Source organism: Podarcis pityusensis (genome assembly GCF_964106645.2).
Source record: "Podarcis pityusensis genome assembly, chromosome: 2".
Lineage (NCBI taxonomy): Eukaryota > Metazoa > Chordata > Lepidosauria > Squamata > Lacertidae > Podarcis > Podarcis pityusensis.
Genome location: NC_138029.1, coordinates 64,618,489 through 64,690,577, shown reverse-complemented (window position 1 = coordinate 64,690,577; position 72,089 = coordinate 64,618,489). Strand labels below are relative to the sequence as shown.

Here is a 72,089-nt window from a genome sequence, read left to right as displayed (position 1 = left end):
AGGCTGCAGTAGAGCATGAGACTCTTTAATCCGTGGGTAGGCAAACTAAGGCCCAGGGGCTGGATCTGGCCCACGCGCCCTCTAAATCCGGCCCACGAATCAGCATGTTTTACATGAGTAGAATGTGTGTTTTTATTTAAAATGCATCTCTGGGTTATTTGTGGGGCATAGGAATTCATTCCTCCCCCCCCCAAAAAAATAGTCTGGCCTTCCACAAGGTCTGAGGGACAGTGGACTGGCCCCCTGCTGAAAAAGTTTGCTGACCGCTGCTTTAATCTCAGGGTCATGGGTTTGAGCCCCACATTGGACAAAAGATTCCTGCATTGCAGGGGGTTGGACTAGATGACCCTTCTAGGACCCTCCCAACTCTACATTTCTATTAGGAAATTGCCAGGATTTCAAAGGCAGAATTGGCATCTGGGGGAAATTTCTGAAAGGCCACGCTTTGTCCTGGATCTTAGCGTTTTTGTTTTTAAAAAAGCTCAACAACTTTTGTGTTTTCCTAAGAAAAGCTCAACAATTTCGATGGTTTTTTTTTACATTTGGGGTGTCCTGGTTTTTACTTTTTGAAATATGGCAACCCTATTTCTACGATTCTGTGATTCTGTGTTTGCAATCAAAGCCTCGTATGTACTGGGTGGTGTTATTTTGGAAACTCACTTCCCAGGCAGTAGGAGTGCATTTGTACAACTTCTTCTATCCCAGCCCCGTTTACCCATAAACCAAATGAGCCGTTAATTATAAGGAGCTGAAAAGCTCTGGCTATTTAAAAACATCTGTAAAGTAACCAGCAAGGCTGCTTTGGTTGCAGAGTGTGGGGGGTGGAGAAACAAGGCAGTAGTATGGATTTTTAAGGGAGAATGGGAGGATTTCAGGGAAGATATGGTTCTCCTTATGTGCCCACTGTAGGAAGTATTGACTTACCACCTAATGTGCTTTTGAAACCTGCTCTGTACAGTAGATACAGGCCCGCCTTTGAAGAGTGTGCAGAAATTTCAGCTAGTGGAGTACGCAGTTGCTCAAATCAGTTATGTAGACAGGTCCCTGGGAGTATGATTACACAAATGCTCCAGCTGAGAGAGGCATTATCCATCCTCAGTCACAACAAGTGGCCCCAGATAGAGCAGCACATCTCCGCCTGCATTCAAAGATGTTTTCAGCCAGTTCTGGGGGACTCAGCTGAGCATCACTCAGCAGACATAGATGATGGACATCAGCGCCGTCTTAAGTATATCTGGTGCCCCCACCCCCATTTCCCAGAGTTGCCGACCTTTTTACAACGCTACCTGCAGCTTTGCGGGGCTGGAGGAGGCAGGCAGCGGCTGGAGGGTGGCTCCTCCGGTGGGGAAGACGCAGAGGCTCCGGGCATGGTGTTGCTTTGGCAAGGGCAGCGAGCTGATGCTGGGAGGTGCCACACCCCGCCTCCGCCTCTTCCCTGGCGCCCTCCAGACCTTGGTGCCCTGGCGCCCTGCGCCACTAGCCTCTATGGGCAAGACGCCCCTGATGGACATGAAGAGGCATATTATCCACATTGGCTGCCAACATGGGAGCTTGCTTCTACATGGATTATGGCACAGGTAGCCAATGTGGTGCTCTCCAGATGTTGCTGGATTGCAGCTCCCATTATTCTTGACCATTGGTGGCTAGGACTGATGGCTAGGAGTTGAAGTTGAGCAACATCTGGAGGGCACCATGTTGACTACCTCTTAATTAAGAGAGCAGTGGCAAATAGGCATTACGTCTGAATAAATCCAGGGATCATTTTGCCAACAATATGTAAACATGCAATGATTATTAATGGGGGGGGGGGGAGAGAAAATGTAGAGCTGGCTTAACTCTAAAGAAATCGAGGACTGGTGCTGAAGACCAAAGACGATTCCCTCTGTTTCTGAAGTTCAGGCTGTAAGTGCTGCTGCTGAGGTAGCCAAAAGCAACTGCACAAAATTATTATTTATTTGATTTAGATACCGAGGCCCTTCATCAAAAGATCTCAGGGCAGTTGAAAAGATAAAAAAGCAAACAGTGGGCTCAAAGAATTCTGGGCGCTGTAGTCTACCCCTCACAGAGTTACAATTCCCAGCAACTCTTAACAAAGGACAAGGCCCAGAAATGCTTGAGGGAAAGAATGTGCTCTCAATGTGCTATGCAAGTCTAATGCATATACAGCCACAGAGTGCCCATTAACCACAGAATCCTGGCTGACTGTGATGGAGAAACAGAAAACCAGGGGGAAGGAAAATGTACTGGAGAGCCAGGAGTCCTGTGCAGAGAGCACTCTATGCTGCAACCTTTTGTTGCAGGTCCTATTGGTATAGCCTAATTTGTTTTTATTTTTTGGTAACTTCATTTCATGGGGTGCCATCTGAATGTTCTTTCAGCTTGGGATAGGGGAGAACGTAAGTGCTACTGGACAATTTTTTAATTGCCTGAAACTAATTTCTGTCTCCACCCAGGTCATATTTTGTAGTCTTCTCTTCAGCTAATGTGCTTTTAACCCTTCCACGTGCCAAGATGGCTGCCTGATTGATCTGTTTCTCAAAGAAGATTGTGGCTGAAGGTTTATCTGTGTACCACATCATGTCTGGCCGTGAGACAAAGTTGTCCTAAGAGGCCATCTGTACATGGCCATCGGTAAAGTGCTTTGAATTAGAGATGCATGCTCAGGGCTAGCTGACTATAAGATGAAGATCCCCTGCTTATGGCAGTTCCAACTCTACCATTTTATGATTCTCTGATCTATTTCAGTTTCCCTAGGGATTGGAATGGACTAGCCCAGAAGCTACCTTGGTCTAGTTAATTTCACCCACACATTGACTTGTATTGGGAAGCAGCTGGAATTAGGAAAATGAAACGAACAGGCTTTTGCTAACCCAGTGAGCCTTTGATAACACACCTATATACTTGGCTCATTACTTATGCAAGGGTTCGGTTCTGGGGATCCGCATGCAAAAGCAGAAACCCCAGAACCCATCGCCTGGCGAGGTGGAGGGCTGCTTACTGGGCTCTGGGAAAAAGGCTTGAGGGCTCTGGGAGCATCCCAGGACCCTTGTGTGACCTTCTCAGAGTCCAATAAGCAAAAAAAAAAAAAACGCTGCTGGGTGTGTGGGTGGGGAAAAGAATAAATATATGGAGTATGGGAATGTTGGGTTTCCCCTCTCTCTCCATTTATTCATTTATCCCTCCGTGTAAGGTTGCATATGTAAAGTAAATGTAGGTTGTGGGCCCATTGCATGTGCAATAAATAGCTATGGCTTCCCAGAATGTTTCTAGACAGTGAATACACGTGTGTGATCATCACAAGGGAAGATTGAGGCACAGATTGTGCTTCCTGCATGGAAAAGCAGACCTTTATACAACTGGATCCCAAGGACACAGGCACACACCCCTTACTCTGCACCACAGCTGCTTTTAAGATCCCTTTGCCCATGGGTAGGCAAACTAAGGTCCGGGGCCCAGATCCGGCCCAATTGCCTTTTAAATCCGGCCCGTGGATGGTCTGGGAATCAGCGTGTTTTTACATGAGTAGAATGTGTGCTTTTATTTAAAATGCACCTCTGGGTTATTTGTGGGGCACAGGAATTCGTTCATTATTATTATTTTCAAAATATAGTCCGGCCCCCTCACTGTCTGAAAGACAGTGGACCGAGCCCCCTGCTGAAATGTTTGCTCACCCCTGCCTGCCTTTTGCCTGTGTTTCACAGTGAGTGGATAAGTGTATAGCATGAGGAGACCACTGTCAAAGGCATGGACACTATGAGGGAAAAGACTGAAGACATTTTAGTTTGTGTCTTGGCTTGCATGAGAGTGAAATAGTAGGAGCAGACGCACATCTGGCTGGGTTTCCCCAGCCACTCTGGGCGACTCCCAACTGAATATTAAAAACACGATAAAACATCAAGCATTAAAAACTTCCCTAAAGAGGGCTGCCTTCAGATGTCTTCTAAAAGTCAGATAGTTGTTTATTTCCTTGACATCTGGTGGGAGGGCGTTCCACAAGGCAGGCACCACTACTGAGAAGGCCTTCTGCCTGGTTCCCTATATTCTCACAGTGAGGGAACTGCCAGAAGGCCCTCAGAGCTGGACCTCAGTGTCCAGGCTGAACGATGGGGGTGAAGACGCTCCTTCAGGTATCCAGGGCCAAGACCGTTTAGGGCTTTAAAGGTCAACACCAACACTTTGAATTGTGCTTGGAAACATACTGGGAGCCAATGTAGGTCTTTCAAGACCGGTGTTATGTGGTCTCGGCGGCCGCCCCCAGTCACCAGTCTAGCTGCCGCATTCTGGATTAGTTGTAGTTTCCAGGTCACCTTCAAAGGTAGCCCCACGTAGAGCGCATTGCAGTAGTCCCAGCGGGAGATAACTAGAGCATGCACCACTCTGGTGAGATAGAGAAAAAAGGCCAACCCGCAAGAGAGCACTAGGTGACCTTGGCCAATGGGGTTGCCCTGGGCTCCTTGGAAGCTATGTGCTTATGAAAAAAATACAAGACAATTCACGTTTGTGGATTCTTACCAGTTTTTTTTGTTTTTGTTTATTTTGACTAGCTAATGGACCAGCTCAGGATAATAATTTTCTCGATGTTATTGAGCATTCATTTTCTTACAAAACAGACCAGGCACACTTCCAGACTGTCCCTATTTCCAGGAGAGATTCAATCACATATTGGAGGCTGAGCAACACACCCTCTTCCCCCAAAATTTGACTTTTTGCAATAAGGAAATTGATTGGAATAGGCAGCAGAAAGTGTGGGTTAACACTTGCTTTGATGCAATATTCTCCAACCTCCCCACAAACAAATCAGAATGAATACTCATGACTTAGCCAACTAAGTCTAATCTCCCTGCAAACAAATCAGGATGAATGCTCAATAAACAAGCCGTTTGGAAGTGCTCCAAACCCATTTACAATTGGATGCTTTGACCAGCTCTTTCGCTGCTACTCTCCCTTGTACCTGACAAATTCCCTAATTAGACTTCTGCTTGCAAACCACTTTCCTGCACACACACACACACACACACACACACACAGAGGTCCTGTCTTATGCCTATCACAGTGTATATCTGTATTGGCGTTGCCAGCCCAAGATGGGTAAGGTGCTTTTATTGGACTTCCCTAATATAGCAGCTAAAATCAGCATGTCAGCATCATCTGAATAGGTTTAATTGATGAGGACACTAAAAAACACGCCGGCAGGTGAGCAAATATTTTTATTTTGGAGGATCACTATAACCGGCTCAGGAAGACTGGTCAGGACAAAGTTAAAAATAAAAGACAGGAAAGCTCAGCTCTCCCTAGCTATGGAATGCAAAAGCACCACCAAGAGCTGTTGTGTCGCTTCCCTTTGCTCCAGCAATTTTCTCCGAGCCGGCTCCAGGCTTGGCTTCAAGCTCCTACTTCAGAAAGAGAAGCCATTCACACTGTTTTTGTTTTTGGTTTGGTGGTGATTTTCTTTTTTTTGGGGGGGGAGGGTGGTGGAGGTTCAAAAAACCTGAAAGCAGGCATGGAAAAAAACAAGTCAAAATGAGATGCAGAAATGCAGTTTTTGTGGCTGAATACTCTTGCAAAAGGTCAAGCACAGCCCTGTGATCCTTTGGTTCTTGTTTCCCTGAGATATAAATTCATCCCATTTCAAGAGAGCCGATTAGCATCTCTACATCAGGGGTGAGCAGCTACAGCAGGAAGTATATTTGAGGGCGCAGGATTTCTTTCACAGGGGACAATGGCCGATCAATAGCACTGCAGCTTAGGAGCCTTGTCAAGGGTCCAGCTCTTGTTGACTCCGAGTGAGGTGCTTCAAGCTCTATGGGAAACCTCACTCAATATGTTTGAGCTGCCTATTGAGACCATCCAGGCTGGATTTGCTCAATAAATGTTAACCTATAAGATTTCTGATTCCCAAGCTTTCTAAGCCAACAAGCCACTGTTAATCTTGACATTTCTTTTCACAGTCCATGGCTGCATGTATTTATACAGCTCAGCAGTCTAACTTTTGGAGATGAAGTAATTCCAGTATGGAGGAACCTTTTCCTCCTCTGCTATTTCCATAGCTGTCAATGTTTCCCTTTTTTTAAGGGAAATTCCCTTATTCCAAATAGGATTCCTCGCAAGAAGAGAAAAGTTGACAGCTATGACTATTTCCTTTGCTTAAGGGCAGTGGGGTGTGTGTGTGTGTGTGTGTGTAAGAGAGAGAGAGAGAGAACTCAATAGTATGAAGTACAGTCACCTCTTTTATTGTTGCCCATGGCAGCCATTTTGTGTTGGCACCCACAATACTTTTGACAAGAGATATGACAGGGGTGCCAACTTGAATAAAATATGGGGGGGAGGCATCACATGACCATTTGAATGGCAGTGCCATTCAATACCAAAATATTTTAGAGGTGGGCAAAGACCCTCTCAACCCCTGAGAGCTGGATCCTCTAAGATATGATTAATGCCACCCAGCACCTCGTTTTTAACCAAAAAAGAAGCACTGCCTCAGGACAACATTTTTTCATGATTATTAAAAGAGGAACAAGGACGAGCCCTCATAAAAATTTTTTGCAGATGGGCATAATGACGTAAAGCTGGATGACACTGCTTTCTTCAAAAAGTATCTACACATCATCCCGCTAGGGTACTACAGCATTATAATGTCAACAGAGGCTGCCTTTGAGTCCCCCCTAGTCTCACTCACATGGCCCAGATGTGCTGCTATTAACTCACTTAGCGTCGCCGGAGGATTATTTAAAAGGGAATTGGGAAAGGCATTCTTGTTTTTCTCCCTGGGCCTCTTCTCAGCTCCATAAGAACAAAGTGTCCCTTTCACATGCTGGCTAGCAGTTTCCCAATGCCCACCTGCGAAAAAGATGTCATGATCCTAATCAGAAGATTGTGTTGCATCAGGTCACCATGCCACATTTTCTCCGCTGTTAATGGTCTGCCTTTGATCCACGGTACCTTTCTGAGGATTCATGAGAGGGATATTGTCTGTCAAGGACTATTAAAGAGCAGATTCAGTATTGCTGGACTAAGGGGTTGAGATCCATGCCTCAGCAACTTTTTTTAAACAACAACAACAGAGAGCTCAGTTTGTTTGCCAAAGTCTCTTCATAATTCAGTTCCTCTCCCTGCCCCAGCCCACCCCACACAACTTCTTCAGCTGGTAACTGAGGAAAGCAGAATCTAACTGAATGGTCCTAGCTGAAAGTAGGGATGGACAAATTAGTCAGTTTTGATTTTCTCGACTGCTCGTTTCCCCCAGTTCTCTACATTTCTACATCAGTTTCCTTTTTTAAAAAAAATAAGCAAGCCCCCATGAAAATATGTTAGAATTTTTGTGTGAATTTACTGTATACGTTTTTGCAAGCATTTTTGGCCAAATATACATATTTTTGCAAATCTGTTTTTCCCAATATGATGCATTTTTGTATGTTGTTTTCAGTAACATATGCACTTATACGCACACTTTACCACAGTATATGCATTTTTTGGTGTGCATTACTTGGCTGCAGGGTGAAATCTGGGTAAGTGTGCAATTTTGAAGGGCAGCGGTGTTTCAGCTCATGCATTGTTTAGTAAAATGCAAATTGGGCAATCTCACCTTTCAGTGCCAGCTGAATTGAAGTTCAATTGAAGTGTGTATCTGAAGAAGTGTGCATGCACACGAAAGTTTATACCCAGAACAAACTTAGTTGGTCTCTAAGGTGCTACCAGAAATTAGTGTTAACATTTCTGTCACAATGAGTTAGCACAAGCCTTAAGCTTAAAATAAATCACATATACAGTGGTACCTCAGGTTACAGACGCTTCAGGTTACATATGCTTCAGGTTACGGACTCCGCTAACCCAGAAATAGTACTTCAGGTTAAGAACTTTGCTTCAGGATGAGAACAGAAATCGTGCTCCGGCGGCGCGGCAGCAGCAGGAGGCCCCATTAGCTAAAGTGGTGCTTCAGGTTAAGAACAGTTTCAGGTTAAGAATGGACCTCCGGAATGAATTAAGTACTTAACCCGAGGTACCACTGTATTTTATAAGGTTTAAAATATTCTTTCTGTTTATTATTGCCACGTGCTCAGAGCCACTTCTGAGGCAGGAGGAGAAGTGGCTCTTAAGTCTTTCCGTCAAGTAAACAAAGTGAGTGGCTGCCAGGTCCCAGCTGCAAAAACAAATACAGATGGGAATGATTTTGTCTGTGACTTGGGGACAGGGAGATCAAAGTGGGAAGGATGTGCATCCTGAAGAAGGGGGAATGGGAGATTTGTAATAAAGAGGATCGCTGTAATGATTCCCAGCTCTGCCAATCAACAGGAGGGGCAGGAGGATGTTCAGCCTTTTGCACTGCATTGATTGGAAGTCGCCAGAAAGGGGCTCGCATCTCCCCTGGCACTTTCCCCCTTCCAGTCTGTGGACTGCTTAGTGCAGTCATAGGCAAACTTGGCTGCACTCGACTACAATTCCCATCATCCCTGACCACTGGTCCTGCTAGCTAGGGATCATGGGAGTTGTAGGCCAAAAACATCTGGAGGGCTGAGTTTGCCTATGCCTGGCTTAATGTGTCAAGAACCATGGCTCCTGTAATTGTTCAAGAAGCAGTGAGGCAACCCACTAAATCGAACCGATATGTTTGGATTTCTTTTCAAAGTGGTTGGTTTTGATTTGCAATGCACATCTTCAGCGGGCAGTCCTTCTGTTACATAAGCCCTGAGAGCAGAGAGCGAGCATTTCTTTAAAAGGCAATAAGGCTGACTATACTCTGTGGAGCAGATCCAGATTTCACCGTAACCGAAACAGCCCTCAAGTAGGCCGTCTGGTTGGCTTTTGGGAGGGGGAGCTATTCTGGAAATGTCTGGTGCCACTGTGATTATATTCCATGGTTTCCTCTTGGTTTCGTACCTTACATTCTGTAGCTCCACTGACAGAAGGAGCCAAAACTAACAAAGATGTGGCGCTGGCAGAATATCTGGCCTGGGCTTTCCTGTTGATGGTGCTCTTTTGTGGTGCTGGAGCTGACAGCCCATGAGAAGGGAGATGCTTGGGCTTAAGGAGTGAGGATTTTATGAACAAAATCTTTTTTATTGTTATTAACAGCAGGACTTCGAGAACTGCACAGCAAGCAGAAATAAATAGGTGAAGCTTTTCCCAGCACAGGGGATGGGGTGCCAAGCCTATTTTGCCAAGATTTTGACTGACTGCAATGGAGATTTTTCTTCTGTTAGTCATGCTGCTGTAGCTTTTTGCTGCTGTTTTCGGTGGGTGTGTGGTTTATGGGTTTTTCTGAATTGCATGCTTCATAGGATTGCTAGTGCTACTCGAGAGCAGGCTCACTGAAGTTAGCAGACATATTGGTGTTGTTTTTTTGTATGTAATAAGCATGGAAATAAGCATGAAAAAAATAAAATTAAAAAAGAGGAAGTTAGCAGACATGGCTAACTTAATGTTGTTCATTTCAATGGGCAGGATTCATCAAATGAACATCGGCAGGGGTTTGCAGGATCCACTTCCCAGTCACCCCTGCTCTAAGTCCTTAGGGAGGTGAGCAGTTTTATCCTCAAAATGCATTCCATTTTGTTTTTGCTTACCAGGATGATACATATTAATCAGCCTTGTGTGCCTCTCAGAAATGTTCTGCCAGGTGGGCTACTTGAGGATGCAATGGAGGTGGAGAAGAAAGCTCTTTTGCCACCTTCACTACCAGGCAGGTGTTGCCTTTGCAGAAACCCTTATGCCTTTTGCATTTAAGCCATCTACTGGATGCTACAGAGCAAATATACTCATGGCTCAAAGTTTCCTTGATGCTGAATGAATCTACTTCATTTGGTGGCCTCACTCAGGAAAATACAAGAAATGAGACGGGTTCGGGAAAAGTACCAGAATGTTCAGGGCTTCTCTAAAAAAATTATCACTAAAGAATGCTCTTTTCTCCTTGCTTTTTGGACCAAAGTTTGCAGAATTAAACCTACGTTTCTGAAATCCCAAGAGGAAAGGCTGTGAGCCAGTTTCTTGACACGTCAGCTTGTGTACTGAGTGGCCTATTTTCCACTCCAGATGCAAGATATCTCTTGGGCAGAAACAGATGTAGGAGGGATGAAACTGTTCCCCTTCTATCCAGCAAAAGACTCAGAATTTCATTTGGAAGCCTTCCCCCACACCCCCTTTTAGAGAGAGTGCTGCAGAAAAATTGCATGTCTTTATTTGATTTGATTCCTGTCCTGTATGATGAAATTAAAGGTGCCTTTTCTTGCCCCACTAAATTAAGATCAAGTCTTACTTCAAGCATCTTCTTTTATCAGTGAAGGCATTAAAAGTCCTTTTAGTAGCCGATTGGTTTTGTGGCCTGAATCTAACAAATCATCTACACTAGCAACACTTGTGCAAATGTCATGCATTGTGCATTAAACAGGCAAGTTGATCGATAATGGAAATATTTTATAAAGTGTTTTGATATACTTTTTTCTATATTTCCTTAGTTTGTATTAAGCAACCATGGGCTATTTGGGGGAGAAAAGGGAATGTATAAAATCGATAAGATAAAATAAACACAGGCCACACTCCAGCACAAAGCTAGGCAAACATAACACCCCCCCCCCCAAAAAAAGTGAAAGGGCTTATGCACACTTAACTCTGTTTTGGATTGTGACATCAGCATTTGCGGAATAGTCGGTGTTAACTCCTCAAACTTAAAACTGGCTACAGTTACTGACAAATATTAATGCTGGCTGTCTATTAAGAGCTCCACTGTGATAGTTTCCAGATGAATATGGCCTTCCTTCCTAGGGGGGAGCGGATCTTCAGGCTTGCATAACCCCATTGCAACACCACAACCCATTCAAAGCCATGCACATGTCCCCTGTTCTTTACAGCCAGCAGATGCACAGGAAGGGAAGGTGTTGAAACATACAGACACCAGCCAGCTCTCAGTATTTAGTAGTGTAGTTAGTGACTAATTGCAAGACAGCAGGATGAGGTGGGCCATTTCCACTCAACAGTTATAGCCTAGAAAAACAGATCCAATCCTAACATGCACTTCTGAAGCCAGGAACAGGAGGAGCAATGCAGGTGTTGTGATGTGGTCAGCTTGGGTGGGTTTTAGATGTTTCCATAGTGATGTGGCAAAGGGCTGACACAATGGGATTTTGGAATCCACCCAGGAGCCAGACAACTGTCCCAGCCGCCTGTGGGCTTTATATCGAGCAAACCTGGCCTTGCACATTACACTTAGGCCACAACCACTGCATATATTTAAAGCACTCTTATGGCATTTTAAAAGTAATATTTTCCTCCCAGAGAATCCCAGTGTCAGGGACCGTACTGAGGAGAGCTGCACTGAGGAGGAATCGTGGGAGCCTTCCCCTCCCCCTGAGCCAGATCCTGAATCTTCCCAGGAGCAGGAGGAGCAGTATAGATTTGGAACACTGATTTGCAGAGGGGCACAGTTCAGAAGGCAGAAGCTGGGAAATACTGGATGGGGAACAGCTAGGAGAAGAAAAACTGGAAGAGAGAGGGTTAACAGGATGTGAGGGCGATCTGGCTGCGACATCTGTCACCCCATTGATTGCCAGGGTTGATTCAGCTGATCTGGCTGGCTAGGCGGGTGTCCCCTTCCTCCCTCACCACTCCATGTGCATCCCTCCCGAAGCTGCTCACTCAGTGGAAGAGGACAACCATCTCAGATAGAAGGAGTGTACCATTCTTCGGTCAAGGGAGAGGGTTAACAGATTCACAGTCTCTGTACAGCATTCCTCCACTGCCCTCCCGAAAGTCGAGAAGAGCTCAGAAAGTGGCAGAACAGAAAGCACAGAGGGTACAAGGTCAGATTACAAGACTTAGAAGTCATGTAGGTTAATAGGGACAGAAAGGGGTGGAAACCTTAATTGGGAGCGCCGCCATTACTAGGAGATGTGTTCTTTGTTTTCTCACTGTGATGATTAAGGTTTCAAACTGGTAAGAAGACTCCTTTCCTTTGTTCTGCTTATCTACTGCCATGGAGGAGGAAGCTAATTCCCTGAAGCCTGACAACCAGGAAATGTAGTTTGTGAAGAGTGCTGAGATTTGTTAGGAGACCCCTATTCACCTCAGAAAGCTACAATTTTCAGAAATATTTTAACAACCAACCCCTCTTTCCAGGGAATCCTGGGAAACATAGCTCTGTGCAGGGAACTGAGGTTTTTGAACAACTCTCAGCATCCTTGACAAACTCCAGTTCCCAGGATTCTTTGGGGGAAGACGTGGCTATTTAAGTGGTATATGTATGGTACAGATGTGGCTTAAGTTTCACTTTCCCATCTGTAAAATAGGAACTGTAGCGATATACTATCCAACCCCAAAGAGCTGCTGGCAAAACGAACAGAGTGCACATTTCACAGGCAGGACCCTGTGAATTTTGCAAATCTGTAATCTCAACTGTTTGTGGCCCCAGAATGTTTATGGGAGTCACTGTCAATGGGAGGATCAGGGGAGTGCTAGAATTCTGCTTTGCCTGAGCCCACAGTCACCATTTTGGTTATTCCGATCAGTGACTGCACCACCACCCTTAGAATGGCTCCAGCCTCCTCCTCTTTTTCATGCTACCTTCAGCACCAGCCCTCTTCCATACATCCTGTGAATACCACTTATGTGCATCCACATAGCAGCCTCTTGCTTCTTCTGTGTTGTTCTGGTCTTTATAAAATTCAATGACATGGTGGAATGTCAACAATACGGAAACAGCTCATTCCATCATTATAATGTTGCGAGCCCTTTGGAGTGTCTGGTGAGCTGTAAGGAGGATATAGTTCTATGCATGTGTACACCCATACACAGTGCAACATCTGCTTCCCATTTTATGAAGATCTGCATGTTTTAAAACTTCACATAATTGTGGTGCTGAACGTAGGGTGGTTCACTTCCAAATATGAAAAATCTTCTTTCCTAGCCCTGTATTTTCAGGTCTCGGGACAGTTGATGTGGTTACTTCACTCTTACAGCCTCTAAATATACCATTGATCCTGAGGGAGCTCTTTAGTTTGTTTAAGGCAAGTGTTGGTGACCCTGTGGCCCTCCAAACGTTGGATCCTGACTCCCATCAGGCCCAGATGGCATGGCCAATGGTCAGGGATTATTGGAATGGCAGTCCAGGAACGTTTGGAAGGCCACAAGTTCACCATCCCTGCTTCAACGCCAGACTGGTTGGGAAAGAAGTTAGGACATCCTCTCTTTGAGTTGTATCTTTACTCAGTGTAAATCCATTGGAGGTAATAGATTTAAGGAAGTCATGTTCATGAACATTGATGGGTCTACTCTGAGTATGACTAGCATTGAATGAAGCCTTTTTATCTTTATTTGTCTGTGGCAATATATTCATTTCTAGATGTTCTGTTGTTGCTTTAAGGTAACCATTGCACCATTGTGCTAGTCACAAACATTTTCTTCTCTTCCATATGGTGGAATTTGGTTTACTTTTGGGTCTTAGGGTAGCAGAGTATAGTTTCAGTGCTCTGCCCCCAGAACCTCCAAGACCAGAAGTTAATGTCAGTTCACATTTTCCTTATGTGTATCATGGAGAAAAACATTAAGTGAACTGTCTCAAGGAGCAAGTTGTGTCTGAGGGTTTCTCTTGAGGGAACATGATTCACAGTTAAGTCATGCATTTCTGGATTCCTCCCTCCAGTACCATAAATTTCTGTCAGATTTATGGAAACTTCCCCAGTTACATGTGTTAACTTGTTTCTGTCTGTATCTAGAATGAGATGCACTGGGCCCATAATTCATGTGTCTGCACTGTTCACACACAAAGCATAAGAATGCATTAAGGACATAATAGCAAATGTCTCTAGGTCCCTCTTCAGCCTACTATGTGGCATATTCTCCAATGGGACTTATTTAATAGCTGTAGTACTCTATTATGTGTACTGGTGGCCACTATGGGCTGCATTTCTACCTAATAGGACTAGCATCTTTTGGTTCGATCTCCCTACCTTGCTAGCATGTACCAAATTTTAGAATTCCGGTTGTTTTTGTATGTGGGAAGTAATGAGGCAAAACATGAAAATTTAACAACATGTACAACTGTGGCTCCTCCACCCAAAGTTCATCAGAGTATAGTAATGGAGCCCATTTCTGATGACGGGGGTAGATCAGAACAAGTGACATTATATAATAGATTCTGAGCACATGTGGAATTTATTTTCTCCACAGTTGAGCAGCAACCAGATCCCTAGTGATCCTGTGTTAAGTATAAAGGCTTCCCAGGCAACATGGAGGCAGGGCTCAATTCTCTACTGCACATCATTTGAGGATTTAAGACTTCTATCCAATACATAAAGTCCCATTGAATTCAGTGGACCTTGCTTCTGAGTAGGCATGTGCTTGAGTCCTGTTGCAATTCTGCACACTTGTACAAGCTAGGCACATTTGTGAAAACAAAAAGGCCCAGTTGTTGCTATCACAGAAAACAGCTACTCCCATCTAGTACACATACTTACATTTGTAAGTGAAATACAAGGGGATAGCAATCTGTTTGATAAGCGAAGGACACTCAGATTCTTATTAAGAACTCCTTGTTCCCCCCTCTATTAAGAGCCAAGACGTTAGCCAATCCCACAAGCATCCCCTCACTTTTGCTAGCAAAGCAGCTCCTCCCAAGGACATGAAAGCCAAGCTTAGCTTTGTGCAAGGAAAGTGGAGGGGCTAGAGGGGGTCTAGGCTTTGGTGCTGCTTCAGTGCAGCATCTTTTTCTGCATTGGCTAATCGTAAATGCAAAGACATCCACGTGCTGGAACTCGCAAAGGATGAAGATTCCTGGTTAAATTTTGTCTCCCTTTTTTCTGATGCAATTGCTCCTTTTTGCTTTTGTCAATGCTCTGCATTCAGCTGCCACGTATGTAAAGAAGTTGCAGTTATAATTATCTCACTGGCTCTGTCATTTGGGGCTCTTTAAGGGAAGGTTTCGCTTCAGGCCAGAACGCAGAGCATTTAAGCAGCTGCCACGTTGCAAGCAGAAAGCGAGCTGGTTCCACTCTTTAAACTTTTCCAGATGTTTTTGTCTTAACAGGACAAGTCCCAGCAGCTGCACCATTTCAATGCCTCGAGGCTGGAAGGCATAACTAGTCCACCGCAGAAAACATTCAGCCTTGCTGAAGCAAGTGACTGAAATGCAGGAATGGGAATTGTACAGAAGCATCTAAGCCGGTTGCCACCTTTTAAACTGGATCAGCTCCTGTGCCTTTAACAGCAGACCAATGTGCAGAAAAGTTGCTGGTAAAGCTTTTTCAAAAAATCTCTTATGTCCATAACAGCAAGGATGGAGAATTTGTGCCCCCCATAACTTTGGTGGAATTCATCTCCCATCAGCATGGCCAAAGGTCAAGGATGATGGGAGTTGTAGTTCAACAACATCTGGAGGTCCACAGGTTGTCCATCTGTGCCATATCAAGGACTGCTAAATTTCTAAATATCTATAGCTACTGTTAAAAGGCATAAGGATGATGACAGTGTTTAAAAAGAGAGGCACAAGCTTAGGCACAAGAGAGGCAAACTAATGCATACCAGGTTGGAGTGAGTTCCATTTAACTCAGTGGGCTTTACTTCTGAGTAGGCGTGTATAAAATTGCCCCATTAGTGTCCATTTATAATCTTCTTGGGTATTTGACTCCCAGCTATTCTCAGAAAATGCAGCAGTTAGGGGCTAGCAAAAGGGCCGGCCATGTTATTGCACTCCAGGATGGAAAGGTTGTTTGTTTTTGCACACCTAAGCCACACAACATCTGTGCACATCCTATCCCAATGTCTCAGTCATCAATGGTGAGCTGCACAAGGATGCTACAGGCCACACATGGCAACATGCAAGCAACACACTACCACCTCATGTCTTCTATGCCCTGAGGTTTGATTCCCACACTTCTGGTTGTACGTTGAAGCCCAAACCAGGCGCTGGGACTACATGAGTTCCCTGTGTTGAGCTGGCCTTAGATACACTCATGCTTACTCTTTTCAAAAAAGAGTTGGTTGAAGACTGCTCTCACACACTCTAGGCCAAGCTGAACATGACACACACACCCCAACTATGTGGCCATTAGGTACTCATTGTAAATCATAGACAAACATTCTCCGAATGTCCCTTTTTATTTGAATCCCAAACGTTTGAAATGAGAACATGACTATGAGAAACTAGGATGCTGCTCCAGTCTACATTTCTGGTTTCCAAAAATTTTTTTCTTCTTTTCTTTCAGGGCCAAATACCAACAACCCAATTCATTTGTATACCGTCTCTTTCAGATGGGTGTGGCAGACATGGCCCCTCTAAATAAAACAACAGTTTTCCACTCACCTTCAGTAATTGATGGACCAACCTTATCTAAAATGCTCCTTCATTTTCATAGTTAACATTTTCTCACTGTTTAAAATGAAGTCTTTGTTAAAATGGGGGGGGGGGGGGCATTGACAAACAAGCGTCCTAAAAGGACTTTTTGTTTGAAAGTTCTTTACCATGGAAATTCTTAAGGGATATTCCTGGTAGCATTATGAATGAGTTGTTCAAAGGCAATGATGCCTCCTGCTTTTGATTTATGAAATATCATAAATGGGGTTTGTGAACCATCACCATTGTTATACAGTAACAGCGTCACACACAGAAAGAACAACACAGACGGAAATTTGCTACTGGAACCTAGTGAGTCACCAATCCCATCCTTTTGAATATGTATTATGAATAATCTACAGTAATTGATACCCCATTGACTAAGATCATGCATTCCAACTACTTAGGCTTTGCTGCTTAATCTGCAGACATCTCAGAGCTATCTGATGGCCACAGAGGTCATGCTGAAGCTGCCTGACAGCTGGACTACATATGATTCAGTCCCATTTACGACTCCCTTGAGGGAATTCTCCCCCCTCCCTGGTTTTGCCTTTAATCTCACAAGAAAAAAGAATTGTAATTGAATCGGGAATTCCAGAGAGTCAAAACTTTCCATTTACAATGGTACCTCGGGTTAAGTACTTAATTCGTTCCGGAGGTCCGTACTTAACCTGAAACTGTTCTTAACCTGAAGCACCACTTTAGCTAATGGGGCCTCCTGCTGCCGCCGTGCCGCTGGAGCACGATTTCTGTTCTCATCCTGAAGCAAAGTTCTTAAGCCGAGGTACTATTTCTGGGTTAGCGGAGTCTGTAACCTGAAGCTTATGTAACCTGAAGCGTTTGTAACCCGAAGTACCACTGTATGACTATGTAAGCTATAACTATTGAAGTTTTTGCTGTAGTTGACTAACCTATGCAGATTGATAATGTTGAAGCAAGTGTTGACCCGCTACTGTGAGCATCTTTCTGTCATTGCCTACATTACCTCTCCTGCCCACTTCCTTTGCTGTTGCCTTGATGTTGGAAAACAAATTCAAGGTAAATGCCTTCAAGAAGGCAAGTGTCTCGATGTATGACCACAGCAGAGAGACACTTGTTCGGACAGAGATGGAAAGATTTATTATTGTTTAGTATGGAGGAATGGTTGTTGAAGCTATGGGAGGCAAGGCTGATATATTTGATTGGAGAGAGGTCATTGGTGACATTCGTTAATGACAATAATGGAAGAACCCCTTTTTGGACTTTTTGTGTGAAAAGGAAAATGTATGACTTTGGGACGCATGGGTCTGAAGACTGGGGAAATATTGCTTAACAGAAAGTAGAACCATTCTAGAGTGAATGTTTTGAATAATTTCTTTTATGTAACTGACAGATAGAAAATTGGAAATCCAATTTATTTCTCTCTCTCTCTTTTGTTTTCCTTTGGTGTCCTCTGCTCTGGGCCATTATTGGAGTCCAAGGATTACACACATATGAAGGAGGTAGGTGGATGAAAGGACCCTGGGTAAGAGGCAGGGTAGGGAAGATCTCCCAGGATCCCAGGACTGGGAGAGGAAAGGAAATCTCCCAGGTGAGAGCTGGGAGGGCCCACTACTTTCTGTGGGAGACAAAGGTTAAGAGCTACCTTTGAGAGAGGACTCTGCGTTTTCTTTTCTCTTTCTTTCTCTGTTCTTGTTCTTACCTAGATTAGTTTCTTTTAACTTACTGTATCACAAAAAAGCTTTAGCGAAATCTTATGGAAAAAGGGCAAGTTTAAATAGAAGTGGGGTTTTGGGGGTGGGCAGGGGGGAATCACTAAAACTCACAGGCATTGTACTGCTTGAGATTTCTGAAATTATAAATACGCAGACAAGATGGTTGCTAACTCCTTAAATTCTGCTAGCATGAGGGAAGGCAAGAAAGAGGGTGTTAAGTTGTGGGTGAACATATCAGACGACACAGCGGTTCTTCAAACAGCTCTTGTTTATTCACAGGCCAGAACAGAACTGAACTGAAGGGTTCAGCCAGCCTGCTTATCTAAAGCTCCAGTACCACGCAACTGTAACAACTTTCTGTAACTATCCAATCACTGAACGTCACTTTCAATCCCTTATTTGCATATGTGGACCTGAGTGAAAACTATCTACAGTATCCCCCTGCTGGCCCAGGGTGAGAACTTCAGTACATAACAGAGGGCATCCCTGAAAACCAGTTACTGGGAACACCAAGTGGGGACAGTACTGTTGCCCCCAGGTCCAGCTTGTGTGGGTTTACCACAGGCTACTGTGAGAACAGGATACTGGATTAGATGGGCCTTTGGCCGGATACAGTGAGACTCTTCTTAGGTTATCAGCCAAAAGGTTGGAGAGTTTCTACTCATGGCTAGGTTGCATTTTATCAATATATAAATGTAAGAATGTTAATAATGCAGATGACAACCAACCCCCTCAACGCCCATCCCCAGTTTATAAATGGCTGTGGTTAATACTATAAAATGCCGTGATTCACAAACTAAGGTTTTCTGGAAATGCAGCTTATCTCCCTGGAAAAAAAGGGATATCCATGTTTAATGGTATTTTTATTTTCATAAACTTGTTATAATTCCTATTATAGAAAAATAATAATAATCTGGGTTGTATTACTGGTGTCTTTGGCCCCCCCTTCTGCCTCGAGATATCATATATGCTTTCCATGATTATTTTGTTCAGTGCTTTGATTTTGCATTTTAATACAACAATACAGGAAAAAACAAATAACTGTAGGAACTATTGTTCACACCAATATGAGGTCACTCACCACCCAACTGGCCACAACCCAACACTGAATTACTGTGCTTAAGCCCCTTTTAATCAATGGACTAAAGCTACATTGGATTGTTGCCACCCTCTTTGCAATATGTGAACATGCCCTGAATAGGTTTACGAGGTCAGACGGATCCCTCCGTCTCTTAACAATACAGACTCTCCTTCCCTATATACCTAAGGCCACTCCACACAAGACGATTTCCTTGTTCTGTAGGTGGGAGGATACAATATCCTAAGGGGCTGCTGCCCAAAATGGTACCCCTGTGTTCATTTTTTCACCTCTGCTATACAGTATATTGTAGTGGAGCTTAGGTAAAGGTAAAGGGACCCCTGACCATAAGGTCCAGTTGTGGCCGACTCTGGGGTTGCGGCGTTCATCTTGCTTTATTGGCCGAGGGAACTGGCGTACAGCTTCCGGGTCATGTGGCCAGCATGACTAAGCCGCTTCTGGCGAACCAGAGCAGTGCACAGAAACGCCGTTTACCTTCCTGCTGGAGCGGTACCTATTTATCTACTTGCACTTTGACATGCTTTCAAACTGCTAGGTTGGCAGGAGCAGGGACCGAGCAACGGGAACTCACCCCGTCGTGGGGATTCAAACCGCTGACCTTCTGATCAGCAGGTCCTAGGCTCTGTGGTTTAACCCACAGCGCCACCCGCGTCCCTCTAGTGGGGCTTACTAGTAGCATTATCCTGAGCACATCATAGCTGAGCAGGGACGTAGAATTAGCATAATAACAGCAGGATGCAAGGGAAGTTGAGTTCCATGCTGTACGTAGATGGGGGAAAGGGAATGTGATGCTGGGCTGCTGTTTTCAGAAGCAGGCTTGGGGGGACGGTTGTGTGGGTGATGTGTAGTTTCACTGTGGAAAAAACCAGACACACTGTGAGTTGGGAAGTGCAGCCGTGAGTATTAATTCTGCCACATGGATTAAAAGTCTCTGTATGCACTTTGTCATTCTTCTGACTGAACTTCTGTCCTTTCATACAGAGCTCTGACTGGTGAGGGCCATTGTGATGTGGTGGTTAGAGTGTCAGACTAGGACCTGGGAGATGAGGGTTCAAATCCCCACACAGCCACGAAGCTAGCTGAGTCATCTTGAGCCAGTCACTGCCTCTCAGCCTAAACTACTTCACAGGGTTGTTGTGAGGATAAAATGAGTCTTGAGGAAAAGACAGGCTAGAAAAGTAATAAATGAATAAAAATTCAATAGATAAATATCAGTGTAGGGAAAATATGTGCCAATCACACACTAAAAGATGGCTATGAATGCCAGCAAAAAAACAGTGGTGCGCTTCCTTATATAATTCCCATTATAGCAATTTTTTAATGTTTGATGCTGTATTGTGTTTTTAATATTCATTTGGAAGCCGCCCAGAGTGGTTGGGGAAACCTAGCCAGATGGGCAGGGTATAAATAAATTATTATTATTATTATTATTATTATTATTATTCCTTTGTCACACTGCTTGCCTTAGGAGTTGGTGCTAATGTTGATGGCACTATTGTGGTCCTTTCCCTAGAATAGTTGCAACTGGATCCTTTGCCTCAGTCAGGTTATGCACCAGTACACAGCAATCTCCATCGGTCTGCAAGGTTTGTATGAACAGGAAGGACTGGGCAGCACCCCGTAAAGCTGACAATATTTTTGGGAAGCCCGAGAGAACAAAAGAGTCTTTGCTGGAATCCTGAAATGCCTGCCACAAATGTGGCGCTCGCCTATGATTCTCCATCAGCTCCGCTGCCGAAAGGCAGTGTATTCCTCCGCCACTTCTTGATTGCTCTGGTCTATCATTTAGTTTTTGGCTGCAGCCTCAGATTATATTTTTGGGACTCGGGAAGAAGGGGACGGGGTGGGAGGGGGACGGGAGGGGGAGAGCCAGCCCACTGTAGAGAGAAAGAAACAGAATTGGAAAATAGAGAAGGAGGAGGAGGAGGAGGAGGAGAAAGAGAGCCAGCCAAGCAGAAACCCAGCCCAGCAAACCTCGGAACGGTTTCCTGTTGCCTCCTTCTAAAACACTTAGATTCCTTCAGACCCTTGAGAGAGGCTGAAGTTTTCTCAGCTCCACTGCCCTGTCCTTGAGGTATGGCATCAAATCCTCCTTTTCCATTCTCTGCTCTTTCTCATTCCTCTCTGTTAATGATACTAAGCAATCGGGTCAGTTTATCAAAGATCTAACATCGGCACCTGAATCGGTGGAGAAGGGGAGTTGTATTAATGTGTGGGAATATTTTTTTGCATTTTCTTGACTTTCCATTCTTGAGAATTTGCTTGCTGCACCTTACTTTTGTTCCTCAGTTCGAAAGCTCTTCCCACCCCTCTTATAGCTGAAGCATGTTAATAGGCTTAGTTCAATGACATTTCAGAAAGAACAGGATTTTGCTGCTTATTTCATTGCTTTTCGCTGCTCGCCATAAATATGTGTTTATTTATTAGAAGGAGATGACAGTAATTTTCAAGCAAGTTGTTACTCTGTTGCTAGGATTTCACAATTTAATTCCTCCCCTCTAAAAATAATAATAACAATTAGGTCTGGCACATGGAATGCAGCCTGTCATTGGTCACTTCAGGTTATGAGCATCTAAGCAACTAAACTTGTCAAGAGAACGTTATCTTAGCACATTTAGCCCAACGATATTTTTCTTTCCAGAAAAAGGCCATCAAAAGAAGAAGAAAGTTGTTGTTTTTAAAGTATACTACCCCCTGCAATTGTCTTTATTTATCTCACTGATTTGCTTTTGGCAGAGTGACAGCAGTACAGAAAGAGGATGAATTTCAAGTCAGAATGTTGTGGGTTTTTGTGTTTGTTTTGTTGTTGTTGTTTTTAAAAAAATAACAACAGTGGATGCTAAAAGGGATTTCATTGCCTTTAAAGGCAGCCACTGCCTCCCCTGCTCTGACCCAAGAGAATAGTTCAGCTGCTCTTTTTTTTGTTTGTTCCCTCTTGGAACAGTATTTTATTCCAAAACGTTTGCCAAGAAAAAGGCAGTTAATTTTGAATTGCAGAGTGCAATCTAAGCGCCTGGAGCAGTTTAATCTGGTGCGGATAGGAAAGAGCCCTGTTGCTCTGAGCAGTCTATTTGTGTGCGTATTGGTGGGGGACGAGGGGAAATATAACAAAAATGCAACGGATTGTGACTCTGGAAGGGTGGTAAAGTTGAAGGGGAGAAATTTTTTTGTGTGTATGCGGAGGGGATTAAGGAAAATGCATGCACAGTCCATGAATCAGTTCAAACAAAGCCATTGTCTGCCACATAGGCAGAAGCAGGAGATTGAGGGTGGGGGGTGGGGAGATATCAACTTTTCAAACTTTTGCCAAGCTCCGCCTACTGGGGTGGGGGAAAGGCACTCTTCTCTTGTATGACTCTCCCACAATGGAATGTCGGCTTCCATGGCAACCCTTTCAGGGCCTTTTGGTTCAGGAGATGCAAGGCCTTTATGGCCTGAGACGCAGAAAGGAAAAGATGTGTTCAGCTGGAACTTTTCCCCTTTGCAGAATTTTAGATGCGGAAAAGTTCAAAGGTTTATTTTTTGAAGTGCTGCTTTCGGTTCTGAATCGCCCTTCTATGCAGCATCCAAAAAGAAGGAATGTAGGAAGACACAACAGAGCGCCTCTTGACTTCTCCCCAGTTGTCCTTAACTGACGTTTCCATCTATTATGGCAGAGGGGATCTCATAACACACACGTCTTCATGTCAGTAAAGTATTTCAGTTCACTCGCTATCATTAAAACCAGAGCTTGGCTTCTGCAGAGGTTCAGCGAGGGCTCCATCGGGGACTGTGTGTTCAGTGCTTGAACTCAATTCTGGAATACATAAAGTAAAGTAAAGGAATATATCTTCTGTGCAAGTGTCTTTACCACTAACTATGGTACAGTGGTACCTTGGGTTACAAATGCTTCAGGTTACAAATGCTTCAGGTTACAGACTCTGCTAACCCAGAATTAGTACCTCAGGTTAAGAACTTTGCTTCAGGATGAGAAAAGAAATCGTGCTCTGGCGGCGCGGCAGCAGCAGGAGGCCCCATTAGCTAAAGTGGTGCTTCAGGTTAAGAACAGTTTCAGGTTAAGAATGGACCTCCGGAATGAATTAAGTACTTAACCTGAGGTACCACTGTAGTAGTAGTAGTAATAATAATAATTTATTTATATCCCCAGCCACTCTGGGAGGCTCCCAACAGAATATTAAAAACACGAGAAAACATCAAACATTAAAAATTTCCCTAAACAGGGTTGCCTTCAGATGTCTTCTAAAAGTCAGATAGTTGTTTATTTCCTTGACATCTGATGGGAGGGAGTTCCACACGGCGGGTTCCACCACCGAGAAGGCCATCTGCTTAGTTCCCTGTAACTTCGCTTCTCACAGTGAGAGAACCTCCAGAAGGCCCTCGGCGCTGGACCTCAGTGTCTGGGCTGAACGATGGGGGTGGAGACGCTCCTTCAGGTATGCTGGGCCAAGGCTGTTTAGGGCTTTAAAGATCAGCACCAACACTTTGAATTGTGCTCGGAAACATACTGGGAGCCAATGTAGGTCTTTCAAGACCGGTGTTATGTGGTCTCAGCGGCCACTCCCAATCAACAGTCTAGCTGCTGGTCTGTTCCCTGCAACTCCAGATTAAGATGTAAATCTTCCAGAGCCCCAACTCTGGGACAGCCACTGTTTAATGGTATAGTGAAAGAACAGCAATTATGCCCACACAGTTATTTATGTCAGCTACATTCATGCCAGCTGTTTATATCTTAAAACAAAGGGCTATGATTAAACAAACCAGACTTTAATTAACTTTGTGCGGTACTTGATAGTTTAGGTATTTTTTATAACTTAAGAAAGTTGCTGGTATCTTTTTGCACTGGAGGAGGGGTGAACTGTAGGGGTTTCACAGGTGGTGAGCATCTGGGCTTCCTTCCAGGCCAAACTTCCGGCCACTTTCCTCTTGGGACAGGCTGCTGGTAGCTGACAACATGAATGCTGAGCAGCTGGCCTTGCTTTCATCGTGGTGCCGCAGAATCCATAAAATAACATGACCCAAAATAACTGGAAAATTACAAGCAAAGCAAGCCCAGCTTTCCAGTGCTGGATATCTCAGACAGGACTTAGAATTTAGTCAGGTCCATCCATCCATTTATCTGTAAGCTGCCTTGAATCCCAGTCTGAGGGGAAAGCCTTATTATTATTATTATTATTAGCCACAATTGTGCCAAGGCACCACTTCTGCTGAGATACAGGACATCCCCCAGAGGCCCATGGGATGGCACAGGGACTTCTGGAGCAGTCTCTTATTTCCTGGTAGGAGGGAAATCTAGAGAGAGCAGAGCACAACTTCCTTGTGCTACTTTTGTCTCCACAAATGCCAACAAGAAGTCAGCGCTGTCTGCACTGAAATGAACATGAGAGAATTGTTCTCTTGCTCCTTTCTTGCTGCCAGACATTCCTTTCACTGGGAAATGGAAGATCACCTCAGTACACCAGGGAGTGAAGTGAAGCTATAGCCATAGCTGTCAACGTTTCCCTTTTTAAAGGGGAAATTCCCTTATTCCGAATAGGATTCCTCGCAAGAAAAGGGGAAAGTTGACAGCTATGGCTATAGCTAGTCCTTGCAGGAACCCAAATGTACAACTCCTCTTAAGCCAAAGCATTTTAAGGCCCTCTTACTTGAGAGACACCGCCCCACAATAGGGAGCTGTTGTTGTCCCAACTACAGTCCCAAGCTCAGGTTTATCACCCCAATGAGAATTATGCCCCAGGCAGCACATTAAAGGTGCATGTGATTTTTCTTTCTTTCAAAAACTATTTGCTAAATAAGACTGGAAAGTATTTAGCTTGTGCAGCTAAGGACTAGCAATAAAGAGCTAGATCATATCCCTGATATTACAGTCATATAAAGCTTCTTTCCCTTTATCTTTACAGTGAAAATTACCTGCTGTTTCCTCTGCCCTTAAGCCTTGGATATTCTGACATGTATCATTTTCTCTCCAGTTAAAGCCACACATTTGATACTAGGGAGCTGAATTATTGGGTAGTTCTCTTGAACAAGTTCTTAAAATGATGACACTTTATACAGTGCTTCTGCCAGAGCAGACTAACATCAGCTTGTTTTTACAGAGGAGAAAATGAAAGGGATCACCATTTTCCGGCAGGAAAGGGAGGACTTAATCTGTGTGCCTAGCAGTACAAAGTGGAGTCAGAAATGGAATCTCCATCCTGAGCTCCTTCGGGAGGAAGGACAGGATTAATAATGATGATGATGATGATGATGATTATGTTACCCAACCATTTCCCAAGCTTTTTCCCCCTCATAGTATTACATCTTCGTAAGCTTTTAGCTAGTGTGGCTTTTGAAACATGGAGTTACTAGCAGTGGCGTAACGCCCTTTGCCAGAGCCCAGAGAAGATGAGCATGCATGTGCCCCAGGCTCATCCAGCCCTTGCCACTGATGTCGCTGGGCGGGTGTTCACGTGCCATGCGGGAGCAGGGTGTGGAGGGTGCCCTTCACCCTTCACCGTCTGCACTCCCCCGCCCCTATCGCCAGTGGGCAAGCTCTGCTGTGCTGGGCAGGGGCAGGACACGCAGAAGGCGATCTTCATCCTCTGTGCTATCCAGTCCCTGCCGCCGGGTGCAAGGGGGATCTCAGTGGGGTGGGGAGCTCCTGGTTCACACACACCAAGATTGTTCGCCCAGGGCAATATCCCCCATTCCCCCCCCCCCCATGCCACTGGTTACTAGACAGTCTTTAATGTTGTAAATTGCTACTTGGGTTTAATAATTGGAAAAGAAATGGTGATGCAATCAGTTTCCCTGAAGATGAACAAGACAGGGTTAAATGCACAAGAAGAGCCCTGCTAGATCAGGCCAGTGGCCCAGCTAGTCCAGCATCCACAAGATGCTTAGGGGAAGCTTGCAAGCAAGATCTGAGCACAGCAGCACTCTCCCCTCCTGCGGCTTTCAGCAAACTTTTATTCTGTTCATGGAGGCAGAATGCAGCCCCCAGGGTTAGTAGCCATGGATAGCCTTTTCCTCCATGAGGTTTCAAAGCAAGCTGCGCTGCATTCATTTATTTTTGAGCAACTTTTTATGGGGTTTTTATAAACAGAAAGCTGCACTTTAAAAGTATTACCGTTGCAGCAATAGCTATCACATGCCCCCCTCCCCATTTCATTTATATATTTTTTAAAATCCGGCATAGCACTTCAAGCAAGACCAGATAGCTGTGCCCACTCTTTATTTAAACTCCCTCTAATTCGTCAGTGTAGGGTTACTCTCAGGCATTGTGAGAAATTCAGCTTGGTGCTGCTGCGCCTCAACCGCCACCAGGTACACTTGCCAGGGCCTGGTGACAGAGGAGGCTGGCCATCATTGAGCATTGCCCAAGGCTCCCTCAGCCTAGCTCAGTGGGCTTCCTCCCATGTTAGTGACTGTTTGTGGATTGCAAGCTACAAGCACAAACCGCTCCCTCATGGTACTCCTCTGCAAACCCTGGTTTGCGGTTTGAAGGCTTTCTCCATGAGCAACAGTTGCAAAACGGATCCGTTTTGTTTAGGATCCTGGTCAAGCCATAGTAGAAGGTAAAGGACCCCTGGACAGTTAAGTCCAGGCAAAGGCGACTGGGGTGCGGTGTTCATCTCACTTTCAGGCTGAGGGAGCCGGCGTTTGTCCACAGACAGCTTTCTGGGTCATGTGGCCAGCATGACTAAACCGCTTCTGGGGCAACAGCACACCGTGATTGAAACCAGAGTGCACAGAAATGCCGTTTACCTTCCCACCGCAGCGGTACCTATTTATCTACTTGCACTTGTGTGCCTCTGAACTGCTAGGTTGGCCGGAGCTGGGACAGAGCAACAGGAACTCACCCCGTTGCACAGATTTGAACTGGCGACCTTCTGATCGGCAAGCCCAAGAGGCTCAATGGTTTAGACCACAGCACCATACTAGTCAACTTAACTGATTGATAAAAAGCCGATCCTGAAGAAACATTTGGCTCTATCTGAACACTCGTAAGGCTTCTTGCACCCTCTCAAATCTGCACCAGAGGGTTTGCTGAACTCTCCAGAACAGAGGGCAACAGCAAAAAGTGGGAATTAGTGAGAATTACCTTCCTTCCCAGTCCATTCACAGAATTTTATGCTGGAGCAATGAGTTGGCCATGAACAGAAGGACCCAACTAGAAGCATCCCTTCATAAATGCTGCTTTGAGCCATATTCATATAATGCTGCTACATGGACAGGGGTTGCACAGCTCTTCTCAGAAAGAAAAGGCTCAGGATAAGTGAGCATATTGATGACTGTGCACACTATGATAGCTTTTTAAGAGAGACATGAATTGGCAACATGGGTTAATACCCCCACCATGTCAAATCAGGGTTGAAAGAGTAGTTAGAACGAAGGGGTGCAGGCTCTAGCCTTGGTCCATGACTCCGCATCCTTTAAATGAGATGGAATGTGAACAAAGAGGACAGCAGAGAAAATTGAGTTTGTGGTTATTTCAGATGCTGGGTAATGAATGTTATCCTTCCTTGGGAAAAGGCAGAGAAAGCAGTCCATGCTGTCCAGAGGAAGCCACCAATGCTAATCTTAGAGAGAGGGGAGAAAAGAGAATATCTGCTAAGAGATGCTTGAGATATGCAGTTAATAAAAGGCAGCCACCAAAGCCACCTAAATTGCTGGTGTGGAAATAGGATGATCACATCTTTTCAAAGCTCTTTTAAGTAACCCTGCTCTCATTATTCATTATCATCATCATAAGGTGCTGTTTTGCATAGGAACATATGTCAAAAGGAAAGAGCAAGGAAAGGTGGCCTGATGTATGTGTTCTGCCATGGACTCTTGGCATTAAAGACAGCAAGGCAAAATGGTGGAGTCAGCTAGGACAAAAGAAACCCTTACAACTGCCTATGTGCTGCATTCCAGATATCACTGGGGGGGGGGCACCCAGGGGAGATGCCCTGGTGGGAACCTTCCTTAGCTCTGCAGCAGCTACCAGTTTCAAGCCTATTCTTGGTATAATGTGGACTTGAATGTTGATTTAAAGTGGGGATTCAATATTCCGCTGTTCCTCGCAGACTATAGACCACAAGGCAACTAAGAGGTACCCAAGGGAAATTGCCAGGACAGGGAGTTTATGCAAACTGCCACCTAGTGCGCTTTCCCTTTCACAAGAAGCTTTCCCTGGGATTGTTGTGTCAGATGCAGTGGTGTAGTGGCAAATATTGAAGAGCTCATCATGACAACCTTCATAGCCACACCCTAAAGGAGTGTCCAAAAGTACAGGCAGCTGCACTGATCCCTATATTTATGTGTGCATAAATGTATGCAACACACACATATCAAAATGTAGAAGTACATAGCATATTACCAAATTGGTTAGAATGAATATGACCACAATCCAATGTAGTTTCCTGGTAATAAGCACTATGCATAAGGGAAACCATGCATAAGTTTATAGCCATGTCAATCAGAAATGTGAACCATCTTGCAAAGAAGTGTTGCCATTTAACCTGCTAGCATGAAGTAAGAACCCCAAACCAAAGGAAAGATGTTTCCATCCTCTGCTTGATTATTTTTCTCCTTCTCTGACTGTGCTAAATTGACACAAACAAGCTTGAAAGCTTTATTGTCATGTCACTTAACTTGCAAGGAGAGTTTGTCAAGTACCCTAGCACCCCAGCAGATGACATCATTGTCCTTGCACTTTCCTACATGACTCCCAACCCCAATTAGATCATGGGAAAAAGACAACACTTCGGCAGGACAGGAGTGCAGCTCTGATTTATTTGTTCTTTGGGGGGTGGGACTCTGCACATGCTGAGAAGCTGTCTTTTCCTCCCATGGGATATCTAGAGAAATCACTCCAGTTAAAGAAAAGCATGGGATCCTTATCAAATGTCAGCATCATTTATAGAACCAGATACCAACTGCAGCCTACACAGCAAGCCCTGGCTGAAACCAAACACAGAATCTGGTTCTTCTGTAGTTCAAACTAGGATAGTGACCATGCCACTTGAACCTTATTTAAAGTTCTGTTCCTTTGGACAACTAGCTTTTGCATCTGTTCTGTGTTCCAACCTACTCCTGTGAAACAAGAGTGTTGGAAAAGGAGAGTTGTGTCTGCATTCACGAGGATATGAATGCATGTGCATTAATCCACTTTGCAGATCCAAACTCTGAGTCTTGGCACTGAGAAGCATGTTCGTGGGTTGAGCCCCTGTGAGCCCCTGTGGCTCAATTAAGCCCCAGCAGCATGCCTTGAGTCATTTGATTTTCCACAGATAGCCATGTGATGGCTGCTACACAGGTCTTCATTGCGAGAGCATCACACTATGCATTTGACACCTCTATCGCAAAGTACCAAGGGTACGGCTGGAAGGCCTCAGCCAAAGCAGCTCCTCTTAGACAAAAAATAAGTCTCTTATGGAGGCATTTCTGGACATTTTTGTTTTTCAAATAAACTTGTTTCCTGTCTCCAGCGACAGACGTTTATGTAAAGCTTGTTTGCTCAGAGAGTTGATCCATGTCCCTTCTACCTCCAAACACAACAGTGGCTGTTCTCAGTGTTTGCTGGCCTGCTGTCAGATGGGCTCCTATACCTCAGCACAGCCCCGGGCCTTGAAATCTGATATTCTCTGGGGCAAGGAACACCACTTGAGATCCTCATCCAATATTGACCAGGGTGGCTCAAGGGGTGTTGTCTTCTGAAAGCAGCCCCTTGACACCTGGCTCGTAACTGCTGAACCTCAGCGAAGTTGTCGGACCTTGGTCATCAGTGGACCTCGGAAGCAAGGCAAGAAAGAGCCCCGCTAAGCAAAGCACAAGAAAATCCCTTGTAGATCCAGGAGGAGGGAAACAGCCAGATGCAGCTGTACTTTTCCACCCCAAAAATGCCATTTAAAAGGGGAAGAGCTATTGACCTCAGCTTCAGGTCTTGGCAGTGACGAAGGATGCTTTCACCAGCCTCCAGAGCAAATAAAGGCAAGAGGAAAGGACTTGGTGTACTGAACAGCAGGAGGAGAGGTGGGGGCAGAGGAAAGAGCTGTCTGCATTAGACAGCCGCCAAGTCAATGAGAAATAGGCCCCCTACATAGCCAACATGGTACTATCCAGATGTTGTTAGACTGCAACTCCCATCAGCCCCAAGCAGCCTGGTCAGAGATGGTGGGATATGTAGTTCAAAGCATCTAGAGGGCACAAAGTTGGTTACTCCTGCCTTACTCTATACTCACCAAAAAGTGTCTGTAATGATGAACTGTCAGGCACACCCATGATTTTGCATGAAACCATGTTGCATCTTCATGAATGGTTCTATTTCTCTTACCATGATCTAACCATATACACAAAAAATACATGATGCAAAACATGCTCGAGGCTGCAGCATGAATGTTTTTAGAAAGTTACAGTGTAAATATTGCTAAAGCCTGCTACATTTGGCATAAATAAAAGCTGAGGTGGAAATTTCAGACATCAGCCTTTCTGTAGTGCATTGAAGGCAACATGTTTGGAAAACGATTCCACATTTTGGGCGCAAAGGGAGCATGCTGCAACCTGCCATAGAAATGCCAGGAAATGCATTCATATTAGATCTGCAATATATTGAGAGGTGGAGGGAAATCAGCCACATTTTGTATGAGGTTGCATTTAGGTGTGAAATATGTTTGTAGATAGGGAGCTACTTTGCAGAGTTCAAATTTTGAAAGTACTAAGTTGGAGTTCAGAATTTTATATTCCGCAGTTTAAGACTTGGGAGACTTCTGGCTTGTGAAAATATTTCACTGTTAGATAAATATTTCACTCAGGCTTGCACTACAAATGAAAAATAAAAACCACTGCCAGTGTTGTCTTTATATTTTGTCATACATCTGTCTCATGAATCTGCTACCAATAGGGAAGGTTGTGAGAGAACTGCACGCATCAGTCTCATAATCTTATTGTGAATACAAATTCCATATTCTCCTGGATTTCCCTTCTTTGTTAGAAGCAGGAAGTGATCACTGAACAATAGATTGTATCTGAGCAATTGAAAAGGCATTTGGCAATAGCATGTTTTATCGGTTGGTCTGGATTTCCAGATGCCCACCCGTTTGTACCTACTAGTACTCTGTGAGTGGTTTTTCAGATTAGCAAAGAGTTCATATATCATTTTACAGTCAACACATTCAGATTCTTGCCTGCATGCTAGGCTCAGCAAGAGATTCCCCTTTCTTCGCAGTTCATACCACTTTTCATGGACATAGATATTCAAGTTCTACAAATTGCGTCTGGAGTAGACAAGATAGCTCCATATAGGAGCACTGTCCATCTGTATCAACACTCTACTCTTAGGAAAATAGGTGAAGGTCTGACAACAATTCTGCAGTTGCAGCCTCTGCTGTATGCCAGACTGCAGATAAGCAAAGAATTTAATCACTCAGGATTTCCTCAGTTTGTTTCCCCAGTGCTTTCTGGCAAGAACTTCCTTGGGCAAGGATGGACATGCCTTAATGCTATTGCGTTTGAAAGATAGGACTTTGCACCAGCAGGAAGATGGTTTGGACATTACATGATGCAGAGAATAACACTGACTTCCACTTTTCCACCCTTATTTTTCCCCTTCTGAAATATTTTTGGCTCCCAGTAAAACTTCCATGTTTTTGTTTTTAAATCCAAAGGATATTTAAATTCTTCTATGGTTATCCGTTATGCACACTTCTGCAATGTAGTTAATAGGAAAAAGCTCATTTTAGTTCCTTTATTTCCCCCTACTAGCCACAAAGTCTGAAACAGAGATTATAACTGAAACATTAACAGGTAAAATTTATGGATGCCAGGTTTCAGCCCAGAAATAGTGTCTCTGCCTCCTATTTCTCTGCCACCTCTCCCGCTGCATTTTCCTTCTTTGCTTGTAAGGGGTCAAAATGAAGGCTTGCTTTGCTAGGTCCAGGAAGTAAGTGGATGGAGGTCATTGTGGCGTCTAGCCTTACAACAGGCTCCACAAAGCCACCAAGTTCAATCAAATTTACTCACTGGGCATGTGCTTGGTCAGGGATTTCAGCCTAAAAATCCAGGAAGAAATTTCTGACAATAAGAGCTGTTTGATATTGGAACCAACTCCCTTAGGAGACTCCCCTTCATTACAGGTTTTGAGGCAGAGGTTAGATGGCCAGTTGTCATGGATGTTTTAGTTGAGATTCCCTTGGGGTCCCTTCCAACTCTACAATTCTTTGATTCTATATATTGTTGAAGGGAGGAAACTGTAGGTATAATCCTTCCATCACCTAATGTTAATCAAGTTCATGCATGAATTGTTCTGCAGAAGACTTCGGCTTTAAGTTCAAGTCATTTTCATTACCGCCATTTCTTTCTTTTTTGAAGCATCCTTGCAGCTCATCAGCTTCAACTATGTCAAGAGCCTTATCTACCCTTACTTATTCTTCCTGTAAGAAGAAACAGTAACATGAAAACGTGGTGTTGTGGTTACAATGTTTTACTCAGCACAAGGCTCAAATCCTCATTTGAGCTCTCCATGATTTGGGGGCCACTCACTATCTATCAGCTTAGCCTACCTCACAAGGTTGCTGTGAGAATAAAATTGGGGGAGGATCAAGCATGCTGCCCTAAATTCCTTGGAGGAAGGGTGGAATAAACTGCAATAAATGAAAATAATAAACTGACTCTCGTGCAATAAAGCCCATAATTTTCATAAAAACTAATACAGTAGAATACAATACTCAATCCCCACCCAAATATAAGTCAAATGTTTCCTCTTCTCTCTCCAGACTTCAAACAAAGATGCGGGCCTGGATTTTCTTCCTCTTCTGCCTGGCAGGCAAGGCCCTGGCAGCACCGGTAAGTATTGAAATGGGATCAAATAAAATTTTAAAACCTGTTTCCTAGAATGAATTTCTGCCCCTCCTGCTATAGGATTGCCATTGGGCAAGGCATGAGAAAGGTGAGTTTCAGGGCCAACGTACAACAAAAGGATTGCCGCATTTTGACAGTACAGTACCTTGGAAGTCGAATGGAAGCCATTCCAGAAGTCCATTCGACTTCCAAAACATTCAGAAACCAAATCGCGGCTTCTGATTGGCTGCAGTTAGGGAAATGGAATAAATTGCTGTGTGAACTCAGGCTAAGTCAGAACAAGCATGATGTACACACGCCAGAATCCATCCTTCTCAGATGACTATATTCAAAAGTTTGATTATTTTCAAAGTCACTGCCAAAACTGCACCTTAGGGACAGGTGTGCTGTAAGTGTTGCTGGCAAAGTCCATTGGGTGGTGCCCAAGTTAGTGAGCAACAGGAATTCACAGACCTTAACTCTTTGAATTCTAAGTGTGTATATGTTTTAAATAAAGTTGGGCCAAGAATACTTAAGTGCCTTCAAGTCTATTAAGGAATGAGATACGGCAATACTGCATTCCAAAGCAAGGCAAGGAGCTCCACAGACTTCAGTGGGGCCTGCTAGGTTCTAACTGTGGCAAAGGGGAGCATTATGCAGAAGGTCTCACACTTTCTTCCTGCTGGTTGCAGCACTTGGGTGGGGTGGCAGAGGAGCTTTGTACATGTGTGTGTTTGGTCACTGCAGTAGGAGTGGAGCTTCAGGCACAAGGTTGAGGGAAACCCTGCAGTAGAGCTAGGATGGGAGACACATCCACACCTGACTTCCTTATTTCTTCCTTGCAGCAGGATGCTCTACCAGAAGAGATGGAAGTAGTAGAGGACCCTACAATAGAGGTACGAGGTGATGCAATACCCCCCTCTTTTTATGTGCTTTGTGGGAACAGATGCATTGGAAGAGGTGGGATAATGACTGATGGGAAGTTCTATGACCACCACCCAAACAAATTGGGATGGATGCTCAGCAAACAGGTGGTCTGGAAGCAACCTAACACATTTTCTATGGCATATACGTTCAATGGACTGCAATCTGCTTACGCCATAATAAATATGTTAGTCTTTAGGTACCTCAAGACTCTTTGCTCTCTTTTTTTGCTAAAACAAACTAACACAGCTATCCTTCCGGAAATAGTTGCTTCAGATCACCATTTCTCAAGATCGGTCTTTTTATTCATTTTATTATGAGTTAAGAGCTTTCAGACTGCTTGCTTGAAATTTAAGGGTGATCAGAAGAGGAACGGAACTGCAGCTGGAAGCCCTGTTGAGAGGTGGGGCCTGTAACTCAGTCACAGTGTGGAGCGCTCTTGTTCAGGGTTCCAGCTAGTCACCAGTCAGCCATACCTCTCCTAGGACACCCCATTCCGTTCCATTTCCCCTCCCCACCCTGTTTTCTGTATCCTCCACCCACAACAACCAGCTGTGCCCATTGAGCGTGTTCAGTCCTCAGTGAATTGCTCAAGAGTCCCTTCCCCTACTTTTATAGTTCGCTCCCTAAAAATTGTGCTTCTCCAAATCTTCCTCAAAGACTCCTGTGCTATTTGGCTACATTTTAGAGTATGAACTCACTATTGGCATATAGTATACTAAATACCTCAAGGACCACCTCTTCCCATATGAACCAAACCAGATCATCATCTGAGGCCCTTCTTTCTGTGCCTCCTTCATGAGAGACCAGATGGTGGCAACATGAGAACAGGCCTTTTCTGTGGTGGTTCCCCGTTTGTGGAATGCTCTCCCCAGGGAGACTTGCCTGGCACCTTCGTTACATATCTTTAGCACCAGGCAAAAACATTCCTCTTCTCCCAGGCCTTTGGCTAATTAAACAATCTGTGGCCCTTTAAATTGGAGGGGGGTGTTGTTTTTGTTTGTTATTATGCATTTTCGACCACCCTGTAATCTTTAGGTGAAGGGCTGTATAGAAATTTAATTATTATTAATAATAATACCTCAAGTTGGCTCTTCTTTCATGAAAGGAAATTAACTCTAGAGACATTTCCCTGACCTCCGGCTTCCTAATGCTGTGAGTCTCTCTTTGAACAGCCTATTTGAGTGGGTATGGTTGCTATGTCGCAACAGGCTTCCAGGTTGTCATCAACCAGAACACAACAATAACTGACCTTATTCCACCTCTCTCCCCAGGAACCTGTGGGTATCAACCCCGTTCAGGTGGAGGTTGGAGAGTTTGAAGAGCCCACTGTGGATGTGGAGGAGATTGTTGCTGAAAGTAAGCAGTACTCTGGATATTATACTTTAAACATGCAATGTTTTATATGTACACATAATATTAGCAGGGCCAGCCCAAAACATTTTGGCACCTGACATCCTGCCACCTGAGGCGGTTGCCTCACCTTGCCTCAAGGGTGGACCAGCCCTGTATATAAGAATGCATATTATATAGAAATGCAAAAAACTGAAGAAAAGGGGTTGTTGCAGCAGCCCTGGTATGCTCATGCCAGATGATGTTTCTTGCTACTGTCATTTAAGTCCCGTCCTCCCAATCTTACATCCTGAAGACCCGACAGCATCACTCTCTCCATAGGCTGCTTTAAGTTGCAAGGGGTATCACTTTAAAGGACCACAGAGGGAAGGAAATGGTCTGTGAACCACATGCTCCCTCTGAGGCCAGTCCTTACTCCATTTCAGCCATGCAGAGTGTGTTTACAGATATCTATCTGTTTTTTAGGCTTGGGAAAGATTCGAAGTACATTAGATGATGGCAGTAAGGTATTACTCTTTCAGAAGAGAATGCTGACACTTGCAACTTAACTCCAATACATCAGTTAAGGAGTTCTGGTCATTCCTGTGCTGCCCTAGTTAGAGACAAACATAGACTATTGGACTATATGCCTTGCTCCATAAAATAAATATGTTAGCCTATCCTACATCTGATGAGCCAAGCAAACACTATGCTGGATGGCTCAGACACTACTGTTGGTGAAAAGGCTGAGTATATCTCTCCATGGCTAGTTTTCCAGGGGTTTTTTAATAGTGAGGAACCACTGACACTGTTTTGGCTTCAAAAATTGCTTTTCTTCCTGGTCTTGCTTAGATCCTTGCCAGAACTATCACTGCAAGCATGGCAAAGTCTGTGAATTGGACGAAAACAACACCCCTATGTGTGTGTGCCAGGATCCTTCCAGCTGCCCAGCCAGCACTGCAGTGTTTGAGAAGGTGAGCAGAGAAGATGAGTGAAGTCAGGCCAACAGAGCAAACTGACGAAAGTGGAGGTCTTGGGAACAGTGATTGCTTATAGCCTCAGTTATATCTTAGCTTTAGCATAGCAGCTGATGCATCTCTGAGGTTTCTCCCAGTAACATCTGTAACTTCTGGTGAGGGCATATCACATAGTTAAGTACCATGCTACCAATGAAGGGTGTTTTGCAAGTTTGGTATATAGCCACATCATGGAACCTGGCTGCATGAAAGGAAGCTGCAGGAGTTACTGAGAAAGGGATGTGAGCAATGACAGGAGAGTGGCCACCATGCCACTGGACAGAATGAGTGCAGCTTGTCATTCTTCTGAATCTTTCAGTGGTTTTGTCAAATACTGACTATCAAGTCTTCCTCAACAGCCCATGACACATGGAGTGAGAGGCCCTGCCTGGCAATAGTTCTTCCCCTACCTGATGGGTCAGTGCCAAGAGTGACCCCATCAAATCCAGGGTTGCAGTCCAATCCTGAAATGAATCGAAAGTGGAGTTATGGGCTGGATAAGGATTGCCAAGTAGAGGCTTTATGAATACCTGATAGACATTTGAGCTTGTCTAGCTCTGGAAGGTTATTGATGTTGTCCTAGATGGGGAGAAAGATGGATCCATGCCACATTTGAGCACTTCATCTTTCTAATGCAACTAACCCTTTTCACAAAGGTATGTGGCACTGACAACAAGACCTATGACACCTCTTGCCACTTCTTTGCCACCAAATGCACTTTGGAGGGAACCAAGAAAGGACACAAGCTTCACCTGGACTACATTGGACCTTGCAAATGTGAGTTTTCATCCTCATGCTGCAGAACAAAATCTATTCAGAAGGCAACTACAGTGGTACCTCGGATTAAGTACTTAATTCATTCCGGAGGTCCGTTCTTAACCTGAAATTGTTCTTAACCTGAAGCACCACTTTAGCTAATGGGGCCTCCTGCTGCCGCCGCGCTGCCGGAGCACGACTTCTGTCCTGAAGCAAAGTACTATTTCTGGGTTAGCAGAGTCTGTAACCTGAAGTGGGTGTAACCCGAGGTACCACTGTAATCAACATCTGCTTTCCAGATGTTGTGGCACTACAGCTCCCATCATCATTGACCATTGGCTATGCTGCCTAGTGCTGTTGGGAGCTGTATCATGACATCATCTCTAGAAAGCACCACATTGGCTACACCTAGTCTATATTCAACTATATTTTCAGAATTTGTGGCTCCGGCGTCCATGTGATCTAAGGAATAGCAAAAAACACTACATCAAGTTATGTTAGCATGGAGATCTACATATCAATGTGGGTCACAAATAAATAAGGCTTGGATAATGGGCATCCTGAAGACTGTTCATTCACAGGGGTGCACAACACTAGCACATGCTGAAAAAATAAAAACGATAAAAATAATAGTTTTAAAAAACAAAATACTTAGGTCATTCTGTGCCTGCATCATGTGCCTGCATTCATAACAGTCAAGCAACAGATTCTAGGAAATGTGCTGGGAAAACTGACCCATAGGTCAGCCCAAAGGCATGGCACCTACCATCTTGGTTACCTCAGCCATTGTGCTCACTGGTCCAATAAACCAGCAACAAACCTTGCCTAGAGCTTGTGGTTTGTCTATTGTGAGACAAACCACAAGCCTGCTTTTGGTTGTAATGCTAATCCAAACCTCAACATAGCCCCAGGTAACAAGACAAAAGCAGAACCAGGGGAGGAGCACTGTGGTTGAGATTTCGGCTCTGGGAACCTACACATTTGCTAGTCTGTGCTGTGCCGTGGCTTGGCTTAGCATTACATGTGAACTTAGTCTCTGTCAGAGAAAGGTGGCTTGGACTCCATTAATCATCTGCACCTGAAGAAGCGGAATAGCTAGGAAATGTCTGTAGGCTGCTCAGCTACAGCAACACATCTGAAAACACAACCTAGATCTCTGTCTAGCCAAGATTTCCATGACCCTGCTCACTGGTAGAGAGGTTTTATAAAGTTTCCATATTTCATTGCATGCTTCATAATTGCAGCTTATTTTGGGTGTAAGATTTCACAGGGGGGAGAAAATGACATAACCAGTTCCTCAGGTGTGATCGTCAGAGAATGCATGATCAAGATGGTTCTGCAATGTTGGGTGTTGGCCTTCAGCTTTGTTTGGTCCCTAACTATAAGGCAAACGTGATCCTCTGTATCCTGTAAATAGAAAATGGTCTATTTACCATGCTGTAAAGTTCTGCTATAGGCTTTCAGTGGATTTTGTGATGTCTCTTACATGACACCCCAGGTGACAAACAAGTGATAAAGTACTCATTCAAGAGCCTTCTCATCTCCAGCATCTTTCTACATCTATCTCTAACCACAAGCCTGTAGAATGAGACAGCTTCTATTTTGCAGGCATTGTCCTTGTCCTAGCTCAAGGTATCCACAGTTGCTTCAGTGGCTGTGATGATTTCCTGTTTCCAGGGGCTCCACTATGGATGCCTTGTGCAACTAACAATCGCTCATTTAAGCATGCAGGCAAACATGTTGAATAAATTGTAAACATATCACCAGCCCAACTTTTGAGCAGATGGGATGGAGTTAGATCAGGTCAGAACACAGAAAGTGTGGTCAAGGCGGCTTAACTGTGTTAAGTGTTGGAAGGATATTTTTATTTTCAAGTGGTCTCTAAGTTTAAGGCAAGAAGCAGCCTTTGCAGCCAACAGAAAGAAATACTTTAATATCTTCTCCTCCAGACTGGATTAACCTGATAGCTAGTAAGTCCTAGATTAATTTTAAAAAACAAACACAGACATTTAAGCACTGAACCCATGGATGGTTGATGGAGTTAGATAAATGTTTTCCTCCTGGAATGCTATTTTCTGCTGCTTGTGAAAGGCAAGCTTATACTTTCCTGTTTTGTACAAAATGAAAAACTTAAGAAGGTAAAAAGTTCAAAGACAAACAAACCTGGATCAGTCCACAAGCTGTTTATTATCTCAGGTTAATCCTAAAGTTGGTTCTGATGTCAGGGTGCAGAAAGAGAGTACTGGCTTGAAGAGATTTTGGGGAGGTTTCTATGGGGATGAATGGCATCCCCATCGAAACTTGCAGAATGGGTCCCTTTTTTTGCATTGTTAGCAAAAATAAAATTGTGCAAACTTTTTGAATGCAGTGGCTCTCTTTGCTATAATGCGTATCGCTATCCAATAATTTCTGTGCCGTTGTTAGGTAGAGTCAGTGTTTCATGGTTAAAGACAATAAGTATGGCTTGTCCTTGACTGTAAATGAGCTAATGGGTCTCTGGTTGGGTTTCAGTCATTCCTGAGTGCCTCGACACTGAGCTGAGTGAGTTCCCCCTGCGTATGCGTGACTGGCTGAAGAATGTGCTGGTCACCCTGTATGAGCGGGATGAAGACAACAACCTCCTGACCGAGAAGCAGAAACTCAGGGTGAGCTACAGCTCCACATAAGCAACCATCCCCATAGCTTACATGGTGCACAAAGGTGGAGTCTTCCTATATTGTTATTTTTCATGGTTATGGATCTACCACTCCATCGCAGCAAGGCCAACACATCATATCACATCACACATTAGTGAATATAGGCAGCCCACCTGTTCAAAGAAAACACTCCCTGCCCCCAAAGTGCACCTAATATTTTTCAAGTGTACGCCTAAACGTATAACATATGAATATAACAACTGTGTTTGAAAACATGTGTGTCTCACCAGCACACCCATTAGAGCCGGGATTACATCTGTAACAGATTCATACCCAGCACACACTTCTGGCAAGTCTGGTTCTTCTGCCACACAATGCATGACATGACCTTAGCTGCTCAAATGTGGTGCGCAGCATGCCATTCACAAAGCCCGTCCTGTGTCACCAGCCATTGTCTTTCTTGCATTACCTACATATGCTGGTGTATTCCACCAGATAGAAACTTCTCTTGGACAGCATGTCATGCCCCTCTTCCTGTACATTTCCGCCAGTAATTCACTGCTCTGTGGCTCTTCTTTGGCCATCTCAGGATGAAATACAAGATATTGCCCACTTTACCCCAGGAGAAAGTCTCTGATGGTAGCTTCAGACTAATTTCTTTTTTAATGCAAATTGTATCTTGCTGAATAGGTGAAAAAGATCCACGAGAATGAGAAGCGCCTGGAAGCTGGAGACCACACAGTGGAACTGCTGACCCGTGATTTTGAGAAGAACTACAACATGTACATCTTCCCTGTGCATTGGCAATTTGGTCAGCTGGACCAGCACCCCGTTGATGGGTATGTACCCACCCACTTCCCTAGCCTGTGATAAACTCTAGCAGAGACAAGTCACATTCGTATTAGATCACAAGCAAAATTCTATTTTTTATAACCTTCATTAGCCCTCATCAAGCAAGGCTTAAAATAATAAATAGCCTAAGATACAAGAACCAAGTCCCTTATTTATCTTAGGTGTAAAATAGCCTGCACTCAGCTCTTTGAAAAGCTACTTTGTTAGCAGAGGTCAGAGTGGTGTTTACTATGAAAGATGGGCACCTTCCCTTACTGCATGACTGTGCCACAAATCAAGCATTTGGCTTTCAGCCTGCTAAGCAGTACATCCTTCAGATTCTCAGGATTCCTAAATTTAACTTTTAAAAACAGAAAAGGGAGTGTCTGCTGAAGGCTCTGGTATCAATGGATAGAGAGTACAGCCCATCCATTTAAAGGGCTGGTTTCAGGGCATTCTCCATCCACATAATGTCCTTCAGGTTTGGGTAATGGGATGTTTTGCAGGTCCTTCCATTTCTTAGATAAGACTACTCCACAAAATGAGAGAGATTTCCCAAAGAACAAGATATCTTTGGTATATAAAGCCTGATCCATACGTTCTCCAAATGGCATGGTGCATCATGACTGCGTCCTGCGATGCTCAGTAATGTACGAAATGAGAAAATCACAGGAGAAGAATGGAGCACATGGAAAGTCCCTAGATTAGTTTTTGTTTCCTTTCATACATTACTAGACTGGCAAAAGTCAGGGGGTTGGAGCAGATGCCCATTCCAGCTCTTATGATCCTATGATAGGTCACATATACAGGAAACTGGCCTCCATGAAGCTTGGATAATGTATGACTAGGAAACAGGCCTCAGTCCAATATAAAAGGGGGGAATTGCTGCCAGGCACAAGAAGAGATGGGAGCACCAGTGGCTTGAATTGCCAGCGTGGATTGACCTAGCCCAAAGTTAAGCCCACAGGTATGTGCTCATTGTCTTAATGGCACAATGGAGCCAGAACATAGAAGCCTTTCTATTGAATGGACATGAGCCCCAAAATATAAAGGAAAGGTATGATTGGGTGGGAGTGGAGGACCAGAGCGAAGGGATTGTTGCCTCTGTCCTTTCTGCCAATCTAGTGAAAACTGCGGTTGATGGTAATTTTAGGGTGTTGTTGTTGTTGTGACCACCTTGATGCTCCTTCTTTCAGGTATCTGTCCCACACTGAGCTGGCCCCACTGAGAGCTCCCCTCATCCCCATGGAGCACTGCACCACCCGCTTCTTTGAAACATGTGATCTAGACAATGACAAGTACATCGCTCTTGAGGAATGGGGCAGCTGCTTTGGCATTAAGGAGAGTAAGTATGCTGCACACCAGGGCTAAGGCATCACTGGGACTTCACTAGAGGAAAGGGGGTGGGGCTCTCAATTGCAAACATCTCCTGATGATTCCAGACCAAGAGCACTAGGGAGATACACCAGAAATAAAAGCACTTGCATAAAAGGAGCTTGCCACGCCTAACACTGCAGTCCTCTATAGGTCCGCTCAGTAGTAAATCCCACTGAGTTCCATGGGTTTTAGTCCCGGGTAAGTGATTATAGGATTGAAACCAGAGCAACTTCATAAACTAGCCCAGTTGGTGGCACACCTGATGAGCACTGGGATCTACTCTGGAACTCCTTGACAGTCTGCCTCTTTTATTTCACTTGTACCGCAATCTTTCTCCAAGGAACTAAAAGCAGCTTACCTTTGGTTGTCAGGCTGCCTTCGCTGTTAGACAGCTTGTGGGGCCACCCCTGCTTAGCTTTGGCAGTGGGACCAGGTCAACACTCTGGTCAGGCTTAAGAGCCAGCCCACGCATTAGGTGGGGTGATGTAGCTGCCTCAGGTGGCAGAAATGCAAGAGGCAGCCACCGATAAAGCAACCCAGGTAAGTGAAGTGGTGGTGGCAGGGCAGCACAGTATTGTGCTGCACAGCTTTGCTGCTGGGGAGCCCCTAAGGCTGGAGAGAGGCCTTCTGCAGAACGCCTTACTCGCAGTGAGTCTCAGCGAGAGGGAGGTGTTTAAGAAGCCCTTGCGGGGTTTGCCCCTCTCCCTGCCCAGTGGCAAGGCTTTGAAAGGGCTCTTGCTTGAGGGGAACCCCTTCCGCAGCCTCACACCCCCACCATGGAGGCATTAGCAGGATGTCTCAGGTCACCCCTACCAAGCACTCAATGCTATCTCTTCCCTCAGTAGGGCTGTATCCTGCAGAGAACTATGGCCCCATCTGCACTGTACATTTAAAGCAGCATCATATCACTTTAAACAGCCATGGCTTGCCCCAAAGAATGCTGGGAACTGTAGTTTGTGAAAGGTGATGCGAATTGTTAGGAGACCCCTATTCCCAGAGCTGCAGTTCCCAGAGTTCCCTGGAAAGATAAATTAATTGTTAAACCACTCCTGGGAATTGCAGATTTCTGAGGGGAATAGGGGCCTCATAACAGGATGTGGAAGAAGCGTCAACAGGCAAATGGGGCAGCTGGTTTGGGCAGGGGTGGTCGGCTGGGCTGGCAGGCAGGGATTAAGGGTGGATTTTTCAATAAACACTCACATACATATTGGGGAATAACACTGTACAGATTCACATACAACGTGTTCTTACACCATGTCTTTCTTCTTCTTTTGCAGAGGATATTGACAAGGATCTCGTGATCTAAATTCAGCAGCTTCTGCTTCTGTTACCTACAACTCCCATGTTTTCTTTTCTTTTTTTTAACAATTTGGGAGTTTTTTGGTTGTTTTATCGGGGACAAGGTGCTAATATAGATCTAAACTTATATATTAACGGTGCTAAAAGAAAAAGAGAAACAGAAAATTGTTAGTAGCCTAATCTATACCACTAGATTACTCTGCTCACGCACTCATCTGTGTGTTTCTGTTGACCTCTTGATTCGATAATATCAGTACAGTGAAACAAATCCGCTTCTGTTCAAAGTATTGACCCCCTTCTCCTGGCCCTCTCTTTTCTAACTTTTTTTTTTTTTAAGAAACAAAATCTTAACATGTTTTTGGCTATTTAACTCTCAGGCTAAGGACCTCCAGACCAATTTACTCCCTAATTTCTAGAAGGCAAGTAAAGGAAAGTGTACCAAAAAGGGTGTTGGGAGACTGGGCTATACAAAGTCAAGTAGTGGGACAATTGTTTTATGAAAGTTTAGGAGATCCAGATTTCAGTTACTTAGTAGGATGGAAAAAGCGTACAGATGGGTAAGGTCTACAAAATCCAAAATGGTGACTTTATGAATTCTGCGGTTCTTGAATCTGGCACCAACTCACCTGAAAGGATTACAAGAGAGCAACTGAGATGCAAGGGGGGGAAAACGAAGTCTTGTTAACTCCCACCTTTTAAAATAAAAAGTAAGAAAATTCTACCTGCTTCATTGCTGCGCAGTGACTGTATTCTTTGTTGTTGTCTTTACCATGCTTTTAAAGTTAGATTTGGTGCTTATCTGTGTTTGGTGGTGCTTATTTTTCTTTTCGTAGTCTTTTTCCCTGCTGTGGTTTGTTTGTCACTGAAATCCATTCTGAGGAGCAAAAGCACATTTCCCTAAGCCAAGTCTTTCCCTCCTAGTCGTCTGTGGTCATTCTAAAATGACCTCCGAGGAATAACACTAGGCCTGTTCATATGATAAGCTGGATGCGTGTACAAGCATTCTCTACACAGGTACAAGTGTACAGCTCAACTTCAGGCCACACACGGACTGTTACACTGAATGTAACAAGCAAGTGTCCACTCAATTGTTTGTGCACACACATTGAACATAACATGTGAGCACCCCTTTGGCACGTGATGCTTCTACTCAGGGAGGGGTGTCATGAATAAACATTTGCATTTGGGTTGAGAAAACTCAGGGGAAGTATCTTCCTAATAAGAACATCTTCAGTAGCAACAAATAGTTAGGTCTCACAGGCTGAGAAGTCACTTTTATTTCTTAATGTACTCTGTACATCTTAGTTGTACAAAAATGTTGCTGCAGTGTGAGCAATGAGGAATTTTCTCAAACAAACAAAAAAAGGAGCTATTTGAAACCACCACGCTATATGAGATAAAAAATGAATCTGTAGTCCTCAGTATATTACTAGTGACCCTCATCTCAGCAGGGTCACTTCCAACCGTCTTCTGGGAGCTGAAATTCTAGTGTTTGAAAAAAGCCATTTATCCTAGATTTGATCATTTGACACCTTTAGTAAAAAAGAAGGACATATATCTACAGGTGAGCATGGCACTGAAGTATGGGCTAGAAGATTAATCAGTTCTATGCCAGTCCTGTTGAATAAAGGTGAGATCTTAGGCCCTGGGAGGTTACGTCTTAATGTACAATCTATATTCAAGATTTGAATTGGTTGAACAGTGATTTCTGTAACCCATGAACCCTGGGAACTGTTTTTTTTTAGGTGGCTAGAGACTTCAGACATAGAATTCTCTGCTCCTGTACCAAGATATTATTCCCATGACACTTTGGGAGAAGCTGTGATAGTTAAATTAACACAAAATATTTAGTCTGCTTGCAAAGTGCTCCCCTCTTTCTACCCTGCTTTCAATGAACAGACCACAAACTGTTCAGTAAGTTTAAAATGCTTGAGAAATATTCCAAAGGTCAGATTCATGCCTTTATCCAAGCAGCAGCAAAAAGAGCTCAGGCAGAATACTCTTGGATAGAAGATACAGAAAGATTGCTTCAAACACATGCTCTAAGCTTGGAGCAAGGCTTAGACATCCTTCTTGGTCAGTTGCATGGTGTGGAGAGAGACTAGGAAGAGATGGCTTCACTTCCTCTCTCATTGGTGGAGGAGGAGCGGGAGCTAGCCGAGGCTAGTCCAGCTCTATTGTTTTGACCCCTTCATGCACTAACTAGCACTCATGCATAGTTATGTTTGACTGCAATTTCCCATAATCTGCTTCCAGGGGATGTGGTGATGGCCAACAACTTGGATGCCTTTAAAAAAGGATTCAATGAGGTTACGTTTATCAATGGCTGCTAGCCATGATGGCTATGTTCTACCTCCACTGTCAGAGGCATTTTCCAGGAATCGCAGATGAGTGGACAGGCATCTGGCTGGCCACCATGAGAACATGATGCTGGACTAGGTGGTCCTTTGGCCTGATGCAGCCGGGCTCTTCTGAGGCTCTTATGTTCCACTTCAGTCATGGCAATAGGAAACACAACTTTTCTTGCGCTTCCTGCTTTGCCGCTTATGTCATGAAAAGTCACTCCAGGAGGGTGGGCACACACAAACCCCGTAATTCACACAGGGTTTCATCTCATGTTCTCTAGCCTTGGGCTTTCATGCATGCTAAGCGGCCCTGGAAAGGAAAACAAACCCCAAGTCATAAATACAGGAGATTGGTTATTTTGGGCAGTGCAGAATCCCAAAGCATTAGCTTAGAACTCCCATGACTGCAGGAAACCATGATGCCACTACTAGTTAGTTGAAGGCATAAAACTGTCAGGGCTCATTTCCGCCCAGCGACATCAACTCCAGTTTTCCATGTGTGCTGCATTCTGAACACCAGGACTTTCCTAGGTGTCTCTGAGGAATCAATTCACTGAGTCTCTGTAAGCTTCCACACTTGAAAGTTGGATCCAAGTAAGTTATACTCAGAGTAGATCTAAGTTTGTCATGTCCATTAGTTTTAATGAGTCTACTGTGAGTAGGACTACCACAGACTATGAACTTGGGGTAGGGTTCGCTAAGTTGTGGGTAAATATATATGACCCTAAAGAAGATAATGTATAAGGCTTATATTAAAATGGCTGGTTGACACCACAGCACTGCACATCTCTCAGAGACAGATCAAAACAGCCCCAAAGTCTTCATGATTCCCCTCCTTCCTCCAGTTGTAAATCCAATACACAAAATAATTGACAATTTGTTACCTTTCCATGGTACCCCATCCAAAACTGTTGTCTGAGGTGGCTGCTCCACCTTGCCTAACATTAGGGCCATTCCTGGCATCTCTTCAGCTAAGTACGGGAACCCTTGTTAGAACCTCAAAAATTCAACCAGCCATGAATAAACCATTCAGCCAGAAATTTTGTGGGATTATATCAGTGTCCTGAATCAACAAGCTGCTGCATCAGCAACTAAATATTTTGGATGAAGGGATACTGCCTGAAATCCTCAGCCATCATGAAGATCATATTATGGTTGCCAATGATATTGTGCCAGGAGCTATCATCTCCAGATACGATGCAAGCAATGGCACACAACTGAGTGGAGTAGAAGCAAAACAATAGCAGGAAATATGAGACCCACTTAAGGATGACTCATCTGTTTTGTAGATAAGCAGCCAAGACTCACTACTCTTGCTTATAGCTAAACTGCACCATGTTTTTCAACAGTTACTTATCTGCAGAATTAGGATGGTAATTTGTAAGCCTTGGGATGACATCTGCTCCAGAATTAGAAGGGCACAGGTGGTGTTCTTCAGCTTGGGGTGTATTTCAACAGCACCAATTCATCATCCATAATATGGCTAGGTTGAGTGCAATGGACCCTTGCAGGAAATTGGCTGGATACTGAGACAGGGCAACATAGCTTGCATATTTGCAACATAACTTGCATATCAACAACCCTCATTTCAGTATGTTTATCATTCCGAGGCTCTACAAATCAAAAGCGTTTAGCTCTCGACAGAGCTGATATCATTTGAGTGATAAGCTGAGCAGGGTGAAATTAAGCCATGTTCAGTGGTAGGACTGAGATTTGCCTGCCATTCTGTTCTGTTTTTTAAGCACAATCTTGGTCCTCTTTGCAGCTGAGTGGTCCTAAGATGCAGTCAATGGTTCTCAAAGAGGTTTTTTGTCCCTCAGACCACTCAAAAATTGCTGGTGGTCTCAGCGGATCACTCCCTGCCAGACACACACATATCAATGCACATTTTAACAACCTCTTTTCTTCAGAGGCAACATCCTCATAATCAAAACAGGGCTGCATTGTGGAAATCACAGGCCAAAGACTACATTAACATTTTTTTTGTGAATGTCTCAGGTCCTAGGCCAGGCCCTTGGTCAAAAGGAGCCTCAATCGCAATAATCTGAAAAAGCATCAAATGCAGGGTCAGGTAGAAGTATTCTTGACTATGCACTAGACTATCTGAATGGAGCACACAGATCATCATTTATTTGAGAACCTCCAATAAAGACAATATAGGTCGACTTAATTTGATTATTGATGTGACAGATAATATTTGTTTTGATTTAGGAGTTAACCTGATTCCTGCATGCTAAATAACATCTAAAGCAGAACAAGGTCCATATGTTCTTTTCCCTCTTGATCTGGATAAAAAATTGTGGTGCACTACTGAAGAGCTAATGCTAGTAAGAAACTCTTCTGTTTACCAGACCTCAAATTACACGAGGGGGCAGAGGAAGCCCACTCCCCTTCTAAGCTATTGGATTGTATCCAAGGTTAGTTATACTCAGAGAAGACCCACTGAAATCATTTCAACAGATCTGCTTTGAGGGTGACTTAATTGGATACCACCCACAGCTTTTAGAAGGCTATGAGGCACAATTCTGTTAAAATGGGGGGGAGGAGTCAGAGGATGTTCATTTTATGAAAAGTGCCCCCCATCTTCCCCCTCATACTTTTAGCCCTGCTGTCTGCACAAGCATTCAGCCACCATCTTTTGTTATTACATGTAACCAGCTTTCAGGTAAGGTGTAGCCCACAGAGATAAGGCGTTATATGTTAAAACAAAGAAGTAAAGAGATGCCATTACAAAGTTCATTAGAAAAGGCAAACACAAAAGACAGGCATGGATTGACATGGAGCAGCACACTCAAACGGGTGCAGTGAACGAGTCTTGAACTCTACACATTGAAGTCTAGAGTAGTAGCAAGGCCAGTACAAGTTGCTGGGCAATGTTGGAGTGCAGCTAGAGACCATCTCGGTTTCCTGTTCCTGTTCCTCAGACCATAGCAGCCTCCTGTTCCTGTTCCTCAGACCATAGCAGCCCTCCTCAGTTCCACCTCAAGAAACCCCTCAGAGGCTTCCATCTGGGTCCAGATAGTTCAATCGTGCCGTCATGGGTTCTCTCCAGTTTAAAAACTGGCATGGATGTTGAGGAGGGTCACAAAGAAAAACAAAGCGGGATAGGAGATCTGTCCCTTCCTCTCCCTCCATGCACACTCCCACTGCTGACTGAGGAATGGAGGAAAGGAAATGCAGACAATGGATGAGAGCGATCGCGTAACCTGCTCACCAGTTGCTCCCTCACATCCTAGGGCTCCCTCCCTATCTCCATCAGCAGTCAGGACAATGGCAGCATTCCATCCGATTGAGCACAGTCTGCATCTCTCCCAGAGTCCAAGCTAATAACAGCCTACCAGACAGGCTCCTTCCCTCACTCCACACACACACACCCCGCCAGTCGATGAAAACCTTGCCAGGCGTCTGCACCCCACTCCCTCCCTCCTTCCTTGGCTGCTCCTGGGTCGGCCTGCCTCTGAGGGAAAAAAAATGGGAGAAGCAAGCAGCAGCATGGGAGGAAGCTGAAGAGGTCCCCCTGGTGGATTGAGGAGGAAAAGGTTCTGAATGAGAGCGAGGTATAATTTTGCTGGGCCAGAGGGAGGCAATTTCAGCTTGATGACAATTGCATTAACAGTTGGAGTGAACATGGACATTGTGAGGTCGGCGGGGCAGAAAATCGGGAGGGAGAAAGAAAAGGGGCAGCAATTTTTAATTCTTTTGCTTAGTGCATTTGCACTATCCTCACAACACTGACACAAAAACTCTGCAAATGCACTAAGCAAAAGAGTTAAAAATCGCTGCGCCTTTTTTCTCTCCCTCCCCCTTCTCTTCCCGATTCTCTCCGCCGCCGACCTCACAATGTCTATGACAGCAGCGTCTCACGCTGAATGCAACTGACCTGTAGAAAGGACTCTTAACTATGAAACCCCTTTAATAAAAATAACTTTTTAAAAAACAACAGTTTAGATGAATTTCAACACCAAGCAACTTCTCCGAAAATGCCAGTTGCATAGATTTTCAGTTCTGACTTTTTTCCCCCCAGTCTCAGCATTGTGATTGTTGATTAGCAACAAGGATTTGGTAATAATTCAGCACCGCTTGAATGAAACAAAAAACCAAAACACTGTGTTTTGTATTGGGTGCATGATGGTGGGTAACTGATGCACCACAAAATAGTTGTAACTGTGGATATTACACTCAGTGTCTGCACAGTCAAGAATGGTATCCCTACTGAGCTGGGATAGGAGAATCTTGGATTAGACAGGGACCTCTAAAATCATCCAGCCCAGCCCCCTGCTGAAATCCTCTGCCACAGCATCCCTGATAGGTAACCATCCAACCTTTATTGAAATACCTCTGTCTCAGTGCCATGCATTCCTGATTTAAGAGGTGCAAGAGGCACCACAAGTCTAACTTCCTCTCACATTGGATCTATGGCAGTTTAAACTAGGAACTTCGCAGCTCACAGTCACCTGATTTGCTGTGCACAAATCTGAACCATGAATCTGTCTAATACCGAGTCTGACCGCAGTGGTTCATTTCTTCCAGCCTTGTCTGCTGTGATTGATAGTGACTTTCTAGGTCTCCCATAATTTGCTATCCTTTTAGCTGGTGATGCCAGAGCTTGAATATTGGACCTTCGGCATGCAAAGCCGTGGCCCCTCCCTAATCTCCGAAGAGGAGTAATGCAGCAGTTTTGCCTTTTCGCCCCAGATGGCCACAAGATGTCAGCAAACAGCTAAAAATGCATCTAACGTAGTGGGCTTCTTTGTCTCTGTGTATACTTCATGTACAGTTTGTTAAATCAAGCCTAAAAGCAGATGAAAGGTAACTCAGAACAGAAGGGACATAGCAGATGAGGAAAGGAGGAGCAGAATAGAAAGAGAACACTAATGGAGCAAAAACTGGAGCTAGAGTAAACGGCAACATGTACACAGCATTCCTAGCTGCCACTGAAAATTCCTCCTCCTGAAACCCAAGGATTATAATAGCATATGAAGGAGAAAATGCTAATGCCTTTTCAGGCTGACATGGTGCCTAGCACAGCAAATCCTCCTTTCCCCCAACATGTGGAAGACAAAGGCAGGAGGTGTGCAGCCAGGCATTCCACCCCATTTGTGCCTTGGTTTTACGGGACGAATTTCACATCTCAAGTGCAAAGTGCAAAGGCCATCTTCTCAGACTTCGAGGAATGGCAGTGCATTGTGTTACATTGTCCCAGATTTCCTTCTGATGCGCTGTGCGAATCACCAGACTCATTCAGATGCCTTGATCACGAACGGTCCTCACACAGAGAATGGAAACTCTGAAGGCAAATATGCTCTTGCCACTGCGTTTTATGCAGCCTTCAACATAAGGATCAGGAAAACTAACAAAGGAAAGACAAAAGTTAACAGAAGGCAGGTGTAGGTTGTTTGAGGCCTGGGTGTGTTGAAGGGCGTGGAATTTGTGTGAGTGGAAGTGTGTTGAGTGAGTGGAATCTATTTGATGGGTTTTGAGGTTTTATCAGGGCGCTGGGATAGTATAGGGGAGCTGGAGAAAGAGAATGGTTGCAACTGTCAAGAGCAGGTTTCATTGTTTACTAGCATTTTGAGAGTTAATTTCATTGGCCCCTATTATGTTCTAATGAATTACTGGATGCTTTTTTATAGAATCATAGAACTGTAGAATTGGAAGGTACAAAAAGGGTTGTCTAGTAGGACTCCCTGCCATGCAGGAATCTTTTGCCCAAAGTGGGTCTCAAACCCATGACCCTGGGATTAAAAATCTCATGCTCTATGGACTGAGCTACCACTTCAGTCTGTTTGATAAAACTCATTCACTGCAGGTTTTCAAGCAGAGGTCAGGTGGTCATCTGTCATGGATGCTTTAGATGAGATTCCTGCATGACCTTCAGGGTCCATTCCAACTCTACAAATCTATGATTCTATGATAGAGCATCTCTTTTACGTGAAGAATGTCCTTGGTTCAATCTCCAGAAGACTGCTAGCCAGCCAGCTAGATGGACCCATGGTCTGACTCCCTTGCCGCGATCTGCTTTATCATTCCATATACAGTAATGTAAAGGTAAAGGGACCCCTGACCATTAGGTCCAGTCGTGACCGACTCTGGGGTTGCGGCGCTCATCTCACTTTATTGGCCGAGGGAGCCTGTGTACAGCTTCCGGGTCATGTGGCCAGCATGACTAAGCCTCTTCCAGTAAACCAGAGCAGCGCACGGAAATGCCATTTACCTTCCTACCAGAGCAGTACCTATTTATCTACTTGCACTTTGATGTGCTTTTGAACTGCTAGGTTGGCAGGAGCTGGGACTGAGCAACGGGAGCTCACCCCGTTGCGGGGATTTGAACCACCGACCTTCTGATCGGCAAGCCCTAGGCTCTGAGGTTTAACCCACAGCGCCACCCACGTCCCTTCCATATACAATAGTGTGTTATTTAATTTTGCTGCTGGGTTTCCTTTGATCTGCAACCTTTTTGGATGAAACGCAGCTAGTGAGATTGAGCTTATTGATTGGTTGAGTGATATATGGGTTCAAAAGGAGTGTAGACAAGTTCACAGAGGAGAAATATATTCATGGCTATTAAAGGTACCCCTGCCCATACGGGCCAGTTGTGTCCGACTCTAGGGTTGTGCGCTCATCTCATTAGTCATGTATAAAACCTCTGTGTAGAGCAGTTGGCATTGCATAGCCATTAGTTGGAGAGCAACAGCAGGAAAGAGATGTTGCCCTTGTGTCCTGGAGGCAGGACACTCTGAGAAATGGGATGCTGGATTAGACAAGCCTTAGTAGAGTAGAGCCCCGCTGGATCAGGCCAAGGGCCCATCTAGTTCAGCATTCTGTTCTCACCGTTGCCAACTAGATGCCACTAGGAAGCCCGCAAGCAGGACCTGAGCACGACACCACTCTTGGGATTCTCAGCAACTGGTGTTCAGGGGCAGACTGCCTCCAACAGCCAAGGGAGGAGGGCAGGGAGGGACAACAAGACAAAGAATACTGCATACAGCTGCAATTTAAGTTGACAGACTATGTACAACTTGCAGACTTAACATATAGAATAAGATAACAAGAACATACTTTTAAAGAAGATTGGAAAACATTTATTGACTATATAGGAAATAATGGTGTACAGCTGAAAACGCTGGCAGCATTAAGATTAATTCAACAGCGTAAATAAGTTTTGATGGATGCAATAATGAAATACTGAATGGTATAGTTTTTGTAAAATATGCAGGGATTTATGATATGTAAAATGAACCATGGGAAGAGAAGAAGGGAAGTCACTGATATCTTAAGGATGTAAAGTGAGCATTTTAAATTGTAAAACAGAACATTTAATAAAAATTGTGTGTGTGTGTATACTTTTGTCCATTTACTGTATTTATGTTTCCTGATTTGAACTATAAAATGGTGATTTTCTTGAATCAAAATGAGAGTACCCCTAAACATTTTTTAAAGGAAAAAAGCACTCTGTGTGTGTGTGTGCGTGTGTGCTGCATGTGGCTGGTTATTTTGCAGCATTAAAGCCAGGGTTTAAACAGGCAGCAAGCAGTTGTGTGTTCCGAGCAGTTGCAATGCTTAGTGTCAGGGTGGGAGTGAGGTGCTGAGTAGAATATGACTGGATGAAGTGAACATACAGCAATACAGGATGAGCACTCTCCATTCCCCACACGGGGTGGATACCCAACCCTCATAGTTCTGAACTTCAAGGTGAAACTGCCACTATACCAGGTGTAATCTCTCAGTTGGTTAATATGCACATGTCTGCACAAACACACATATATAGCACTAAACTCTAAGCTGCTCTTGGAGTACAAAAGATCCTTTGCTGTTAGCACAGGGCAAGCTACGACTGTGGCTGGCTTTCTCGCTGTCTCGCCTCTGGCTGCACCTTTAACATGTGTGGGCACAACCTTAAAGAATCCGCAGAACACAAGCAGCTGCTGAGTCCCACGCTGGAAGAGAGGGCACACTAAGGACCTATGAAGAGCCTGCTGGATCAGGCCAGTGTCCTTTCTAGTCACAGTGGCCTCCCAGATGCCTGGGGAAAACCTGTAAGCAGGATTCGAACACAAGAGCACTCTCCACTCCCTTGGTTCCTACTTTCAATAGAAGGGCTGCAAACTATGACCCTAGGAGTAGGGATGAGGGGTAAATTCAATTCAATTCACATTTAAAACCAAATTTATTCAATGTGCACTTTCTGAAATAATGTGAGAACAGCCATCCTTTTGAAATTCACACTGATCCGAATCTCATGATGCAGTTGCTTACAAAAATGCATACATTGGGTAGAAGTGTGCATAAAAATGAATATATTAGCAACAATAACATACAGAAATGCATTATATTAGGAGAAACTGCTTGCAAATTTGTGTACATTCATCAAAACTGCGTACAGAAAAGTGTTTATTGGGAGACATTTGCGCTAAAATGCAGGAGGATTTCCAGGAGGATTTTTTTAAAAAATGAAATTCGCAGGGTGCAGCAGAAATGTGGAAAACCAAATTTAAGTTTGGAAAAATGAAAACTGAAAGAACCAAAATTGGTAGGTTCTTCCCTCCCTCCCTGGGAGTAAGAAACCCTTACTTCTGTGCCACAGGGTGGCAGTGGGAGCATCTCAAGCCTAGGGCTAGGCTAGGCCACTTCTAAAAAGGCAAGGACCAGCATGCTCGAGTGATTCTTTTAATGCCTTTAAAAAAATGGAGCTATGAAGGAGGCAAGGGTCATCAATTTCAAAAAGGTGGAGGAGGAAGAAAAAGAAAAAGAGGGAAGGGAGTCATTGGAACGATTAGAACTCAAGCAAAACTTGGTCTATTAATGTGTCAGGAACCGTTTACTAGCCCTGAGTAAATAGCAATAATAATGTCATAATGTAAATAATGTCATAAGCTGCTGTGACTGTGTTTTAAAGATGTTGACTCTTTTTCATTCTTTCAAAATGTTACAGCAAAACATTTCCTTTCATTCCTTGTTTACCCATGCCATAAATACATGCAAAGCACACAAGTTTTCATTCCTCCTTGTTTGCTAACAAGTTCCCTCTTGTTTGTTTGTTTCTTAAGCCAGCCGAAAATGTTCTTGTTCCCATGCTTTCTAATTTGTTGAGATTTTGTTGCATCTCATCCTCTGCCCCTTCGACAGTCAAATGATGATTGAGCAGCTCTTGCAGACATGACTCCACCTGCTTCAAATTTTTGCCTCAAACGCTATTATTATTATTAATAATATTATTATGACTATTACCAACTAGTTTTATTTCAGAGGTGCTGGATCACAGAGGTGCTGGATCACAACTCCCAACAACCCTGACCATTGGCCATGCTAGCTGGGGCTGATGGGAGTTGTAGTCCAAAACCTCTGGAGGGCACCACGTTGGCTATCCCTGTTCTACATATCTCGTGCTTTACAGAGAACAGGTCTGGCAAGTCCTTACCCCAAGGGAGCTAATTTTTAAAAAGACATGAGGGAAAGAGTAGAGGAACTAGAGGCAGGGGAAAGACGCTATTATTTCAGGTACACATACATAGTTACAATAGGTTAGGTGTGGGGAAACTGAGGTCTTCCACATGTTGTTGGACTACAACAACAGGCATAGGCAAACTCGTCCCTCCAGATGTTTTGGGACTACAACTCCCATCATCCCTAGCTAACAGGACCAGTGGTCAGGGATGACGGGAGTTGTAGTCCCAAAACATCTGGAGGGCCGAGTTTGTCTATGCCTGGTCTATGAGTAGTCAGGGATGATGGGAATTGTAGTACAGCAGCACTTGGAGGGTCACAGGTCCCTTATCTCTTCAGTAGAGTATTAGCACCTGGGAGTTGTTCCAGAGGACAGATGTTCATATGATTAAATCATGTCTGACCTTTTTAAAAAAATCCCTCTTTATATCTCGCTTTCCTTTCCTATTAAACAAACAAAACCATACTGAACATGATAGCTGAAGGTCAGTACCATTGATAGGGTACTAAGGAACACACCTGTTTGAAGAAGAGGTCTCACCAGCATTGCAGCTAAAGAAAAATCCCAACTCTGGCATGGATAACTGGGAATAGCTCGTTTGTATGCAAGAATGTGTGTCGTTGTTTAATTATACATGCCCTATAAAAATCTCTGGGGGGAGCTCTTCACAAACAGAGGCATGCCAGTAACGGAATCCTTCAGATATGCTGAAAACGGACTCCTTTTATTGCATTTCCACCCATTTATCTTCAAATACAAGATTTCAGAAAAAGAAGTGAGGACTTCCCCTTCTCCTCCAATGCCATTTTCAAACACATAGGCATATTTATTAGTAGTAGGGTCTCTTAAAACCCATGGGGATTTTCACATAAAGGCATTTCACTTGGGTTGTAAGAAGAGCCTTGATCATTCTAACCCTCAAACTACGATCACTGAACATATAGAGGTAAGATGAGTTGATGCATTCTTCCCTGTCCTGATCTCTTCTGTGCACTGAACATTCTGTGGAAGGCATGTATGGACTTTTACATGCATGCAACTATATGCAGCTTCTTCCACTTATCAGGAGCTTTGCACCATCACAGTTCCAAATTGCACTTACAAAGCAAAGGATTGTGTCCATGTGCAGCTCCATTCACACCTTAGATGCATGGGAAGGGGGCCAGGAAACACAGGCAGTTGCCTTATACTGTGCCAGCCCCTTGGTCCATCTAGCTCAGTATCATCTATTCTGTCCAGGGTTCAGACAGGCAACATTCCCAGTCCTACCTGGAGATGCCAGGGATTGAACCTGCAACCTTCTGCATGCAAAGCAGATGCTTTGCCACTGAGCCACGGCCTTTCCAACCCAAACTCCCTTTACTCCTAACCTTTATGCAGTCTGAAGCAAAGAGCAGAACTCAGGTCTTGCTCTCATAGGGGGAAAAACCAACATGTTTTGGGTGTGTCATTGGGTTGAATGCCACACCTGTAATATTAAATACTGATTAAATCACCACAATGATTAAATACAGGTTTTAAAAGATCAACTGGGTAGTTTTTTCTCCGGTCCAAATTTCACCCGTGCAGAGTAGCTTTTCTTGTCTTAAACAAAAAGTCAGCGGGACTCTGCTGCACACATTTGTATATAATGTGTCATTATGCCCTCAGATGCAGCCGCCATGCTGTGATATACCAGGATGTTACTTTCAAAACTCATTTTTTACAAAGCTCATTTCCTTTCTGTCTTCTTGTACCAGCAGTTTTGCAGGCTTCTGCACCATCTGCTAATTTAATTTATGGCTCCAGAATAATAGATGTGTAAGAGTCTGTTTTCATATATTACTTTCCAGTGCATTTTACTGTGTTTTTAATATTTTGTTAGGAGCAGCCCAGAATGACTGGAGAAACCAAGTAAGGTGTGCAGGATATAAATAGTAAAGAAAGGAAAAGTAAACTTTAACATCATCATCATCATCATCACAAGTGGTCATCTCCCATGAACAACATAGTGCTGCTGAACAGAAGTTACAGAATTCAACAAACCAACTTCAGTGAGCAGTGATGGTTTGTGTTTGCACATCATAGTAAGCCACGGTCAATGGTTTGCCATGAATGCAGATTTCTCCCCTCATCACCCCGTGGGAGCAAGATCCTTGACTTAGCATTACGTTGCAACTGAGGATCATGGTTTCTTTCACTGAAATAAATCAATGACTGGTAAGCCAAGAACAATTATCGGCTTCATGCAATGGTTTGTTTGGAATGAAAAAAAACCACCATCTCTAGTTCAGACATAGTGCCAAGAAAAGCATCATGGTTTGTTGCTCCTGCTCTCTAGCAGGGAGGATTAAAGCAGGAACAATCTGTATGATAAACTAATAACCATGGTTTACCATTATTTGTGAATGCAGCAGACTGACTGAGTTTGTACTCTATTATGCAAATTTACTGGAAAACAACCCCCACTGTTTTCAAGAGGACTTATTCACCAGTAAAGGTATGAAGGAGTGCAGACTTCAGTGCACAAGAGGGCTGTGGAATGTAGCCTATAAACAACCTTTGAAGAATCACCTGTGAAGAACCTCTGGTTTCCAGAGGTTCAAAGAGCTGCACAAGGCTCTTTGCAAAAGAGCTTTCAAACAGCCCTCCCACTCTGCTGTGCCTGTGCTTGCAGGGGACCAGGTGCATATAGCCAAACTGAGCAGGATTGAACCCTGGTGAGCAGAGGGTTCAGTCCTGCTGGCTGCAGGGGTTTATTACTCCAACACATTTTCCCAGTGAACAGGTTGGTGAAGAAGATCCCAGGCAAATTGAGCTACACTCTTTAGTTGAAATCAACCAGTGTGCAGCTATAAACGGTCTGGTACATAGAAGAAAATATCTTTGGGATGTCAGAGTGTATAACTAAGTCTCACATTTTATTGATTAAAATTAAGTAGAGAGGGAGAAACATGAAAAGTTAAATAACTGATTTTTTTTAAAAAGACTGTAAAAAAAGGCTACCCCTTGAGGCTTCACATCTGTGTGCAGTTGTATGGACTGCTCATGAGTTTAGAGATGCTGATCATTGGAATGTTGGAAGATTCAGGACGGATAAAATAAAGTCTTTTTTCATGCAGCACATGGTCAAACGACAGAACTCTCTCCCACAGGAGGCAATGATGCAAGTGACAAGAGGTCATGTGAGCAGGGGTGCTTCACCACATGGGACCATTGTACATGCCCAGACACCATGAGAGTAATAAATAAATAAAGACCTGCCATGGTATACGCCTTCTGTGCAAGCTTTTTCCTACATGGATGCAGGAAATGTGTCTGGTGTGAAGCAACCCTGAATGTTTCCATCTGGAAGATCTCATTTTTGGGTGGGGAGTGCAAGTCTCAGAGAGCAAACGCAGCTCTGAGGGTTTTCTTTGATCTGGATTAAGTCTACGCACACCAAGTCGATGCCTGTATGCCAGGTTGAGGATTAGTGGTAGTATTTCAGCTTTCATCCAGGTAGATTAATTCTGATCTTGCCGGTCTCAGCTTTTATTTAAAACATTTGAAATCATACGTTTGAGGTTAACTGTATTTGTCTTTGGGAAGGTTTTTTTTTTAGGTTTTGGCTGGAGTAGGACCAAAACTTTGGGTTGCAGCCAATGGCAGTCCTACATAGAGTCGTGTTCATTAACTCCAATGGGCCTACTCCAAGTAGGACTAGCATTGAGTATACCCCATTATATTATTTGGCTGTCTTCCTAAACAGACTTGTTTCTCTCCAGCATGCACAGATGCCAGCATGACTTCCTGTCAATACCATTTTTCCAGCCTAAGCAATATCGGGGTGTGCATTGGCTCTGTGCGTGCCCCAAATTATGAGGCAAATTGGTGAAGGTTCTCCAGTTCTGAAGTCAGAGTACACCAATAACAAGATCAGGAACAGCTTAAGCTCATGAGTAGCTCTGTGGCTTCAGTTGTCCAAGAATTTTCACTGCCACCTGCTTTTGCATCCTCTGCTCTGAAAATAAACCAGTAAGTATGGGGAAATGATTGGTGTATGAGCAAGGGAAGAGAGGGACTCCTTCATTTTGATAGACAGCTCTCAGTCACAGTGTTTTATTTTCTTCAGGCACTTCAATTACAGAGATTTGGAGAAGGGATTAAAAACGGCTTTTGTTTTTCACGCAGATCCATGCCTTCTCGGTAGTGTCGCCCGCCCTGTGGAACGCCCTCCCCTAAGTTGTCAAGGAAATAAACAACTATCTGACTTTTAAAAGACATTTGAAGGCAGCCCTGTTTAGGGAACTTTTTAACGTTTGGTGTTTTATCATGTTTTTAATATTCTGTTGGGAGCCGCCCATAGTGGCTGGGGAAACCCAGCCAGATGGGCGGGGTATAAATAAATTTATCATCATCATCATCATCATCATCATCATCCAAGAAAGTCAATTGAGAGATTTTCATTGTATCCCCAAAACCCACTGGGGCGGCAAAACCCCAGCCTTCAACAATGACCATTGGGGGGGGGGGGAAGTGTCATTGCTGGGAGGGTGACATCTCACTCACTCCAGTCTGAGGATTTATGCTGTTTTCCATGAGCCCCTTCCCTTAGGTAAGTAAGGGATTGCTCCCTATGCAAGGAAGGCATCAATCCATCCCAGGGATCCCAGAAATCTGTAAGGAGCCGCCAGAACTCCACTCCCTACCAATGACCATTGAGGTAATAAAATCCTTCTTGTGGAGAGTGACATTTCACCTATCCAGGTCTTTCTTAGGGATCCATGCTTCCCCCCCTCCAACACTACCTCAGGCTATGATTCTCGCTGTACTCTCCCCGAAACAATAAAGTCTGTTCTTGCAGGAGAGTGAATGCAGCAGCTCTAATCCCAAAATTTTGCAAGCTTCATTCCCTCAGGAGGAGTAACAATGCCTGAAACTTGCATCTAATTCTGACAAGTTATAGACTTTTTCTTTGTCTGTTTGTTTTTAAATCTCTTCTATGTCTGTCAATAATATCATGTATGTTTTTATATTCCCTCATTTTACTGAGGGGTGGTGGTGGAAAGAGCTCCATTTTAAATTATCTAATTCAGCCTTGAATGATGACTCAAATGGGAAAGACACAGAGCAGCTCTGAAACATCAGGCTGCTTCTCAAAGCTACGGATACAGATACAAGTTGAATCTTGTAAATGGTACACACATCTAAGCATTATACATACATGCAACTGGTAATACACTATCTCACTCTAGAGATGTCAAACTTTTAAACTTGTAAAATGACAGGAGCCTGTTATGCTTGCATTTAACAGGTGAAGGTTTCCCTGGCACAAACAGCTTCACCCATTTCCTACATTTCCACTATTAAAAGCCCAGAAATGGTCCTGGTTTGTTGTTGTTTAGTTTAGTTTAGTTTAGTTTAGTTTTTTTAAAAAAACAGTTGTCAGCTACATAGAAGTCTAGCATTTCCTGGGAATCTTATAACTAGCAACTGAAGAGTTCTGCTTCCTCCAACTTTTGAAATGTCTTCCGGTATACAGCTATGCCACACACAAACCTCTGAAATATTAGTGAGATGTCATACACCTGAGACAAAAGAACATTCAAACATAATTTTAATTATCACTTTTGAGACATGAAAAGCCTGAACAAATCAGGAAACAAGTCGAGCCTGCTTTGGGTGTGTGTGTGTGTGTGTGTGTGTGTGTGTGTGTAGAGCTCTGTTAAAGTCTGTACTGTTTCTAGAGTTGTACACCTGCACATCAACATGGTCATTTCATTTCCAGTTGCAATGAACCCTCACCATGTTGCTGATCTCTGCTACAGAGTGCCATGTCGACTTCACAGATGGGGCTCCTTAGAAAGTAGCCTTTCTGCAATTAACTTCTATGGAGAGGGCAGTTCTGTGTTTACATTCCCTTCATTCACAGAACTGTCCCTATTATTGAAAAGGGCAATTTTAAGCTCTTGCCAATGCCATTGAAAGAGCACCAGGACTCCTATATTTGCCAGGATCACTGAATGCATTCAGGCAATGTAACAATCATAGTGGAATCTACTGCAGTGAACCTCAGGATTGCATGTTCCTCTCCCCATTTCTTTCCCTTGTGCAAGAGTGGAGATGTAAAGTGTCCAATCAGGGTTCTATAACAGACCAGTTTCCCACTTTATCTGAATACAAGAAACTTTGTTTTGTATAAACCATGCTTAGTTTCAAAAACTTGATGTTAATCCATAGTTTGATCCTGGTTTGATTTTCTGATTTCCTGGAAATACAACATGAAATGGAACTGAACATAGTGAACTGCACATGAACTAGTGGATATATAATGAAAGAGAGAAAATATGAAATACTGGCCTAACATGTGATCCCAGTACAGGCTTTAAATGGACATGGGCGGAAGAATTTATTATTCAATATTAAGTAATGGTGGTGAGAATTAATTGAGGTACGGTAAATAACAATTAGGGAACCTACCTTGAACTTTTCGGGGGGGGGGGAGTGAAGACAATGGATGTTAGCATGGACCGAATGTTTAAAATAATCATTTATTTGTTGTTTAATGTAATTGGTAGATAGAAAATTGAAAGTTTTCCTTTTGTATCTTTTGCTGGTGTTTCTTTTTCATACTTCTTTTTCTCACTCTCTTTTTCCTTTCTTTCTATTGTCACTTTCTTTCTTCTTTCTGTTTCTCTTCTTTGTTTCTTTTTCTTTCTTCCTTCTTTAGAGTCCTATGTCTGGGGCATTTGTTAAAGTCGAGAGATTGTATACTCATCCGTGAGGTAGATGATTGATGGAGGATCTTGGAAAATGTCAGTCTCCCAGGGTGAAAGGCTGGAATGAGAAAGGAAAGATCCCAGCTGGGAACTGGGAGGAGCTACTGTCCCCAGTGGGTAGTAAGGACCAATAATTACTTTTAAGAGAAGATTTTACTTATTTGATTTGTATTTTCTGTAGTTGTGATCTTACTATATTATGAAAAATCTTAATAAAAGACTTCCAGCCATCAACTCTCCCTCCCTAATAACTGTTTGCACCAACCACAGTTTTGGTATTCTAATGAAATGCTGTTTGTTACAAACTCTGAACAGAAGTTTCTTTTCATACATGTTGCAGGGGAAAGGAGGATTCCTCAGATCTGAAGCTTGTTGCAGCACGTTCTTCTCACAACAAACCACAGTTCGTTGTCATTGGATCAAGATAACTGAGCACGGATAACTTATAAAACCATATTGACGTAAACATTTATTTTGAGAAACTGCCCTGATGATGAGAATAGTGCATAGATTTGGATGCAGGCGTTTGCTTTTTGCAAAGAATGCATATTTATCCAAGAACTCAGGGTGAACTAGATGTTAGCAACCACGCCTGAGTTTAAGAAATAATAATGCACAGGTAGTTAAAGGAGCAAGACAACCGAGAGATTGTCAGAATGCAACTTGGGATATGGAAATATAGAAAAGGGACCATTTTAGGGAGGGAATTAACACTGTCATCCACCTGGTTGATGTAGCAATGTTTAGCTTAGTGACGGAGGATATTTGGTTGACTGACAGAGGATAAGGGGGAAAGATTAAACTGGTCTCATTTTCAAAAGTTTCATGTAAATATATCCCCTTAACTGATGTCTGGCTCAGACAGCTTTGACAGCGCCAATCACTTGCCTGGATTGGTGGTGAGATTGGATTTGGTACCTTCCACATTGCATTCACACCCAACAGGTGTTCAGTAATGTCAGCACAGATGTTACAACTGTGTGCATACAATTTTCTGTTCCTCACATAAGGCTGACTTACTGCCTCAAAGAGCTAACCTTGAAAGTTCCTTTTCCTCATTTTTCCCCTTACACCAACCTTACGAGGTAGGCAATACAGCAACTTGTATAAGAGATTCCCACAGGCTTCATTGCTAAGTAGAGATGTGAATTCAGGCCTTCCCAATCTGGCAGTCTAGTTACTACACTACACTTACTCTGTCAGTTCTTTATCAGGAAGGCAGACAGTGCAGTGCAATGGTTAGAGTGTTGGATTAGGAACGGGGAGAGTCGGGTTTATATCCCTACTCAGCCATGAAGCTTCGGCCTGTCACTACCTCTCAGCCCAGCCTATCTAGCAGGGTTGTTGTGAAGACAAAATTGATGCAGATAACCATGTATGCACTTCCTTGAACTTCTTGAAGAAAAGGCAAGGCAATAAATAAACAGAAGCTTGATAGTTTGCTTCAAGTCACAGCTATACTTTTGCTATGACTCTGCAATGGTGTGCTATTGTTCCAAGTGAAGCCCTTAGACGCTTAGTCCAAGTTTTTCAGCTGGAATGGAAATTCCGAATTGCCTCGTACCTCAACCACACCGTTTTCACACAGGGGATCCACGTGCAGAAGCCTGTTTCCACATGTGGGTAATCCTTGATGGATCAGAATGCTTGTATTTTGTCTCGGTCGGCTTCTGTGAAGGTTGGCCAGTTAATTATCATTTCATCGCTGATGCTTCTAAAATAAGTTTGCCACAAACCTCACCTTGTGCCTACTTGTTGCAAAACACGGAGACAGCTTGAGTAAATGTTACGACGTTCATTGAAGCCTCTGTCACATTCCCTCAGTATCATATAAAAATGCATTTACTCATAATCCCTTTATAATGTGTATCCCGTTAATGAATTGTTTTCTACCTGGAAAAGAAAATCCTTGGAACTGCTGACTCTCTGCAAAAGGAAACCCACATAATTTCCTACTCCCACAGAGTACTCCCACTGAATGAATGCTCTGTAGTTTAAAAAATGATATGTTCCCCATACTAGTCTATGTACTACATACAGAGTATTAGTAGCCTGATTTGTGTACAAAAAAAGTCTGCTTCAAAACTAGCTGCTACTGCCACTGCAGTATATTTGTAAAATATATATATATACAAATATATTTCCTTAGATTTATTCCATAGCAGGAAACCTGGAGCAAGTTTTACTTAGCCTTCTCGGTGGTGGCACCTGTCCCGTGGAACACCCTCCCATCAGATGTCAAGGAAATAAACAACTATCTGACTTTTAGAAGACATCTGAAGGCAGCCCTGTTTAGGGAAGTTTTTAATGTTTGATGTTTTATTCTGTTTTAATATTCTGTTGGTAGCTGCCCAGAGTGACTGGGGAAACCCAGCAAGCTGGGCGGGGTATAAATAATAAATTATTATTATTTTAAATGATATATTTGTAAATCATTGATGCACATTACTGCAGTTTCAAACCATGATTGCTTTGAAACAAACATGGGAGACATGCTTGCCAATAACCATGGGACAAATAAGACACTCCAGGTAGTTAAATGAAGTGTGAAAAGACTAGTTACAGGTAGGTAGCCGTGTTAGTCTGCCGTAGTTGAAACAAAATCTAAAAATTCCTTCCAGTAGAACCTTAGAGACCAACTAAGTTTGTTACTGGTATGAGCTTGGTATCTAAAGAAGTGTGCATGCACACGAAAGCTCATACCAATAACAAACTTAGTTGGTCTCTAAGGTGCTACTGGAAAGAATTTTTTTATTGTGAAAAGACTGGCATTGAAACGAGTAGAGCTCATGACTAAGTAAGCTAAGTAACCTAATTTAAGTAGTTAGGTTGTCAAGAAATGGGAAAATTATTCGCAGATTACCACTATACTGCTATGACTGCTCACTCAAAGCCCCATTTCTATGTAGCTGAGACTCCATATTTGTAGAGGTAACTTACCCACTTTGGGGGTAACCCTGTGCGTTGTCCTGATTCCATGATTTCTCCTGCCCATGTGCCCTGGACAAATGTCATTGTGATGCTACACAATCTGAGAGAGTCACGTGGTTTCCGCTTGCCTACTGCTACAACTACAACACCCTTACCGTGTGCAAATTGTTTTGTACACACTAATGACCCTACCCCAGCAGCAATGAATGCGGCCTTAATCCCACAGGATGGAGTGATGGCCACACATTTGGCTTTAAAAGGGGGTGAGGCAATTTCATGGAGGATAAGGCTGTCATAGTAGTCTATGCGACCCCCGAGCCAAGGAAATAACCTTGGACAACCTATAGAAGACACCTGAAGGCAGTTTTTTTAATGTTTAATGGCTGGCATATAAAGAATACAAGTATTATTATTATTATTATTATTATTATTATTATTTAGGACATCACCATTTTAATCAGAAAAATGTTGAAGGGTATGCTAGTCACAATGACTATATTCTGTCTCCACTGTTGGAGGCAGTATGCCTCTGAATCCCAGTGGCTGGGAATCCTACGTGGGGAGAGCACTGTTGCTCTCAGGTCCAGTCTGTGGGCGTGCTACAAGCATCTGGTTGGTAGGGCTGCCATATGTCCAGATTTTCTCGGAAATTACCATGATTTCAAAGGTGGAATTGATGCCTGGAGGGAATTTCTGAAAGGCAGTGCTTTGTCCTGAATTGTAGGCAAGTCAATTGAAAAATTGCAGGGCTGTTAGGTTCTTAGACTTCAGCATCTTAACTTCAGCATCTGTATTCTAAAGGTGGAAAAATCTAAACTGCACTCCCACATAACATTTCCGCCCACCTCTATTCTCACTATAATGATGCAGGAAAGAAGCCACCTCTAAGGGCCATTTTGCCAGATGGAGATTATTAGAGAACAGCGTATTTCAGTTTTGTATTCTCCGCTTCAATAGTCAGAAATACAAAAACACATAAAGTTTAGCAGACCCATAATCTTGCCCTTCCGGCAATGTGAGGGATACAGAGCCAGGACCTGATTCATAAGCTCAATAAAACAATATTAAAATATCTTTGAATCATAAAGAACACATTTCAGGGTATGTCACACTTCACAGCGTTGCATGAAGAATAAGCGGCCTTGAAGTTATTATCTCCGGTTACTCAATTCTCCTATTTGCTCAGGCACTGCAGGTTTGCTTAACGGTTACTGCCCCAATATTGCACAACTGGAACTATAACAATACAGTAAGAGAATTCCTACCTGACAGCTGTTGGAGGACGCGTATGAAGCTGTTTGGCTGCCTCTCACAGAGCCTTATCACTTTCCAGCCAGGGGTGGGGATGGGAATCAGACAAAACACACAACGTGAACAGGAAGAAGTTCATACTATGGCAGTAGACAACTCACACAAGCTCCACTGTGTATTCTGGCACCTTTCCATCTCAATATTACCTTTCAGTTAAAGGCTCCTTTTCCCATACAGAATGCACACATTATGCACTTAGATTTCATAGGACTGGTTGGACACTTAGCAATGGTGGGAGGAACCAGATGGGGTGAGGAACCACCAAGGGAAGAAGGCTTGAAGAAGACCGAGCAGAGGAGGTGTTGGAAGCTGAAGGGGTAACAGGGCTAAGTGAGCCGGGAGAGTCTGTGGCAGAGAGAAGCCCAGAACCAGAGGCAGAAGCTGGAGCAGGATAGCGGGAGGAGGGAGGCCAAGAGGCAGAGATGAGTCAGGCTGCTGAAAAGTCATGAGTGTTTCCCCCTCCTGCTGTGACAAGCGCTCCTCCCTGCCGACTCCAAGAACCAGAAGAGGCAAAGACAGGCATGCAGGCGCAGTTTCAGGTTGCTTGCAAGTGGCCCCAAAGAGGAGGAGAAGACACAGAAAACTGGCAGGGGGGGGGGCTTTTAGTCTCTGCAACTGATTTCAGGGAGCAGGACCCACAGGTCATGAGCTGCTGGGCTCATTATGCCTGAAACTTAGCCAAGTCTGTGAATACCATGTTTTGCTCATAAAGAGTCAACTCCAGCTTTTAACTGTGTGTTTTTCTGACTGGCTCTGTGACAATAAATCATGGACAAAAGCCTTTGCCAGCCTGATGCTCTCCTGATGTTTTGGACCACAACTCCCATCAGCCCCAGTCAGCACTGACCAGGGCTGGTGGGAGCTGTAGCCCTAATCATCTGGACAGCACCAGGTTGGTGAAGGCTGTGATATGGCATTCCACTCCTACAACACACTGACCTGCACTAGCAAAGTTGTAGAGATCCTGTCTCCCCAATACAGAATGAAGCTGGCCAAGCTGGCAGGTACATTCCTGACAAAGGCACACACTCAATGCCAACATTCCAGCAACCTATACAGAGAGCTGAAAGAATAAACAGGTACTACATTGTCCCGACCCCCACAACCCTTTCTTTTTCCTTTCCTTTTTGTTAAATTAGCATTTCATTGCTTTTCATATTTAGCAAATGTACGTGACATAAATGGCAAGGGGGGGAAATGACAACAGCACCCCATCTCACGTGACAAAGCCCACAGCTTTCCCTAAAAGCTAATGAGAAAAAATTAGCAAAGAAAAGGGGGGGGGGATGAAATGTCAACGTAGTTAAGGATAGGTACATATGTCGATTTCAGTTTCTTTCCATTTCTCCCTTTCCTAATCTTAAATTCACTTCTCCATATTGCTACCTCAGTTTGCAAAGTGGTCATTTTCACTAGTACACACAATAATTGGCTAGAGAACAGCATTGCAAAATTCAGAGAAGTGCAAATTTTTAAGAATGGCAGTGTTTCAGTTCACATCTTGTTTTGGAAAGAACAAATTAGGTAGGTTCACCTTTAAATGCAAACTGAGTCCAATTTCTCTCCAACAAGTTAGCATAAACCTTGTTTATCTTTCCCCCAATCAGGGTAGTGTACACTATACAAGGTAGTATAGAAAAGGCAAGGGAGGGCGTCTCCAAAGTGTCAGTATTTTCTGGGAGGTATTCAGACTTAAGGTTTGCACAATTAAAGTGGATTAAAGCTTTCTGTTGTCCTAGTACAACAAATCCATTTTAAAAAACAACAAAGGGCTTTTGTGGTTTGGAAAGTGATGAGGAAACACATTGGAATTGAGATGGATGAATGGCTACCGGGGAGACACAGAAACACCCCATAAGAAAGAGATGTCGAGGACACAACCCTGAACATAGGCATAGCCATAGGTATTCCTTTCTCCCATGCTTTTCTCTAGCCTTCCCCCAATATTCAAAGTACAGATGTGAGTCTTGTTCTACAGAGAAGAGTTGGTAGAATTCTGCACTGTCTCAGAATTCCACTGAGGGTGAATTTGTGGAAACCTCCTTCATGTTTAAAGCTCCCTGAATGTAATAAACTAGGACACAAAAAACCTTTCTCCCTGGTAAGCTCTTTTACTGCATCTAGGGAATTCCAAACACACAGAGAGAGCAGAATGAAATGGTGCAGTCCAGAATTTTAGTATCTCAGTTCACCACCACATTCTGTATAATGGGCAGATCAGCTAAGGCAGACCAAGGCAATGGATCCAGTTTCTCTGTGACTTTCTCACAGACAAAATCACATTTCTGGAACAAGTCAGGAGTTGCACAGCCAGTACATACCGTCTCAAACAACACAGTGTGTAAATTATGCACTGTCCTGAGGTGGCATCAGTCCAAAAAAAGTTAGTCACACTTCAGTGCCATTGAAAACAAAGGAACACAGATTTCTCTAGACTGGTACCAGTGTGTTTTCCTTGCCTGGAATAAGATGTAAAACAGCCTCCCAAAATTTGTGGTTTTAATTTGGGGACAGAGTTTTGGAAGGTTCAGTATTTAGGAAATTCCAAAGATCTCTAGATGCGGTGAAGAAGACACATGATCACTAAATATCCAGCAGTACTTTCATTGTTCTTAAAAAGGTTCCCTGGAGTAATTGCATGTTATTTAAGCACTACATTACCTAAGACTGGAGGAACAAATAACAGACTCATATTAAAAGAAAAGGTTATCATTCATCGCAAAATATTTAACATTATCCCAGTGAAGGTCTAATTGTGCTAATGTGCAATTTGACTACCAGAAGAGGAACATTTTATTGAAGCAATATTATTTTCTATCTGTAATAAGACCAGCTGAGAGCCCCTGTCTTCAGCACACAGCATTGATTCAGATGGGGGTGCCCAAAAGAATCTAGCATTGCTAGCTAAGGCATCACACTCTGCATTGTATCACCTTTCCTGCTTGAACTTTAGGAACTGCAGAACAACTTCCCTTTTTACATATTTTATCGGCCCTTATCTCTCTTTCTGTCCTCCCCTGCAAGTTCATACTTGATTCTGCAGGATGCAATCCTTCATCCGTTCTACACACACAAAAGGTGAATCTGGGGTCTGTTTTGGAGAAAACGCTTTAGGGTAGGAGGAGTTTGAGAGGGAAGCCAGTCAAAGCTGCACGCTGGGTGGCATAATCCACAGAAGGCAATTGTTACTGGATAAACTCCCAAGGCTATTAAATCATGATCTGAGAGCATCTCCTTTAGGCCCCTGAACCACTAACGCACCTTGACGTACCTTTTTAATGCACAGTTTACGTGAGCATGTTCTTATGAGTAGAAAGGGTTACAAAAACCAGGTAACAGTGACAGGGCCAACCTGTTGGTATTAAGTTGTGGACCTGGCAGGAGATTCTCTCTCTCTCTCTCTCTCTCTCTCTCTCTCACACACACACACACACACACCATTCATGTTTCCCTGTTTCTATCTCACCTCCCCAACGAGTCCTGGTTTGTTTTGAGGTTTCTGCTGCCTGTCTTGTACGTGAGTGTCAGTTTTGCAAGTGGCAAAGGGAGGGAACTGTAGCAACATGCCCAGCTCTTCCTTTCTGCAAAGCACTAATAGCACCAGCTATTTCATTCTGAGGCCTTCATCTCGGTTTACTTCAAGAGGGGTCTGCCGTGATCTCAATGCCAGACAGGAGATTGTGCAAGTGAGCGTACAACTACTGTAGCATACTTTGACATGGTGCTAGGCATGCCATCCAGCCATAATTGCACAGGTGGAAAGAGAATGCTATTCTCTTGGTCTGTTGCTTGAAATGGGGGGAGTGCGAAGCCTGAAGAGATTCCACCAGAGTCAATTTGTGCATGAAGATGCAGAGCTGCTGACACCTGCATTAGAACATTGAATGGGAATTGTGGCTTGTACTGTGCATGCATCTATATGGCATAGCCATGGTGATGGAAAAGGGGGAGGGATTAAGTGTGAATTCGCAAGATGAATGCCGCTTGAGATACCAAAGGACAGAAAAGGAAGGATTAAAAAGGAAACATTAAAAAAAAATATTTAAAATGACGTTCGTTAAAAAACCAGAAGCTTTTTCATTAGGTGTTTTAAGACAACAATTGCCGAAAGCAAAACGGACATTATTTATGTACGCTACAACAGCGACAAGAATCTTAATAGCTCAAAATTGGAAGACTGGAGAAGTACCATCGAAAGCACAATGGCAGGAAAAGTTGATGAATTATGCAGAGCTTGCAAAATTAATGGACAAACTACATGAAAAGGACAATAGGGACTTTGAAAAAGAATGGGAACCTTTTACAATATTTGCAGAAACAACAAAAAGAAATGGTCTCGTTGGCAGGATTTAAATAAACATTTACAATTTTATTTATTGAGAACATGAAGTATAACAATGTGATAACGTAATATAGTATACAAACAGCTGAATGTATCATCTGATGTAACAAACCAGAAATGGTAGTTGAGGGAAGTCAACAGGGAAGGGGGGAAATTGGAAATGTATGTTTAGCAATGTTACTGGATATCTGTTATGAGAAAAGAAATTTAATAAAAATTATATAAAAGAAAAGAGAAGAGAAGAGAAGAGAAGAGAAGAAAAAGGAAGGATGCCCATTCTTGGAGAAAAGGAATTCCAAATGGGCCCAAAGGGATTCAGGCTGAGAGAAGAAAAAATATGGCAACTTTATGTGGCAGAAATATGTTGTTTCTATATTACTAGAATGCAGAAGTTACTTTTCATTTTTGTTCAAATGTAAACATTTTAGCACTTGATTATGAAAAGAATCTGATGGAAGCAGCATGCATTTAACCCATTTACTTATTCTGGATAATCCATTTCAGTGTTATCTGAATGCTCCCATTTTCCTACATTTGAGTCCCCTATTTTAAAATGGATTTCCCCCTTCCCCTTAACAAACATTACAGTTTGCACAAAATTGACTCCCTTGGTCCAAGAAGCTGATTCCAGCTTCTCCTGTATGGGAACACCCCCAATGGATAAAAGCATCACACAGGTGTGTGGATTATAGTGTTATAGTAACCTTTTTCTGGTATGACAATAACTCATTTATGGCTTCCTGTTCAGCATGGCTGGAGGATTAGTGATGTATTGTCCCTAAACTTCCCCTTATCCATTCAGCTTGTTATTCCCAAAGCGGGAGAGACCTAAAGTAGTGGTTTCCTTTCATTGCTATTATTTTTTCTTGTTTTACATTTGGGGTTACCTTTCGTTATTTGTTCTTGTTTTCTTTTTATAGCAAAACAGCAATGCTCTGGGGAACAGAAGCTGATGAGCAGAGAAGCTGAAACTCCTGCTAAGCAACAGCAGAAGAACTTAATGGTGGAGACATCACTGCATCTGGAGGAGAACCATTCCTTATGCCAGCCAAAGCAGAAACTGGGGACAGGAAAAGCTCTGGAGTTTTGCTGCCCCAGATCCAGACAGGTGCAGCAGAGAGGCCTAAATTGGGCCCATTGGTAGCTGGACCAGCTTAGGATCCAGCAGGTGCTTGGACAGCCCATGTCCTCCTCTTCTTTGTTCCTCAAATGCCCCATTTTGGAGGTACACACCAGCTACTGCCCATAGAAATCTTGCCAACAGTAGTTGCTGCCTGCATTTTAGGCACGCATGGACATTCCATAGTGATGGAGCACAGCTAAGCAGAACTGGAGAGAGGGAGAGAGGCGCCTCTATTTCATCCAAACTCTTTCCAGAACAGCAGATTGGAGGTTTAGATTGCTCTGCCCAAAAGGAATCCCCACAGCTATACTGAACAGGAAGCAAGAAAACTGACTCAGCCTGTAAATGGAAAACTTTTGATGGAAGACTCAATAGCCTTTAAAGGCCTCAGTAGCGCTAGGCACCAGGCAATTGTGCTTTATAGCAGCAGCAAAAACAACAACAACAACAACAACAACAAAGCCACAAATCAAACATACAGGACAACTGACATACATATAATGATTTGCCAACAAGTCATCTGGAATTCTCCATAAAGAATTCACCATAAAGAAGGCTGATCGCCGAAGAATTGATGCTTTTGAATTTTGGGGTTGGAGGAGACTCTTGAGAGTCCCATGGACTGCAAGAAGATCAAACCTATCAATTTTGAAAGAAATCAGCCCTGAGTGCTCACTGGAAGGACAGATCCTGAAGCTGAGGCTCCAATACTTTGGCCACCTCATGAGAAGAGAAGACTCCCTGGAAAAGACCCTGATGTTGGGAAAGATGGAGGG

General features: G+C 43.6%; 1 protein-coding gene across 1 annotated transcript; it reads left to right on the top strand.

The window, feature by feature from the left end:
- The first annotated feature begins 21,022 nt into the window (after nt 1-21,022).
- SPARC (secreted protein acidic and cysteine rich) lies at nt 21,023-43,806 on the top strand. Its single transcript, XM_080988960.1, has 10 exons — nt 21,023-21,182; nt 32,842-32,911; nt 33,751-33,801; nt 35,104-35,188; nt 36,014-36,135; nt 36,834-36,954; nt 39,445-39,578; nt 40,260-40,408; nt 41,597-41,745; nt 43,055-43,806. Exons 2-10 carry the CDS (start codon nt 32,855-32,857, stop codon nt 43,081-43,083), a joined length of 897 nt encoding a protein of 298 aa, XP_080845086.1. The 5' UTR covers nt 21,023-21,182; nt 32,842-32,854; the 3' UTR covers nt 43,084-43,806.
- The last annotated feature ends 28,283 nt before the right edge of the window (nt 43,807-72,089 follow it).

Bases quoted from the DNA above. Each gene is read 5' to 3' on its own strand.
- SPARC (XM_080988960.1), top strand. From the start codon at position 32,855: ATGCGGGCCTGGATTTTCTTCCTCTTCTGCCTGGCAGGCAAGGCCCTG. The intron at 33,802-35,103 runs GTACGAGGTGAT...CTCTCTCCCCAG, and splicing joins TAGAGGACCCTACAATAGAG to GAACCTGTGGGTATCAACCC. The intron at 40,409-41,596 runs GTATGTACCCAC...TCCTTCTTTCAG, and splicing joins GACCAGCACCCCGTTGATGG to GTATCTGTCCCACACTGAGC.